The following is a 72,089-nucleotide window of genomic DNA, read 5'->3' as shown; positions in this document are numbered from 1 at the left end:
TTGAAGGCAAGCCTAGAGATGAGTGATGAAAAAGCTGCGACATTGGAGAAGCAAACACACGCGCTAAAAGGGACAGTCAATAAGATTGAAACCGAAATGAATGGAATTAAAAAGGAGAACACCGTTCTGAAAGAAACCTTACTGGACATACAAACTAGATCCATGAGAGAGAATTTGGTACTTACAGGTATCCAAGAAAAAGAAGGAGAAGTTCCTGAATCTATAGTTAGAGAGTTCCTCCTTACAGCGCTTCAGATTCCACGCGAAGTTATCGACAAAATCCAACTTGAACGCGTTCACCGCTTCGGACAGAGAGGGCAGAGGTACGAACGCCCAATCGTTGCCAAATTTGCTTCATTTAAAGATAAAATAATGGTTAAAAGCCTGGGTAAAAGACTTGCTGGGACCAAAATTGGCATGAATGATCAGTTTCCGAAGGAAATTGCAGAACGGCGCAAAGTTCTGTATCCAATTTTCAAAGAAAATAGATTAAAAGCGAAACGAGTAGCTCTCGTCGTTGATAAACTATATATTGATAACCAGTTGTTCAGAGACACAAAGACTACTCCATGGTTATTTTAAAAATTACAAAGTTCTCATAGACGAGGGAAATAAACACAATTCAAGCCCGGTTACTGATTGTAACAATACAATAAAAAATATAGCTTTTCTATAAATCTTCACATATAACTAATTGAACACACAAGCACTAATTCAACATAGTGAAGATAAAAACTAAGTAAACAGAAGGCACAGTATGTGTGGATGGTATGGTTTGTGTTTATTTTTTATTTTATTTGTTATGTTTGGAAAGTTGAGTGAGTGAGTAATGAAATGGTTGCATATCCCAGAGCCAATGTATTGCTGTGAGCCGGGTATGAGAGGGCTTTCAATGTTGTTAAGATGATGGATATACTTTTATAATGAATTATACGTCTTATTTATTTATTGTCCTATCATGGAGAACTACATTTTTTATTTATTTTTTTATAAATTATATCTAATTATTTATTATCCTATTTTAATGGTACGGTCCATGGCACTATACCCTAGACACCCACCTGAATGACCCAGATACTAAGGAGAAGTCCCTAACTGTTATATGTGCCCGCTGTAAGCGGTCTGTATGCAGCTAAAATGAGGTCAGAGACCAAGAGCAGCACTGCCCCCTCAAGATTCTGAGCCTGCTTGGCAGGGTTGGTCCTGCAAAGCCAAAGCCCCATAAAGGGAGAGCATAATATACAAGGAAATTCTCAAAGCTGCTAATGAGAACCATGACGACCTTGTACCTAGCCGGTGGGGATTCCGGTGGGGTGCCCCCACCCAGGCAGTGGCAGTGCTGGCAACACTAGCTGCAGTAACCCATGGGGAGGGGGTCACACTCGGACATTCAGAGAGGGGGTATATTATTGTGGCCCTGGCGGCACAAAATCAAAGTCGGACTGCATGGAGATGCGTGGGGACATGGTCATGACGGGTGGCCGTATTGTGGGTGTTTCAGGAATAAGGTGTACATTTGACCTCCATTATCTAGGATATGACAATGGTAAATAAATCTCTCAATTTTTGCTAATTTTTTGTGCGGTCTTGCAGGCCTTCTCATGCAGCTGCAACTGCAAGTGCATTTGTAAATCATGACCCATCTTGAGTTGGGCTCTGGGATGGTGCAATTGTTGAGAAAGTGAGCTTATGGTTGTGTGGGGGTAAGGGCTGAGTGTGTGTGGGTGTATGTGTGTATCCCACAACTGTTGCGAAGGAAGAAGTAAAAGATGTTAGGGACAATAGAGGATGATCCACAGATATATATAATACAAATCGAGGTGAGGGCAATGGAAATGCATATGGTAATTGATCTTCTTCAATTCGGTAAATGGCACTGTATGCTCTTTTCAAAGAATGGATCCCAGTCGGTTCAGGGCTATGGGATACAGGGGGTCGAGGGTGGTCTACCGGGCATTGGGATGACAAGCCATCTCGAGATGAGGCCTTTTAGCGGGTGGAATAGTAGGGACCAATTGGAGGTTTACTTAGTAGAAATGCAAATATCATGGTACAACTATATAGACACTCAATCATTATGTTACTTTTTAATAGTACGTTTACAAAAATATATTCTGATTAAAAGAATGAAAGGTGTGTCTCATTATGGTAAGTGGTGAAATAAGTATAGCCAGTTACAATTGTAATGGCTTAGCAGATAATAAGAAAAGACGATCAGTATTTACCTGGCTAAAAGAGAAGGATTATAATATCTATTGTTTACAGGAAACCCATTCAACAGTTTTAGATGAAGTTTTGTGGAAAAAGAACTGGGGGGGCAAAATATATTTCTCCCATGGGCAAAGAAATTCAAAAGGGGTGATGGTTTTAATTAACAATAATTTTGATCCAAATGTGCAAATTGTCCAAACAGATCCTCAAGGTAGATGGATTATTTTAAATATGTTATTGGACAATAAACAAATATGGCTTGTTAACCTATACGGTCCGAATAATGATGATCCAAGCTTCTTTGAAAATATATATAAGAATTTATCAACTCTACAAGCAACACTAGACTCTATTATTATAGTGGGAGATTTTAATACGGTCTTAAATACCTCTATAGACCGGAAAGGAAATCACACTACAAACTATCACCCTCAGGCACTTAAGGAAATCATGAATGTCATGGATATATTGGAATTAGTGGATATATGGAGACTTAAATACCCTGATTTAGTGAGATATACATGGCGGAGGCTGAATCAAGCTAGTCGTATTGACTACTTTCTTATACCATTCTCTCTGGCACCAAAAGTTAAAAAAGTGTTGATAGGGGACAGAATGCGGTCGGATCATCACATAATTGGCATATATATTTCTCTTACAGAATTTCCACGTGGGCGAGGATATTGGAAATTTAATCAAAGTCTACTAGATGATAAATTGTTTAGAACTAGGACAGAAGATTTTATAACTGACTTTTTCAGACATAACATAGGTACAGCAGATCCCCTTATTGTATGGGACACTTTTAAGTGTGCCTTTAGAGGCCATGCAATTCAGTACTCATCTATAAAACAAAGGGAATTTAGATCAAAAGAGTCCATATTAACAAAGGAAATTGAAGGACTAACAGTACAGTTAGATAGCAATAAAAACAGTACCATAGAGGCACAGAATAAGTTAGAGGAAAAACAAAAAGAAATGGAGGAACTTATTCAAGAAAGATCCAGTGTAATATATTATAAAAATAAAGCGAACTGGATGGAATATGGGGAAAAATGCACCAAATTCTTTTTCAATCTTCAATATAGAAATGCTACCAAAAAAAATGTATTAAAACTTGTTACAAATGATGGAGTCACGCATGATTCACCAAATGATATTTTGAAAGAGGAAGTAAAGTACTTTAAGAATATGTTTTCGTTTCAGGCTCCTCCATCTCCACTAACTGAAACTAATTGTATGGATTTTTTTCCTATTAATAATGTAAAATTAACATCTGTACAGAAAGACTCATGTGAAGGCCAAATTACAGAGGAGGAACTGCTTGATGCAATTGGGGCCTTTAAGGATGGGAAAACTCCAGGGCTGGATGGCATACCAGTGGAAGTATACAAAACTTTTTTTGATATACTCAAAGGACCATTATTAGCTTGTTTTAACCACTCCTATATAAATGGTAGATTATCAGACACGCAACAAGAAGGTCTGATATCGTTATTACTGAAACAGGACCCAAGTGGTATATATAAAGATCCAGTCCAATTAAAAAATTGGAGACCTCTTACACTTCAGTGTTGTGATGCAAAAATCCTAGCAAAATGCTTGGCGCATAGAATAAAAAAAGTTTTGTCAGATATTATTCATCCTAATCAGACAGGTTTTTTACATGGACGATACATTGGAGATAATATAAGGCAAGTACTGGAAACAATAGAACACTATGAAATATCGGGGACACCAGGTCTGGTTTTCATAGCTGATTTTGAAAAGGCTTTTGATAAAGTACGACTGGAGTTTATATATAAATGCCTAGAATATTTCAATTTTGGGGAATCTCTTATAAAATGGGTTAAAATTATGTATAGTAACCCTAGGTGTAAAATAGTAAATAATGGCTACATCTCAGAAAGTTTTAAACTATCTAGAGGAGTAAAACAAGGTTGTCCACTATCGGCATATCTATTTATTATTGCCATCGAAATGTTAGCTGTTAAAATTAGATCAAACATTAATATTAATGGATTAGAAATCCGTGGCTTAAAAACTAAGGTGTCATTGTACGCTGATGATTCATGTTTTCTTTTAAAACCACAACTAGAGTCTCTCCACGGCCTCATAGAGGATCTAGATACCTTTGCTATCCTCTCTGGATTAAAACCAAATTATGATAAATGTACCATATTACGTATTGGATCACTAAAAAATACACATTTTATATTGCCATGTAGTTTACCAATTAAATGGTCTGACGGAGATGTGGACATACTCGGTATAAAAATCCCAAAAGAAAGAAATGATCTCACTCCAATAAATTTTTATAGAAAGTTAGCAAAAATAGATAAGATCTTGCTACCATGGAAAGGAAAATACTTGTCTATTTGTGGAAAAATCACCCTGATTAACTCTTTAGTCATATCACAGTTTACCTATTTGCTTATGGTTTTGCCTACACCTAGTGACCTGCTTTTTAAATTATATGAACAAAAAATATTCCATTTTATTTGGAACGGCAAGCCAGATAAAATTAAAAGGGCCTATTTATATAACGAATATGAATTCGGAGGGCAGAAATTATTAAATATTAAAGCATTAGACCTCTCACTAAAGGCATCAGTCATACAAAAGTTATACTTAAATCCAAACTGGTTCTCTAGTAAATTGGTACGAATGTCTCATCCTATGTTCAAGAAGGGCCTTTTTCCCTTTATTCAGATTACACCTGCTCACTTTCGGTTGTTTGAAAAGGAAATAATCTCCAAAATATCCTTATTTTTTAAACAAGCCTTAGAAAGTTGGTTGCAATTTCAGTTTAATCCACCTGAAAGGACGGAACAAATAGTACAACAAATATTGTGGTTAAATTCAAATATAGTAATTGATAAAAAAACTGTATTTATCGAAGAAATGTTTAAAAAAGGTATAATTTTTGTGAATGATATCATAAATAGGACTGGTGGAGTTATGTCACACATGCAGCTAACACAGACATATGGAAATGTCTGCTCTACCCAAAATTACAACCAATTAATTGCAGCATTACCACAAAAATGGAAGAGGCAAGTAGAAGGGGAAAAAAGTAAGGAACTTGTATGTCGGCCCTGTATTAAAGAACATAAATGGTTAAAGAAAAGTGTGATAAATAAAAACATATACCAATTTCATTTAAGGACCAAAAAACTGACAGCTGTGCCATATAAATTGCAAAATAGTTGGGAAGAGATTTTCGATGTACCCATTCCATGGCACATGGTTTATGAATTGATACGCAAAACAACGCCGGATTCAAAACTTCGAATTTTTCAATTTAAATTACTGTACAAAATTCTTGCAACTAATAGAATGTTATATATATGGGGTATACAATCTTCCCAGCTCTGCAGATTCTGTTGTGAGGAGGCAGAGTCATTAGATCATTTATTTTGGTATTGTCCATATGTAGCTCGTTTTTGGTCACAGGTCCAGGAATGGCTGAAGAATTGCAACATTTGCCTAGAACTAACGCTACAGATAGCAATACTGGGGGATTTGAAAAGCCATAGTCAATCAATCAATAATATAATAATTATTTTAGCAAAAATGTTTATTTTTAATTTACAATCTGTAGAAGCTATGAGAATAGGAAGGTTCAAATCTTTTGTGAAGCATCACAGCACAGTTGAAAAATATATGGCAAATAAAAATCCGAAATGGATGATGTTGGAAGATAGATGGGAAGGGTTGAGTGGAACTGAAGGGTGGGACTAATAACAAGATAAACAATGTAGGGCATACGGGATCTGTGAAATGTGTATAGGTGCGGAGCTTTTGTGAAATAGCACAGTTACAAGTGGAAATAAAATTGGATGGACAACAGAAATAGAGGAAGGACTAAGAACAAACAAGAGAGAACTATTATAAAGTAGTCTGTGTCTGTAAAATAGGTATAAGATGTATAAATTGAAGGTAAAAGCAGAAGTGTTTATTAGTTTACTCCAATTGGGGGAGCGGTGGTAGGGTTGCGGGGAATAATAATAAAGGTATATTCTTTAAAAAAGTATGTATGTCTATATAGGTATGTGTATGTATATATGTATATATGTATGCATGCGTGTATGGATATATATATTTACCCAAAAAATATGGGGGATTGGAAATGATGCAGACAATTACATTGGAAGCAACATTCTTTCCGCAATATTAAGCTGATCCACCCCAAAAAAAAAAAAAAAAAAAAAAAAAAAAAAAAAAAAAAATGCATGATAACTAGCTCATCATTCTCGTGTACACAGGAGGGCATCATGGAACACAGCGGCTTCTACCTGACTCTCCCCAGTAATGCGTCTGCACATATATATCATAATAATCAGAGTTCGAATTATACAACCAATTTTCCAAAGCCTATAGAGTTATCAGAGGCTTGGGAAGTAGGTCTCAGCGAGATTACATACCCCCATAGTTGGTATAATATCAAGGATAAGGACCGTGATTTTTATTGCAAAAAGTTATCGGAACCTGCGAAACTTATTAAGCTTAAAAAAGGTTTCTATAGAACCGTCGACAGGATCGTCTCAGAGTTGAATGAACACCTAACCCTGAACAGGATGGAAATATTCCTATTCTACAACCCTATCCATAAAAGGATCCAAATCTCAGGGCCTGCTAACGGTGGTATAAAGACCAGCGGTAATTTAGCCTACATGTTGGGGATGGGTCCCAATAAATGGACGTATGTGAAAGATAAATTATTCCCATTCCCTGCGGATATACATGCAGGATTTTACAACATATTTGTGTATACTGACATCATAACCTATCAAAGGGTCGGAGACACATGTGTGCCCCTCCTGCGAACAGTTCATATAGACGGAAAGGATGGGGACATCGTCACTGTCAATTATGACAAGCCGCACTACGTACATGTCAGCAAGAAATATATTGAAAACATTCTGGTTGAGCTTAAAACGGATCAGAACGAAAACATTGAATTTACTTATGGTAAAACGATTGTAAAACTCCACTTTAGACCCACCAAAACCTCTCTACATATATAATATTTGTATTATATTTATAAACATAATACAAATAAAAGGGTTATGGAGCACCATCAGCTCGACCCTAACCGTTATGTTTCATACTATGTGGATCAAGTTGGTAATGGACTACCAGGATATCATGGAGCACCGACAATGTACGGTGCGGGGATTGGGGGTATATTTCGTAACCTCTTTAGGATGGTTTTACCGTTTATGAAGAGAGGCTTCAGCATAGCCAAACCACATTTAAAATCAGCGGCTAAAAATATAGTAAGTGAGGTTGTAGCAAATGCTATGACCCGAAGGGCGTCACCAGATGTGGAGCATCAAGAAGGCTCGGGGCTTATGATATTGTCTCGAAGGCCAAAAAAGAGACCCCCAGGTTTAAGACGCAGGCCGGCACCTAAAAAGCGGAGGTTAACTGTTAAAAGAACCTCAGTAAGTCAAAGACGGGGTAAAGGGAGGAGGTCTGGACCAAAAACGCCAAAAAGAATACTAGGAAGTATTTTCTAAAAGAATAATTGACATGTCTCTTTTACACCGAATGTCCTCTGAAGCTATAAAGACAGAACTCGATCTTTTCACGGCACCGTTAACGCAGCATTCAATAGACAGGTCCAGTTATGTGGAGATAGCCCCCCTCTCGGCTATTACCGATAACGGGCCTATCGAATTTTTCATACCAGGCCACGGTGACAACTATCTGGACCTCAACAACACCTTGGTGCATTTACGTCTAAAAGTGACCAAAAGAGATGGCACAAATATTGCAGGCGATGCCAAAGTGAGTCTCATTAATTACCCCTTGGCCACCATCTTCTCCCAAGTGGACGTGACTTTGGGTGAACGCCTAATCAGTCAAAGCAGCGCCACATACCCTTATAGAGCCATCATGGAGTGTTTGCTAAACTACTCCGAAGACACTCTCAAAACACAATTTAGCGCCGGGTTGTTTAGCAAGGATACTGCAGGAGCCGCTATGGAATCGACAGACCCTTCCACCGGTGCAAACAAAGGACTGGCGGCACGCGCTCGCTACTGCGCCGAATCTCGAGAGTTTCATTTGCTAGGCCCTATACACTCTGACATTTTCTTTCAAGAACGGTTACTCTTAAATTCGGTTGATTTAAGATTAAAATTAACCAGGGCCAAGGATGAGTTTTGCCTGATGTCTCCCCAAGACGGGGATTTTAGTTTGAAAGTGTTGGGGGCCACCCTTTTTATTAAAAAAGTGTCTGTATCTCCGGCAGTACGCCTGGGTCACTCACATGCTTTGATGAAAGGAAATGCCCTTTACCCTCTCCAAAGAATTACCATGAAAACCTTTAGCATACCTGTGGGCAGTAGAATCTGCAGTCAAGAAAACCTATTTCTAGGCCCTTTACCTAGATATGTGGTTATAGGTCTGGTTGATCACGCCTCTAATACGGGCAGTTTAGATAAAAAAAACTTTAATTTTCAACACTTCAATGCAGAGTATGTAGCTCTCTGTCAGGACGGACGTCAGGTCCCTGCTAAGGCTTTCCAACCCCAATTTAATAACAACATATCTGTGCGAGAATTTTACAATCTATTCCTGGCTACAGGGCGACATCTCAAAGAACTCTCTTTGCCTATTGACAGAAATGATTTTGCAGAGGGTTACACGTTGTATGCTTTCAATTTATCCCCTGATGATGACACCTCAGGAAATCTGTCTGTGTTGTCCCAAGGTAACCTCAGGCTGGAAATGCGTTTCCGTACACCTTTAGCCTGTACAGTTAGCATGATTGTTTACGCATGCTCTGATTCAATCTTGGAAGTGAATGCCCGAAGACAGGTCTTAGTGGATTATTATTAAGGACCTTTGAGCAAAGACATGAATACCCAAGAGTTGGAAGGGCTCATGAGCAGCTTGATTGGAAAACAATTTTGTGGAGTGTTGGCTTGTGATGAATTACCTATTGAGATATGGCCTGAGAGGCCTGCAATGTTTATTGTCAATACCCATCCTAAACACATGCCTGGTGAACATTGGCTAGCTATGACATTAGAACAGGAAGGTGGAAGAAAAATCTCAACTTTTTTTGATTCCTATGGCTTTCCCCCCGGTTTTTCACATTTCCCTAAATCTATTAAAGATTTTTTGACCCTAAACGGGTCAAAGATCTACTACAGCATCAAACAAGTGCAAGATAACCTTTCCACTACATGCGGTCACCACTGTGTATTTTACCTGTGCCAAAGAGCCCGGGGAGTTTCTTTTGACGATGTTATGTCTCTTTATAAGGATGATTTAAGAAGTAATGATAACCTTGTATCTTGTTTTGTTAGAAAATATCAAAAGTGTTCAAATGTGTGTCCTTTAAGAACGCGTAATCAAGGCGTATGCTCACGTCATATGTTTCAAGAATTCCACAAATGTTAAATTGCTTATTTTTCAAATAAAAAATTTATTGAATTTAATCATAGTCATTCAAAAGTCATTTTCAAAAGGCTAACCACCCCGAGAGATCGGGATTAGGAAAAGGTCCTGAGACGTTCATGGGAGTAAATGAGTTATCATCATCGTTTTCATAGGGGGGCGGTGTCGTTGGGGCATCTTTAGGGGTGCTGTATCTCGTTGAAGGCTTTTGTTTTAAAGCTTGAATCTGTTGACGAAGCTTATGGTTGGGTACACCCGAGAGGGGAATGTTGAGGATTGCCAGGGCCTTAAGAAACTGACGCCAGCCTGGAGGCCTTCGGTCATCAGCAACCTTGTGGGCAGCCGTGGTACTTTTAAGCAAGTCCAGCATATGTGAACCCCTGACAACAGAGCCCTGAAGGATAAACTCTCCAGAGTCGTTCCAAGCAGCTAACCCCTTTGAGTCTTTTATCTTGTTCATAATGTATTTAACATTCTTCCTGTTACGTAAAGGCACATGTGTCAGTAGGTCATGCATAACTTTATCTTCAAATGGCATTTGAGCTTCACCAGACATATGATCGTCACTAGGTAAGATCGCCGGTACAGGCCTTACAGGGGCATGGCTATCGCTAGGTTCGACATCTGTTAAAGGGTCCGGTAGGGAAAGTGTTAAATGGTTAGTCTCTCTCTCCCCTTGTTTTACCAGAGTCAAATACCTTTGCATTAGGTTTGTGTATTTTTGAATCTTATCATAGGGGTTCAATCCTTTTCGGTTCAAAACATCCTTCATGGCCGTATCCAAATCATTTTCCGCTGTTTGTCTGATATTTTCAGGACCCTGCATTTGTTTTTTAAGTCTATCCAACTCTTGTTGAGGCACCAAGTACATTTTATTGGCCATCACACCGCGTGTTCAACCCCCACGTCTGGCAGCAATAAGGCTGGTGATGAAGGGCACGGCTATACTGAGTAAAGGTAGAAGAAAACCCCCAGACTGTTGTATACTATGTCTTTTCTTTTGAAGACTGGCCCTTTTATTGGCAAAGAGTTTGATAGCGGTCTTTTGTCTCTTAAATTTTTTCAATTGGTTCAGGGTGAGTGGAATGCGTCCTTTGAGAAGATTCAAAGCAATCTCACATAGGGCTAATATGAGATCTGAAGAACAGCGACCCAAGATGGCCTTCCGTTCTTTAGCTGTAGACCCAACTAGCCTTCTCAAGAGGGGCAGGTTTCTTTTTAAACGCAGAGACATAGCGTTTACTTTTTAGGAAGGTATGCAGCAGGCCGCTCCCACGGAAACAGACCTGTACGTAGCCTAAGGTGTTCTGGAGTATTTGCTTTTAAATCCACGATTAAATAAGAAAATGGCTCTTTGGTAGCGTCCTCATAGCTCTCCATAAAGTATGATTTCCTTCCAGGGTACATCTGCTGAGCTAGAGTGCTAATTTGCAGTTTGTCTCTAGGATTTTTAAACAATACCATGTAGTTGGCATTCAAGCTAATGGTACGACTATTTTTACCTTGGTGAAACACATTCTGGACCAAGTAAAGCACGGACAGGTTTCTATGATGAGTATATTGGGTAAAAGCTCGTGCAATTTCGGGGTGTTCGCTACCAGCAAATAGCATATCGTCCAAAACAAGCAGATTGTTTTTATGTGGGGGGAGAAGTTCATCATCAGACAGAGAATCGGGTATTCCTTCAACAAACTTGATTTTTATTGTCTTCAATAATTCATCATACAGAGGTTGGTAACAGGAATAACACCATACAATATTGTCAGGCTTTTGAGATAACACATGTTCTGAATTCTCTAAAATACTTTTTACAAAAAAAGTTTTACCACTGTTTGAGGGGCCTGCAATTAAGGCCGAAAAAGGCAGTCTTAAACGGGGGTCAAAATCCTCGACAGCCATCATAATATCTTACGCTTTAAGACACACAGGGGCTTGTAGCATAAGTCAGTAGCCAAAGGGCAATGTGGTACCGTCAGGCAATAGCCGTCGCTTGTCATAGACTACCCTGAATCTTTTAGTGAGTGGGGCGTTTCTTAGATGGAACCCCTTTTTATCCCTCACTATTTGGTTGTAGGAGCTCAAAATCTCCAAGTCACTATTCCTGTCATTTACGAAACCCTCGACCAAGCGCGTGATTGATTCCAAGTTTACACGCGGGGCATTTTCGTAGTTTTGAGTCACGCCTTTGGCTTTCAACACCACGTGATTGGCTTTAGTCCTAAAAGCATAGCTTTTGGGACCACATGAGGACCATTCTGTGATATGGTCACCCTCGTCGAGTTCACTAGTTAAACCCCCAAGATAGTTGCTAAGTGGGGGGTTCCAATCCCCCGGTTTGCTTACATAGACCACAGAGTCTGTGTCGTGGTAAAGAACCTGCCGCTGAAGCTGTTCCATGAGGGTGTACAGTTCAAGTCGGCCATAGGCTGTGGTAAATGCTGCAAGAAACACATTTACATTACCTGGGGGTAGAACCCACTTTTTGTGGCGCCGCCATTGCACCAATGCAATGTCTTGACTCAAGAATGAAAAATGTGAAATTTCGTATTGGTCCGAAAAAACAAATTCCAAAAATTCTTCCGGGTCTTTAATGATCGAAGTTGTTAGCATATTGCATCTCTGCGCTAATTTCCCCCAAAGGGAGTTCAAGTACAATTTCGAAACATTTCTTTTGGTTTTGTTGACCTCTATTCTGTCAGGGTCAAGAAGTATGCCTTCTCTGTCATGGTAGTCTTGAATGTACTTGTCTTTGCTCTCTTGATCTGTGACCGATGCCGGATAGCCTGAAGCCATCTGCTTGCATCTCAAGAAGGTCTTGATGTACTCTTTAAATAGTGTGTCTGATTTCCTGGAAAAGTTCCACACTTCAAAGATTTTGGCCACACGATACCCCTTCTCTAAAGCCTTAGAGAATTCAACGGTGACCCATACACCGGTCAGGGCTCTTTCTTGATCTGTGTGATCACATGGGTTTTCCTGGTTGTTGTTTTCACTGCATGTGCGACAAAGGGGAAAGAAAAGTTTTCCTTAAGGCCCCTTGTAAGGCAACACAGGTATAAACAGACCCCTAGGAGGGTAGACAGTCGCTTTGATTAAACCAAAATAATTTTGAGGTATGTCAAAGTCGCTGTGAATAATTTCAGGATGCCCTATAGGATAGCATGAGGAACTCATTACATGAGGATATAGGGATGTAAAATCTACATAGCCTATTGTCTCGTCGGGTTGAGCTACATAACGCAATGTCAAAGCATTGGTCCTGCCTCCAAACAAGGCCTGTCGCGGTTCCAGGGGCTCTGGAGGGTCATATTGGGTAAGGAAGGCCTTAACACTAGGATCCGCCTTTTTGAGGGCTGTCCATTCGTGCTCCCACAAAACCACAACTTTTAACCCGTAAGTAGCCTTTAAAGAATTCAGTTTGTCTTGAAACTCTTGGTACATTTCCCCAAAAGTCTTTTGGGTTAGGACACACAGGGCCTGGGGGACAAAGCATAATTTACAACCGTGGAAGAAACAACCGTTGTACTCATACACTGTCTCAACCCCGTCAATCTGTGTGTATCCATCTACATGGTAAGGCCCAAAAGCCTTCTCCCCCCGATTCAAAGCATGTTGGATAAAAATATCTTTATCCTGGGCCAAGTACTCCAACCATTGAATGGAACCACTAGAGTAGGCCTTGAATTGGCGTCGGTAGTTGTCTGGCGATGGGATAGCTATAGATGCTGGAGTTAGATAGTGTGTACGATAGGTTTTCATGCACGCGGATGCAATAGTTGTACAGCTCCAGGGGTCAATGCCCGCATCTTTGATTACCTCTTCTCTGAATCTGAGGCATCCTTCACGTAGTATAACCACGTCATTGTCACAGTATGATTCCATCTCTTTATGAAAATCAAAAGTGCCGTGTCTTACTGTCTCGTACCACGTCATGAATTTCTCACGCTCTTTGGGAGACATTTGATCACACCCGTACATTTCGGGGGATGGATAAGATCCTATATAATGTAGATTCTCCTCAGATGTGAAGAAGTGGGGGAAATAGCCTTTGACAGAGTTTTCAAAACCCAAGGCCTCTGGCATTTGAGCCAATCTCATGGGTAAGAAGCTTAAGCTGTCAATGTATCTCTGTTTGAAGGCGGGGTCAACAAAACATAAGATTTTACTCCCTTGAGCAATGACACTGGGCGCAACGCCTTGCTGTATCAAAGGGTTCAGAAGCAGATAGGAGTCATAGGCTCTAGCATTGTGCGCTATAAACGTGAAGTTTCTGTACTGGGCCTTTCTAAAATGTTTTAGAAAGAGCCGGGCACAATTGGGCCCCTCGGCCGACCACTTTTCACCGGTGAAAGTCATGGTAGATACAAAAATAGGCAAGTGAACCCCTGATTGCTGATTTGTCTCAAAATCATAAAAAACATATTTCTCTGTATGTTCATCTTCAGCCAAGGGCTGAATGTAACACTCATGTGGTACTTCTTGAACCACTTCTGCGTCTCTGCTTTTCAAAGGCCCTTTACAGATTGGGCAGTGTAGAATTCCACAAACATGGGGTTTAGGGCTGTCTATTTTAAGGTTGTAATTGCAATGACATTTTGGACATTTCTTGTTAATGTCACAACTGCTTACAGATTTACAGGCCTTGGGGTGCCATGTTTCAGTTTTGTGTTTTTCGTAACAGTAAACCGAGCGACATGTGCGGTGACAATCCTCACAGGGGATCAAGTTTAGCGGTTGCATAGGGCATTGTTTATCCAGACATACTGAACAGTTATAACGGCACGAGTGCCCCCCCAGGCGGGTGTAGCCGGTATGACATGCTGGACAAACATATGGGGCGCCTAAAAAAGCTGTGATGTTAGTTACGGCATAGTAATGCTCATTTTGCACATAAAAGTACATAGTCTTAGGATGTGGCTCTTGTATATTTTGGAATTTCAAGAGAGCGTCATTAGACCTACTGTGGTACAAAACCACAATCTTGATATTCAGAAAATTTTCAAATTGGACTATGTCCGAGAAAGCCACAGCATCCTGTATACCGAGACCCACAGCAGTTTGTAGCTCTTGAGCTTTCTGTAACGCTGCGCGCTCTGTACATCCAGGGGTGAGTAAATGGGCCAAACCTATGGCAAAGCATAGCTTATTACCAGGATTGGGAACGATTATGAGGTAGGCCCTTTTATTGCTTATGATTTCGGACTGCATTAGGCTATCGAGTTTCCTTCTCTGACCCCCGCCACCTTGGGGTTGACGTATTAATTGTACTACAAGTTCGAGGGTCCTATCTGCTAGCACGTTTAAATTTGACTGAACAAGGCGTTCTAGCAGGTTAACAAATTGTTCAAGATCTGCTTCACCATTCTGTAAAATAAGGGATACACGGCTCTGCAGACTGTCTCCACAAATTTCCAACTGTAAGAGATCCCTTGGTTCGCTATAAGCTCTAACCCTATCTAACAGTTCATTCAAAGTGTCCATAAGCATTACGTAAAACACAGCATATTCCCGAATCTGACCCCCCCATGCGAAATTGAAAACTGTCGAACCTCAATATTGTGGAATTTATTTCGATACAAAACATGTACACTGCGATCAAGACCATCCCCCTCCAGATTTGCTAGACAATTGTCCAACTGTTCAAAAACATCGTATTGGGTTTCAGACTCTTCGGACATGGGTGTTAAAGGCTGGCTTAGAGGTGTAGGTGGTGCAGAATTAAACCTAGGGCTCTCGTTCTGTACACTGCGATCAAGACCTTCCACCTCCAGATTTGCTAGACATTTGTCCAACTGTTCAAAAACATCGTATTGGGTTTCAGACTCTTCGGATCTGGGTGTTAAAGGCTGGCTTAGAAGTGTATGTGGTTCAGAATTAAACCTCGGGCTCTTGTTCATCTGGGTAATTAGAGATATGATTGATTCGGGTATCTGTGATAACCTGTTTTCATCGGAAGGCCCTGACTCATTCATACGAGTAATAATTTCTATGAGTTCGGCGGGAATCTGGGATAATAGGTTTTCATCTATAGTCATTATGTCAATTATCCCCGAATCATTCATATGGTTAATTATATCTTGGAGCTCTGTAGGGATTTGGGCTAAGAGGTTTTCAATTGTCTCGCTTAGGTCTATAGGTGGCGCCATTTGTCTAATTAAGGATGTGTGTTCTTGTGTTTACATATGTGTTTTTTAACGGCGGTATTTGCTTGTTTTAACCCTACTGTTTTTTAACATACGGGGAAGCTCGCTACGCCAGAATGACACATCCTGACTGTATTGATGCTCTAGTAGAATACACATACGTCGTTGAAGTAAAGCCTTTCGTGATCTTAAACCCTGAGTAAAAGCCTTGAAAAACCTTGCTTGGTCTATTTCAGAATCGGCTGTTGCCCCCCCAGAATTGGCCGATTCAAGAAGGTTGGCCACTTCACAGAACATCAAATCGTCTACCTCAGAAATGTCATTTAAAACTTTGAAATCATCAGTTTTCGCTGTTCTCTTGACTGGGGTCTTTGGTGCCTCCTCGGGGTCTAGATGTGTAGCTTCTTCGATGTCTTTATAAGCCGGGGAGGAGTCTGAAATAAAAATAATACATACAAAAATAGGTTATTAACCCTAAAATATGTTAGATAAAAATGTCAAATACATTTCAGATATAAGCCTATAAATTAACAATACATTAATTAAATACCTCGGCTTTTTTGACGAGGGCTGTTCTGAAGAAGCTCTGAAAACGCTGGAACATGTCTTTGGGCAACCCGAATTACAGCATCTGCCTGGTCTGTAGCTGGTGAGCCTGAAAAAAAAAAAACAGCATTAGGCCCTGTTTTAACATATTCAGGCATAAAAAAATATATATAAATAATAAAATAATAATATATATAAATAATAATAATATATAATTGATTCATACCTTGTCCTTGGAACGCGGTCTCGTGAATACCGGCCAAGTAGAATTGCTCGGGTGAAGCGGAACTGTGGATCTGGGCACTGATTGTCCGTTGGTGTTTAGAAATATGGGGCGCACCGGTGGCCTGTCCCAGGGGAGTTGACCTGCCGTTTAAAGCCTCTGTTCGCGGCTTGTGTGTAAAAACCTCCTGGGAGTATGGTTGAATGGGCTCGTAGTCATATGCTTCGCAGAAACCGTTCAGGCTCCTTATGGCAGCCTTTAACCTTCTAGGCTTTATGTCCTCTGTAAACACATAAAATAACTTTAAATATAAGATGCCCACACTTTTTGTTTTTTAAGGTATAAATATGGTTATGTATGGAATTCTTGGACTCACGTCTACAATAATGGGACGGCGTTGGGATGCAGGCAATTTGTTCCTGAGACCCTATGGACGGTTCGAGCTCAGTTATACCTCGGAGTATCTGCGTGAATGCTTCAGAATCTATAAAACATTCGACAATATTAAAGCTCTAATCCCTTTATATAATATTGACATGTTATACGTTAAGAATACAGGCCCTAATGCATGTTTAATATTGCTATAACATATATAATGTTCAAACAATTCCACACAACAGACAAATCTGATATAAATATATGTATATTTCAAGAACTCACCTTCAGAAAGATCCATTAGGAGGTTTTCCAAGATGCTATTTTAAAGGGTCAGTCCGATAACGATTCTTGGGTTTTCTGTAGGGTCTGTTTGCATCTGAACTAAAACGAGGCTAACAGGGTAGCGGTTGTCAATAGAGTTTGTCCCCCACTCACTAGAGAAAGTACGGTATGATTTCACATAGCATCGGGTTGACGTTTTTTTAGGACTAGACCCCAGCTATATTTAACTCCTAAGTTATTTGGTTCAAACAAAGGGATTGTTGTGGCTAAACCTTATTACACCCTAGGATATTCTACAAACTAACCGTGAAATAGACAACGTATGTACGTTTCAAGCCCTGGGGTTTGGGAGTTCTAGACAACGAGGGACTGATTGACTTTTTAAAACCCTACAGCCTCTGTTTTAGACCCTAAAACATAAATTATGTTTTGACATGTTGTTAATGATTCGTAAGTGGCCGTAAGACAAAGACTAGAGAGAGAGAGAGCCTTGAGCGCTGACGCATGTTTTTATTTTTTTTTAACACACACCCCGACCCGTTTTCTTTGTTTTGAAACACACATACACTCCAGCACACGCACGCACACACACGCTCGCACATGGCTTTTTCCAAAAGTTTTTTTCTCAGGGACAGACTGAGCTAAGAGTGAACAAACTAGCGAGTTCATGACATGGTGAGATTCTGCTTTTAAAACCATTTATTTAATTCAAAATATTTAGTACATACATTTTATAACCGTTCATAATTATGGTCTTTTACGATGCCTTTCTTACAGATCCAGAGGTCTGGTGTATCCGTTATCCGTTTCCAAGTCACCATCCAAATGCCGGGATCTCTTGCAAGGTTCATCAAAACTGCGTAAGTTTTCACTCCAGGGGTAGATCCTACGTCGGGCCTTTTGGTCGTGACTATGTCTCAAGGACAGCCTAGGCCAGCGCTTTAACTGTTCGTGATTTTTGAAGAGACTGTCCAGCTTATTCATAAGGGTTATGAAAATCGGATAATCCAACCATTTAAAACTAAACACAGGAATAAAAAAGTTTACATCTTTGCATGCTCTGGAAGATACAGGAGAATTGACAGACTTTGTAGCATTACCAGCATCATAAACTTCACAGGCTAAAATTGTCACTTTGTTGTCAGGGCTATAGTCCATTGAAGCGATTCTTAGAGCCTTCAGATCCCTGCCCCCGAAGACCTGTTCTTCCAACGCATAGCCGGGCACATGTGTACCACTCAGAGCCTGTTCAATTTTACAGAGCGCCAGCCTGATCTTTAGCCATTCTCTCATCCCCAGAGCAGGAGAAAAACACCCAGGTTTTGCATGATAAAGGGGTTGGGGTCCACTGTCTGTGAATATCTTTACCGTAGAATCCTCCGGGTGGAATATGTAAGAAATATGGCCATCACTCGTACCCAAAAATCCTTTAAAACATTCTGGAGCTTCACACAGAACTTCTTCAAGGCTTTGGTCACTGGGTTCATGACAAGCCGAGCATAACATCCCGAAAATTGGCATAGGTGGCATTTTTGTTTAATATTCAGGGGGTTATCATGTACAGTCTTAAACAGGTATTGTTCAGGGGCTTTATAAGGCTGTTGCAAAGCCCAATACCCCCCTGACATACGTGTTTCCTAGACAACAACCCCGGAGGGCTATAAGCTATAAAATAGGCCTTACTCTTTGAAATGTTCAGCACACACACCCCCACCCACCCCGGCCCCCAACAGGACACATGACATCAAACAGCATGACAAATTCAAAAACAGCATAAAACGCTTTTACACACTCTAAGCCATGAGAAACAGGAGCACCATTCATAGGGTCATAAACCACGCCCCCCCTCAAACCAACAGGGGGGTCAGGACAGGAAACCCAGGGCTTGCACACGTCAGCAGGACATAGGGTCATCAATCAATTTTTTTGACAGCTGGACTTAGGGTCATCAATCAATATTTTGACACGTGACATCTACTTTAATCTCTCTGATGAAGTTAAATGAGCATTCAGAAAAGCCTTTCTGATTGAAAATTCGTAAACTACATTATCATTGAGGGGTTTCTCTGCAACAGGGAAATGCGTGCACACACACACACACACACACACACACACACGGGCGCCGCTGCCGAGCCATCGTTAGCATGCTGGAACAGTGACAGAAATGTTGACCAGGGAAACCTTATGGAAGCGACAAATTAAACTGAGTTCTAGGAGTAGACTTTAACTGCATGTTAATAAAGGAAAACATTTAGTCAATATCACTGCTGTAATTACAGTGGAGTTGATTTAGTCCCTGGAGCATCAGCCATATAACAGAACAGCATGTTGATGGTTAAGTAATTACCTCAACACAGAGAGAGGCTGCACGATACAATAACCTATAAGAGTCATTCGATGATATTGAAGAATGTGGGGTAAGCAAGTGTAACATATTGCTTTTCATACCGTGTAGCAAGAGCAGGTGAGAATCCAGTGTAACAAACTTGCATAAACCACAAACTTGCCAGACATAAAACACTGGGGAACTTGGCCAGATCACTAATAGTATATTGATCGGAAAATAATTGGGGTTCAACATAAGCAACAAAATGATGATTCAGTGATCAACAAATGAATAGTCCTGTCGGGGCCAACAGTCCAAAGAACAAATGCACAATGTAAAAGAAAACCTAAGTCCTACCAGAAGCCATGGATTACAGGCAACATCCGCATCGAGCTAAAGGCTAGAGCTGCCGCTTTCAAGGAGCGGGAGACTAATCCAGACACTTATAAGAAATCCCGCTATGCCCTCAGACGAACCATCAAACAAGTAAAGCGTCAATACAGGATTAAGATTGAATCCTACTACACCGGCTCTGATGCTCATCGGATGTGGCAGCGCTTGAAAACTATTACAGACTACAAAGGGAAACCCAGACGCGAGCTGCCCAGTGATGCGAGCCTACCAGACAAGTTAAATGCCTTTTATGCTCGCTTCGAGGCAAGCAACGCTGAAATATGGACGAGAGCACCAGCTGTTCTGGATGACTGTGTGATAACGCTCTCGGTAGCCGATGTGAACAAAACCTTTAAATAGGTCAACATTCACAAAGCCGCCGGGCCAGATGGATTACCAGGACGTGTACTCAAGCCTGCGTGGACCAACTGTCAAGTGTCTCCACCTCTCCCTGACCGAGTCTGTAATACCTACATGTTTCAAGCAGACCACCATTGTCCCTGTGCCCAAGGAAACAAAGGTAACCTGCCTAAATGATTACCGCCCCGTGGCACTCATGTCAGTAGCCATGAAGTGCTTTAAAAGCCTGGTCATGGCTCACATCGACAGCATCCTCCCAGACACCCTAGACCCACTCCAATTCGCATACCGCCTCAACAGATCCACAGATGACGCAATCTCAATCGCACTCCACATCTCCCTTTCTCACCTGGACAAAAGGAACACCTATGTGAGAATGATGTTCATTGACTACAGCTCAGCTTTCAACACCATAGTGCCCACGAAGCTCATCACTAAGCTAAGGAGTCTATGACTAAACACCTCCCTCTGCAACTGGATCCTGGACTTCCTGACGGGCCACCCCCAGGTGGTAAGAGTAGGCAACAACACGTATGCCATGCTGATCCTTAACACTGGGGCCCCTCAGGGGTGTGTACTTAGTCCCCTCCTGTATTCCCTGTTCACCCACGACTGCGTGCCCAAACACGACTCCAACACCATCATTAAGTTTGCTGACAACACAACAGTGATCACCGACAACGATGAGACAGCCTATAGGGAGGAGGTCAGAGACATGGCAGTGTGGTGCCAGGACAAGAACCTCTCCCTCAATGTGAGCGTGACAAAGGAGCTGATCATGGCCCCCATTAACATCGACGGTGTAACGGCAGCCTTCCTCCTCTTCGTCTGAAGAGGAGGTGTAGCAGGGATCGGACCAAGACGCAGCGTATTCCGTGTTCAACATATTTAATGACAGACGAAAAGTGAACACTTACAAAACTACAAAATAACAAATGTGGCAAAACCGATACAGTCCTTTCTGGTGCAGACAAAACACAGAGACAGGAAACAACCACCCACAAAATCCCAACACAAAACAAGCCACCTATATATGATTCTCAATCAGGGACAACGATTGACAGCTGCCTCTGATTGAGAACCATATTAGGCCGAACACAGAAACAGACAAACTAGACACACAATATAGAATGCCCACCCAGCTCACGTCCTGACCAACACTAAAACAAGCAAAACACATAAGCACTATGGTCAGGACGTGACAGACGGGGCTGTAGTGGAGCGGGTCGAGAGTTTCAAGTTCCTTGGTGTCCACATCACCAACGAACTATCATGGTCCAAACATACTAAGACAGTGGTGAAGAGTGCACGACAAAACATTTTTTTCCCTCAGGAGACTGAAAAGATTTGGTATGGGTCCCCAGATCCTCAAAAGGTTCTACAGCTGCACCATCGAGGGCATCCTGACCGGTTGCATCACCTCCTGGTATGGCAACTGCTCAGCATCTGACCGTAAGGCGCTACAGAGGGTAGTGCGAACGGCCCATTACATCACTGGGGCCAAGCTTCCTGATATCCAGGCCCTATTTAATAGGCAGTGTCAGAGGAAAGCCCATAAAATTGTCAGAGAATCCAGTCACCCAAGTTATAGACTGTTTTCTCTGCTACCGCACGGCAAACGGTACCGGAGCGCCAAGTCTAGGACCAAAAGGCTCCTCAACAGCTTCTACCCCCAAGCCATAAGACTGCTGAACAATTAATAAAAATCGACACCGGACAATTTACATTGATAGCCCCCCCCCCCCCCCCCCCGTACACTGCTGCTACTTGCTGTTTGTTTGTTACATATGCATAGTCACTTCGCCCCGACCTACAAGTACAGATTACCTCAACTAGCCTGTACCCCTGAACACTGACTTGGTACCGGTGCCCCCTGTATATAGCCTTGTTATTATTTTTCTTATTGTATATTTTCTTCTTCTTGAACTGCACTGTTGGTTAAGGGCTTGTAAGTAACCATTTCACGGTAAAGTCTACACTTAAAGTTTGATTTGATTTGATCCGAACCTTGTTTGAGTCTTTGTCTTTGAAACTAAATCCAAATCCAAGTAAATAGATGTAATCCAATAGAAACTCTGTGTCAATATTCCACAGAAATCCAAAAGGTCCAATCGAAACAGATGCCTCTGAACTAAAAGCAGTGTGAAATATATATATTTTTTAAAAGGGGCCTGAAATCCCTCTTTGTAGCAAAAAGTGATGGTAGCCACCGCAAACAATGGGCCTGCAGCCTAATTTAAGATGGCACGTGTGGGTTGGACATACCTCCAAACACAGCCATACAAGCAGCCTAAGGTTGCGTTCCTCTGCTTAGACGTTGCATGCATCAACCAATGGTTGCGTGCCACGTCATCGACTGTGTCATCGAATGACAGATTGCTGTATCATATGATGTGGTTAACTGATACTTAAAAAACCTATCCAGGCAATGTAAGATCTGGCATGCGTCAGCAACACCTGCTCAATAGGCACTTCAATACAGTGTGTTAACATAGCCCATTATGTTAATAGTTTTCATAGTTTCATCATTTCATTTATTTTAGCGGCAGTTTCATTTAATTTTCACTTTATCATTTCATGGTACTGCATGTTACCCATGTAATCAATAGTCTCTCTGCGTGAGGTAAAGAAACTCCTGTTTGAACAAATCTGCTTTTGGACAAACTTGAATTGCATGCACACAAGCACCGACGCACACACACACACACACACCCGCAGACACTTTTTCTCGTTTCTCAGAGCAGAGAAACAGCTTGTGATTGAATACCCTGTCATCTAGCCGGTTACATAAATGCCACATTCTGTTGAGTAGTATTCCCATTAAACAGTATTTTTATTAATGTCAGGAACAGATGATGCTTGCCAATTACTGCTCTATTACACAATGGGGAGCAATGTATGGCACACATGCCCCCTATGTGTTAATGATGTAAAGTACAGTATCCGACAGTGTTCTCCTCTCTCTCCCCACACTCCCAGAAACTTCACAGAGACGGTTTTGCTTTCTTATTGAGCAGCATCAGACAAATGTTACATCTGATTAGGATTACTTGGGGTTCTCCACAGGTTCCTTGGTAACCTGCAGTGTATACTACGGTTTTATTAAAGCTAATTACACAAATTAATATGATTAAATTGAATGGTTTAAATCTCTCAATGCTACACTGTGGGATTCCAGGAAGCTCCAGCTTGTGTAATGGTGTGGACAAGGTGATACAGTAGAGCTGTCCATTCAGCACCTCAAGACTGGCCCAAAGTCTTTCAGTACCATGTACAGTCACTCGACTATCTTGTCAATATCAGGTAAGGCGCTGTTCATGGTCCAGACTGCCAGTGGTGCTGATTATGCAATCATCAAAGCAGTAAAAGGGTGACAGAACAGCTTTGGAGCTCACAAAGCCTTCTGTAAAGCCTGGGACTGTGCAGTACTGTACTCACAGCATTATCTTAGTCAAATGTTTCTATGACCGCTCAGCCCTCTACCGACTGATTGAAAATAAAAATAAATGCTGTTAGAGTTCCTGGTATACTATCAGACAAAATTCCTCCCAAAAAGTGAAAGACTAAGATGTTTCTAAACCCACTTAATTTAACGATCCACAATTGGTCTTTCCAACTGCAAAAGTTTGTTTTTGTGAAATATTTGTGATCCTGCATTATTAATTGAGACATAAAAAGCAGACAAGACGAAATAAACCTGGGGGGGGTTGTCTTCTGGTGCCAGCTTTAAAATGTTAGTATTCCTTCTACACTTGACTGAGGCAACGTTTTGCTGGAACTTTTTTTAATCAACGTGACACAGTCTGCCATGGGTGGAATCCCAAATAGCTGGGAAAACAAACACAGCACTAAGAACAAAGAAGATACTTATAGATATAACAATGCCTGTTTGAGTTTAAAAACAGTTAAGCATTCGCCTGAGAGCCAGTCTGAGAAATGTTCTTTGAAGTGAACTAAATACAGTACCTCAGTTGGCAGTCAAGAAGAGTTAAACATTGTGCATTGAGCATTGAGAAACAGGCAAACAGCATAATAATAAGATTGATTACCTTCTGTTTCTCAGAGATCCCCCAAAATCTACATATAACAAACTTGGCATTGAGAGATATTATATTGATGCCTATTTGCTTGGCCTTTGGCAGAAAGACCTCAATGGGTCACTGCAGCAACACCTCCCATAGTTCTCAGCTGAAAATAAAGTTAAGTCCATACAATGTGGTCAAGATCAAGCGATATAAAGTGGACAACAATTAAGAACTACTCTCTCCTTGTTCTTTGAGAGGCTATAGTCTGTCTGCATGCTAGCCCCATCTGGTGGTGGTGAATATCAAAGGCATATCTGTCTGAGTGAGTTGTGTGAAAGAAATAATTTATATATTTTGAAGTAATGCCGTGTTTTTGCCTCCATAGGACTCTATTTGAATGGTGAGGAGTTTCAGCAACACATCCATTTCACAAAAAGTAACATCTTAAAAAGGTCTATATGTCTGAAATAAACATTATCCCTACATCAAATACCCTTTTTGTGTGCAGTTTCCCTCACAAGGAATGCAAGCCAAATTTCCTCTTGAGAGACGTGTAGATCCCCTTACTTCCCAATGACGTACACACCACAGGAGGTTGGCGGCATCTTAATTAATTGGGGAGGATATGCTCATAGTAATGGCTCGGACGGAATTCATGGAATGGTATCGAACTCAACAAACACATGGTTTCCATGTGTTTGATACCATTTAATTTACTCCATTCCATACATTATTATGAGCAGTACTCCCCTCAGCAGCCTCCTGTGGTAAATACCAACGTTACAATTACATCAATCCCCCTTAAAATCTCACAGCAGTAATGTAGCTGGGGGGAAAGCTCAGTGATGAATGGGCTGCCAGTTTCTCTCTTTCACCAAAGCTGCACTCTCTTCAACATTGAATGGGGGGTTACCCTGGCAACCTTATATCACTATGTCAAGGGGATACAATATGTTTCACAGCCTTGTTTTGCTCATTTCTTCAGCCGATTACATGGTAACAAACTGTAACCTACAAACTGTAACCTGGTCCAAGCCAGGACCATCTGTAAAGTAAAGTCAACAGTATATCACAGTTTGGCATTGACGGATTACAAAAAGAAAACCAGCCCCGTAGATGACATCGACGTCTTGCTCCCAGACGAATTAGATAACGTCTTTGCCCGCTTTGAGGACAATACAGTGCCACCCTACCGCCCGCTACCCCGGTCTACCGAAGACTGTGGGCTCTACTTCTCCGTGGCATACCTAGCTGCGTCCTCAAGGCATGCGCAGACCAGCTGGCTGGTGTGTTTACGGGCATATTCAATCAATCCCTATCCCAGTCTGCTGTCTCCACATGCTTCAAGATGGCCACCATTGTTCCTGTTCCCAAGAAAACTAAGGTAACTGATCTAAATGACTATAGCCCCATAGCACTCACTTCTGTCATCATGAAGTGCTTTGAGAGACTAGTCAAGGATCATATCACCTCCTCCCTACCTGTCACCCTAGACCCACTCCAATAGGTCCACAAACGATGCAATCGCCATCATACTGCACACTGCCCTATCCCATCTGGACAAGAGGAATACCTATGTAAGAATGCGGTTCATTGACTACAGCAGCATTCAACACCATAGTACCCGTTCAAACTCATCTTAAACTTCTTACGGTTGAAATCCCATTAACGGGATCGATTTGACAACAGCCAGTGAAAGTGCAGGGCGCCAAATTCAAACAACAGAAATCTCATAATTAAAATTCCTCAAACATACAAGTATTATACACCATTTTAAAGATAAACTTGTTGTTAATCACACCACAGTGGGATTTCAAAAAGGCTTTACGACGAAAGCATACCATGTGATTATGTTAGGTCAGCGCCAAGTCACAGAAAAACACCGCCATTTTTCCAGCCAAAGAGAGGAGTCACAAAAAGCAGAAATAGAGATAAAAGTAATCACTAACCTTTGATGATCTTCATCAGATGACACTCATAGGACTTCATGTTACACAATACATGTATGTTTTGTTCGATAAAGTTCATATTTCTATCCAAAAATCTCAGTTTACATTGGCGTGTTATGTACAGTAATGTTTTGCTTTCAAAACATCCGGTGATTTTGCAGAGAGCCACATCAATTTACAGAAATACTCATCATAAATGTTGATGAAAATACAAGTGTTATGCATGGAATTAAAGATATACTTCTCCTTAATGCAACCGCTGCGTCAGATTTCAAAAAAGCTTTACGGAAAAAGCACACCATGCAATAATCTGAGTACCAAAACAAGCCATACAGATACCTGCCATGTTGTGGAGTCAACAGAAGTCAGAAATAGCATAATAAATATTCACTTACCTTTGATGATCTTCATTGGAATGCACTCCCAGGAATCCCAGTTCCACAATAAATGTTTGTTTTGTTCGATAAAGTCCATAATTTATGTCCAAATACCTCTTTTGTTCGCGCGTTTAGTTCACAAATCCAAATCACGAGGCGCAGGCACTTAGTCCAGACGAGAAGTCAAAAAGTTCCATTACATTTCGTAGAAACATGTCAAACGATGTATAGAATCAATCTTTTGGATGTTTTTATCATAAATCTTCAATAATATTCCAACCGGACAATTCCTTTGTCTTTAGAAATGAAAAGGAACGCAGCTCACTCTCACGGCTGTGCGCATGACTTTGCTCATGGCATTCTGCCAGACCTCTTAGTCAAACAGCTCTTATTCGCTCACCCTTCACAGTAGAAGCCTGAAACAAGGTTCTAAAGACTGTTGACATCTAGTGGAAGCCTTAGGAAGTGCAATCGGACCAAATTTACACTGTATCTTGGATAGGCAAAGACTTAAACCTACAACCTCCGATTTCCCACTTCCTGGTTGGATTTCTTCTCAGGTTTTTGCCTGCCATATGAGTTCTGTTATACTCACAGACATCATTCAAACAGTTTTAGAAACTTCAGAGTGTTTTCTATCCAGATCTACTAATACTTTGCATATCTTAGCTTCTGGGCCTGAGTAGCAGGCAGTTTACTCTGGGCACCTTATTCATCCAAGCTACTCAAAACTGCCCCCCAGCCATAAGAAGTTAAGCTTGAGACCCTGGGTCTCGACCCGCCCTGTGCAACTGGGTGCTGGACTTCCTCAGGTTCTGAAGGTAGGAAACAACATCTCCACTCCGCTGATCCTCAACACTGGGGCCCCACAAGGGTGCGTTCTCAGCACCCTCCTGTACGACTGCGTGGCCATGCACGCCCCCAACTCAATCATCAAGTTTGCAGACAACACTACAGCGGTAGGCTTGATTACCAACAACGACGAAACGGCCTAGAGGGAGGAGGTGAGGGCCCTCAGAGTGTGGTGTCAGGAAAATAACCTCTCATTCAATGTCAGCGAAACAAAAGAGATGATCGTGGACTTCAGGAAACAGCAAAGGGAGCACCACCCTATCAGCAAAAGTGGAAAGTTTTAAGTTCCCCGGTGTACATATCACAGACAAACTGAAATGGTCCACGCACACAGAGAGTGTTGTGAAGAAGGCGCCTCTTCAACCTCAGGAGGCTGAAGAAATTTGGCTTGACAGCAAAAACCCTCACTAACTTTTAAAGGTGCACAAATGATAGCATCCTGTCGGCTAATATCACCGCCTGGTACGGAAACTGCACTGCCCACAACCGTAGGGCTCTCCAGAGGGTGGTGCAATCCGCCCAACGCATCACCGGGGGCAAACTACCTACCCTCCAGGACACCTACAACACCCGATGTCACAGGAAGGAAAAAAAGATCATCAAGGACAGTAACCACCCAAGCCACTACCTGTTCACCCCGTTTCCATCCAGAAGGCGAGACCAGTACAGGTGCTTCAAAGCTGGGACAGAAAGATTAAAAAACAGATTCTATATCAAGGCCATCAGATTGTTAAACAGCCACCACTAGCACAGATAGGCGGCTGCCTACCTTCAGACTTAATATCATTGGCCACTTTAATAAATGGAACACTAGTCACTTTAATAATGCCACTTTAGGAATGTTTACATATCTCACATAAGTCATCTCATATGTACAGTTGAATTCGGAAGTTTGCATACACTTAGGTTGGAGTCATTAAAACACATTTTTCAACCACTCCACAAATGTATTGTCAACAAACTATAGTTTTGGCAAGTCGGTTAGGACATCTACTTTGTGCATGACACAAGTAATTTTTCCAACAATTGTTTACATACAGATTATTTTACTTATAATTCACTGTATCACAATTCCAGTGGGTCAGAAGTTTACATACATTAAGTTGACAGTGCCTTTAAACAGCTTGGAAAATTCCAGAAAATTATGTCATGGCTTTAGAAGCTCTGATAGGCTAATTGACATCATTTGAGTCAATTGGAGGTGTACCTGTGGATGTATTTCAAGGTCCTCCCGGGTGGCGCAGTGGTCTAGGGCACTGCATCGCAGTGCTAGCTGCGCCACCAGAGTCTCTGGGTTCGCGCCCAGGCTGGGCTGGGTTCGCGCCCAGGCTCTGTCGCAGCCGGCCGCAACCGGGAGGTCCGTGGGGCGACGCACAATTGGCATAGCGGGTTTTCAGCTCCCAGGCTCTTATTATGGAAACCTATTGGAAACCCATTTGTCCATCACCCAAATTGCAATTCTTACGGATTAAATGTCAGGAATTGGGAAACACCTTAGCCAAATACATTTAAACTCAGTTTATGTAAACTTCCGACTTCAACTATATATACAGTCTATACTGTATCCTTCACTATATATTCTGTACTATCTATTGCATCTTAGCAGCTCTGTCACTGCTCATCCATATATTTTATACTTATATATTCTTATCCCATACCTTTACTAGATTGTGTGTATTAGGTTTTGTTGTGGAATTTGTTAGATATTAGGTTTTGTTGTGGAATTGTTAGATATTACCTGTTAGATAGTGCTGCACTTTCGGATCTGGAAGCATAAGCATTTCGCTACACTCGCAATAACATCTGCTAACCATGTGTATGTGACCAATACAATTTGATTTGATTTGATATGATATGTGAAGTGTCCTGATTTTGTGTGGGGATAACAGACATGTCTGTTCTCTAGTATACATCAACAGAGCATATAAAACAGAAAAATTACAAATCAGAATACTGTGATTGATCATCATTGAACAACAGATCACATAGCTAGTAGATCGGATCACATTAAACAGATCACAAACAGGCCGTTGCCCAGTAACAACAGCATGGCAATTCTGCAGGCTGTTGAAGTTTCTTGTTTATCCTTCCTGTGTAATGAACTGTGAAGGGATAGCGTTCACACATAAACATACCAAGAGAGAGCCACATATGGAAACCACAGTTCAGACAAGATGGGATAGAGAAAGATACACTACATGACCAAAAGTATGTGGGGACCTGCTCGTCAAATATCTCATTCCAAAGTCATGGGCATTAATATGGAGTTGGTCCCCCCTTTGCTGCTATAAAAGCCTCTATTCTTCTGGGAAGAATTTCCACTACATGTTGGAACATTGCTGCGGGGTCTTGCTTCCATTCAGCCACAAGAGCAATAGGGAGGTCGGCACTGAGGTTGGGCGATTAGGCCAGACTCGCAGTCGGCATTCCAATTCAAGTTCTTCCACACCGATCTCGACAAACCATCTCTGTATGGACCTCGCTTTGTGCATTTTAATGCTGAAACAGGAAAGGGCTTTCTCCAAACTTTTGCCACAAAGTTGGAAGCACAGAATCGTCTAGAATGTCATTGTATGCTGTAGCGTTAAAATTTCCCTTCACTGGAACTAAGGGGCCTAGCCCCAGACCATTATTCTTCCTCCACCAAACTTTACAGTTGGCACTATGCATTGGGGCAAATAGTATTCTCCTGGCCTCCGCCAAACCCAGATTCGTCCGTCGGACTGCCAGATGGTGAAGCATGATTCATCACTCCAGAGACAACGTTTCCACTGCTCCAGAGTCCAATGGCAGCGAGCTTTACACCCCTCCAGCCGACCATTGGCATTGCGCATGATGATCTTAGGCTTGTGTGCGGCTGCTCTGCCATGGAAACCCATTTCATGAAGCTCCTGACGGACAGTTATTGTGCTGAGGTTGCTTCCAGTGGCAGTTTGGAAGTCGGTAGTGAGTGTTGCAATCGAGGACAAACAATTTTTACGTGCTTCAGCACTCGGCGGCCCCATATTGTAAGCTTGTGTGGCCTACCACTTCGCGGCTGAGCTGTTGTTGCTTATAGACGTTTCCACAAGTACAAGCATTTTGCTACACCCTCAATAACATCTGCTAAATATGTGTACGTGACCAGTACAATTTGATTTGATTCACAATAACAGCACTTACAGTTGATGGGGGCAGCTCTAGCAGGGCAGACATTTGACGAACTGACTTGTTGGAAAGGTGGCAGCCTGTGACGGTGCCACGTTTAAAGTCACTGAGCTCTTCAGTAATGCCATTCTACTGCTAATGTTCGTCTATGGAGTTTGCATGGCTATGTGCTCGATTTTATACACCTGTCAGCAACGGGTGTGGCTGAAGGGGTGTCCACATACTTTTGTATATATAGTGTATGTAATGTGTTTCAGTGTGGGGTTTGTCTGTGTACCTGAGGAGTTTATGGCCCGCCCAACTAGCATCACTACTCTGGACAGTTCTGACTTAGAATATGTGGTCAACTACAAATACCTAGGTGTCTGGTTAGACTGTAAACTCTCTTTACAAACTCACATTAAGCATCTCCAATCCAAAGTTAGATCTAGAATCGGCTTCCTATTTCGCAACAAATCCTCCTTCACTCATGCTGCCAAACATACCCTCGCGAAACTAACTATCCTACCGATCCTTGACTTCGGCGATGTCATTTACAAAATAGCCTGCAACACTCTACTCAGCAAATTGGATGCAGTCTATCACTGTGCCATCCGTTTTGTCACCAAATACACCTGTATGCTCTCGTTGGCTGGTCCTCGCTACATATTCGTCGCCAAACCCACTGGCTCAAGGTCATCTATAAGTCTTTGCTAGGTAAAGCTCTGACTTATTTCAGCTCACTGGTCACCATAGCAACACCCACCCGTAGCATGCGCTCCAGCAGGTATATTTCACTGGTCATCCCCAAAGCCAACACCTCCTTTGGCTGCCTTACCTTCCAGTTCTCTGCGGTCAATGACTGGAACGAATTGCAAAAATCACTGAAGTTGGAGACTTATATCTCCCTCACTAACTTTAAGCGTCAGCTGTCAGAGCAGTTTACCGATCGCTGCAGCTGTACACAGCCCATCTGTAAATAGGCCATCCAGCCAACTACCTACCTCATCCCCATATTTGTTTATCTGCTCTTTTGCACACCAGTATTTCTACTTGCACATCCTCATCTGCACATATATCACTCCAGTGTAATTTGCTAAATTGTAATTACTTTGCCACTACTGGTCTATTTGTTGCCTTACCTCCTTACTTCATTTGCACACACTGTATAAAGATGTTTTTATTGTATTATTGACTGTATGTTTGTTTATCCCATGTGTAACTCTGTGTTGTTGTTTTTGTTGCACTGCTTTGCTTTATCTTGGCCAGGTCGCAGTTGTTGGTTAAATAAAGGTGAAATAAAATTTAAAAAAATAAAAAACTCTACTAGTGTCTCCATGTAGGGGTTATTTCTAGCATGGCTAGAGTAGAGTAGAGGAAAACCACAGTTATGTAGCTGGTCTGTTCTCTGGATGCCACAGCTGCAGAAGTGACTCCCCTCTCTCTCTGGTCTGGAAGCTGTTGAGCTGAGATCCAGATGTTCTCAACCCTTCTGGGACATGCGAATGTAACAGTAAATAACAGAGAGGGGTCTGCTCAGGAACACAAACACAGCTAGAAAAGAACATTCAATGATATACAGTAGGAGGAATGTTAGATAGGCAACCATATGAATCCTCTCTGTGACATTCCAGGCCAGGTGCAAGGTCTGGAAAGGATACTGTTTTATGTCACACTTGTGATAATGCATTTATGTTCTTTAACTTTCTCATGTGAAGAAAACGCCCAACATTTTCTTTATTGGATTCCGAACAGATGAGAACCCAGCAAAAGGCCTCTACGCCAGGTGTCTTTGACTTGATAGCTCTCCAGCATGAGCAGGTTGCATAGTCTGGAGAGAGAGAGAGAGAGAGCGAGAGAGAGAGAGAGCGAGAGAGAGAGCGAGAGAGAGAGAGAGAGAGGGGAAGAGAGAGAGAGAGAGAGAGAGAGAGAGAGAGAGAGAGAGAGAGAGAGAGAGAGAGAGAGAGAGAGGGGAAGAGAGAGAGAGGGGAAGAGAGAGAGAGAGAGAGAGAGAGAGAGAGAGAGAGAGAGAGAGAGAGAGAGAGAGAGAGAGAGAGAGAGAGAGAGAGAGAGAGAGAGAGAGAGAACAACTCCAAATAATGACTTATTGAGGAATCTCCGGGAAGCCCGTTATGTTGGAATGGAATGCCCCTCTCTTGTGTGGCTCAGCACTGGACCTCCAATCACTCATTATAGGGTCTCTGAGTTTCTACTAGACACTACTGATCTGTGACAGAGCCTCACATCCTTTGTGTACTGTCCTCACTTGCCTCAATAAAACCTATTAGTCGAACACAGACAGGTAATGCTGCTGTCAAGACATGGCAAATATATATCAATATATATAATTGCTCCATTATTTTTGTCACTAATCATCCCCATTTTATTGTGCTCCGAGTTAGGGAAAGAGTCAGGACCACCGGTGGGTAGTGTCTGTTTGGCTATAGCTTCCTCTTAGCTAATGCCGTTCAGCTACATGGACTTTTCTCATGTCACGTTTTCCACTGCAACACATTTGATCAAGATATACATTTTTCTTTTGAAGTTTTGGAATAAAACAATCAATTGCTTCAGAATTGTTGGTTATACATGTTAATAAGCCAATTTAGAGGTGAGGTTATCAACTTCGCTGTAGGTCTGGTTTGGCTATTTAGAAAAGTTGGAAAAAATATTTAAAAGGAGGGGTTTTATCCAACTGGAATTTTCTAACTGTGCGGTATCTTATTTGTCCTCTATAAAACGTGATGGAGAGGGAGGAGTTTTCAGTCATCTCGCCATAGGATTGTGAGCGGTTGTTGTTGAGCGTCTCGGTCCAGTCCAGCTGTTCTCATCCGGACACCCATGAGACTCAGACAGGCACCGTAAAAGCTTTACAGTAGGCTAGAAGGCTATCTACAGAACTTCTGATGGTGACGACTCTCGGCGATGCAATTGTAGGATTGTAAACAGTGCGCTTTTAGACCGTGTCCTTAAATGGATGGAGACGTTATGGACCTCAGATGAACACAATAACATTTGGAAAGTTTCACCAAATGCCCTCTCGGAACTCAGAGGACTTTTTAATTTAGGCGGCAATTCTGCCACACATTTTTAGATTTCGTTTTTTTTCATGATTCCATTGTGCCACAGAGAGAATGACCGCTTTCACCCCGTGCATAAATGAACCTAATTATTGTACGAGCTACTGCGTGGAGACAAGTTAATGTTTAACTTCTGAGTTCTTAGATTTCTTGGTGGGGGGCCAACGCGAACTGGAAATGGGAACGTGCCTTTGCTGTGCCTTGTAAGTTTTTACAGCCTGGTGCCAAGGAACAACAACAACAACATGGGTAGCGGTAGTAGTCGAGGAAAGAAGGTTGATCCTGCCAGTGTCAACGAGATAAACTCATTCAGAAGAGATGACAACACAGTCCACGTTTTGAAAGAGGAAAGACACGTGTTCAAACCATTGAAAATAACCAAATCTACGAATTTAAGTCAGTCACGAAATAGAGCGCAACAAGACTGCCACAGTGAAGGACACGATTCTGAATTTTCCGTAGAGGATGATGACATTGATGTGGAACTGAATCGAGTTCTACAGGAATATGACAATCGGGAATTGCGTTCCAAGAGGAAAACGTATCAAACGAAACCTTTCATCAGGTCTAATACATATGGGTTATGTCATTCCAGTCGAGTTCACAATGAAAGCGTTTTCAATTCAACCACTCACTGGCAGAGTTCTGAATTGTCGGAGGGGCCTGGGGCATGTTGTCCAGATAACGGTTCTGTTGGAGTCGAGGACAAGAAAAGCATCCCGGTCTTCAACCAGTTTTGCAAAATTACACAAATTCAGTTCTCAAGCGGCACTCAGAAAAATGTAAGAATATTATTTTATCTAGTTCTGGTCAGTTGTGATTGACAAGGATAATCAAATTGACAGCATGTTGAGCTACGATTTCCTGTTTTAAAATTACTTAACCAATGGTATGGGTAACAGATTAAAACATTTGTATGTTTTAAGTTATCTGCAAACTCTATATTGTTTTCTGCCAACTCTGTTGTCAAAACTCTTAACAGGACTTGTTGACAACGGGGTCAGCTTGTGTGGAGTCAGTGCCTCGAGCAGAAACAGACTCGTAAGTAGCCTATGCTGCTCTTTCATAAATTATTCATTTTTAGCTCAGTGTCACACACACACGATTTCTGTAGTAACTGAAGATCGGGCAAGATCAAATTCACCTTGAGCATATCAAAATACCAAGCCATTGTGCTTTGGGCAGATCAGATTAGTTCCACGTCTGCAAACAACTTGGAAACAAACAGGTGTTTTATTGTGGCTCATTTATTTATATTCTTTAAAACATGGAAATATGCTGTAAATAAAGACTGTAATAACATATCTAATTGTAATTTTTTATCATTTGGAAATAGACCGTGGCTATATATATATATATATATATATATATATATATACACTGCTTTTTTGAGCAGTGTATATTGCCTCTATGGCGCACTGACTGAGCCCATTTGCGCATCAGAATTTGGTCCACAGTTTCATTCAACCTATTTCTTTAGGCTATGTCTGAAACCCTCTCTGCCAGTTATTTTATTGTTCTTACAATTATTGACATACCTATCGGTTCCTCCCCAGAGTCCTGGACGATGGCAATGGTCCCTCTCTCTCCATGCCTGTCATTCTGTATGATGGATCAGAAGTGGACCTGATGGAGACCATAGAGAGAGAGTTTAGTTGACCTCACAGGAGAGACTAAAATAGCAGGATAACTTTTTAACCAAATATTCGTTTTTTTGAATGAATGGTGAAGGTGCATAATGATGGAGGAATTCAGATATGATGCCATTGTTTTAGCACTACCCCCTTATTTTTTTAAGTAACTGGCCAGTGTTTCCAGATTTATATGAAATAGGACCTATAATTAACTACAATATGAATTTAATAATTGTCCTTAAAAAAGTTGGCAATTAAGTATGTTAAAAAGCAGTTTTTCTGTGTTGGAATGGTGTGGGCGTACTACAACAACAGAATGGTGTGGGCATATACCATTCATTAAAAATGTTAAGGCGAGTAGACTGCTGATTGCCCAGCTGACATCTTCCTCTATGAGGAAATAGTAGGTGGTTTTTTTTTAGGTGTTTTTTTTTCTCCAATTTATGCTTTTGCCAAAAATAAGAGTATAGAATGAGTCAAAAACATTTGAGTTAAGAGAATATTAACTTTTAAAAGTGAGATTATCACAGGATAGTTTATAATAGGATACGTGACATGGTTCAATGTGCCAATAAATCAGCACAATCTACTTTTTAGTTTTTTCCAATTGCCGCCATCTTGGAGCAAAAATCGGGATCAAGTTTACTGTGCTAAAGCAGATACAAAAAAAATAGTAATAGAGAGCATTATACAATATAGCAAACTCTTTATGCATGTCCGCTATTGATCAAATCAAATTGTATTTTTCACGTTTCGTAAAAACAACAATGCAGAGAGAAAAATAGAAAAATATATAACACAAGGAATAAATACACAATGAGTGATGATAACTTGGCTATATACAGTGGGGCAAAAAAGTATTTAGTCAGCCACCAATTGTGCAAGTTCTCCCACTTAAAAAGATGAGAGAGGCCTGTAATTTTCATCATAGGTACACTTCAACTATGACAGACAAAATGAGAAAAAGAAATCCTGAAAATCACATTGTAGGATTTTTAATTTATTTATTTGCAAATTATGGTGGAAAATAAGTATTTGGTCAATAACAAAAGTTTATCTCAATACTTTGTTATATACCCTTTGTTGGCAATGACAGAGGTCAAACGTTTTCTGTAAGTCTTCACAAGGTTTTCACACACTGTTGCTGGTATTTTGGCCCATTCCTCCATGCAGATCTCCTCTAGAGCAGTGATGTTTTGGGGCTGTTGCTGGGCAACACGGACTTTCAACTCCCTCCAAAGATTTTCTATGGGGTTGAGATCTGGAGACTGGCTAGGCCACTCCAGGACCTTGAAATGCTTCTTACGAAGCCACTCCTTCGTTGCCCGGGCGGTGTGTTTGGGATCATTGTCATGCTGAAAGATCCAGCCACGTTTCACCTTCAATGCCCTTGCTGATGGAAGGAGGTTTTCACTCAAAATCTCACGATACATGGCCCCATTCATTCTTTCCTTTACACGGATCAGTCGTCCTGGTCCCTTTGCAGAAAAACAGCCCCAAAGCATGCTGTTTCCACCCCCATGCTTCACAGTAGGTATGGCGTTCTTTGGATGCAACTCAGCATTCTTTGTCCTCCAAACACGACGAGTTGAGTTTTTACCAAAAAGTTCTATTTTGGTTTCATCTGACCATATGACATTCTCCCAATCTTCTTCTGGATCATCCAAATGCTCTCTAGCAAACTTCAGACGGGCCTGGACATGTACTGGCTTAAGCAGGGGGACACGTCTGGCACTGCAGGATTTGAGTCCCTGGCGGCGTAGTGTGTTACTGATGGTAGGCTGTGTTACTTTGGTCCCAGCTCTCTGCAGGTCATTCACTAGGTCCCCCCGTGTGGTTCTGGGATTTTTGCTCACCGTTCTTGTGATCATTTTGACCCCACGGGGTGAGATCTTGCGTGGAGCCCCAGATCGAGGGAGATTATCAGTGGTCTTGTATGTCTTCCATTTCCTAATAATTGCTCCCACAGTTGATTTCTTCAAACCAAGCTGCTTACCTATTGCAGATTCAGTCTTCCCAGCCTGGTGCAGGTCTACAATTTTGTTTCTGGTGTCCTTTGACAGCTCTTTGGTCTTGGCCATAGTGGAGTTTGGAGTGTGACTGTTTGAGGTTGTGGACAGGTGTCTTTTATACTGATAACAAGTTCAAACAGGTGCCATTAATACAGGCAACGAGTGGAGGACAGAGGAGCCTCTTAAAGAAGAAGTTACAGGTCTGTGAGAGCCAGAAATCTTGCTTGTTTGTAGGTGACCAAATACTTATTTTCCACCATAATTTGCAAATAAATTCATTAAAAATCCTACAATGTGATTTTCTGGATTTTTTTCTCTCATTTTGTCTGTCATAGTTGAAGTGTACCTATGATGAAAATTACAGGCCTCTCTCATCTTTTTAAGTGGGAGAACTTGCACAATTGGTGGCTGACTAAATACTTTTTTGCCCCACTGTACATGGGGTACCAGTACCGAGTCGATGTGCAGGGGTATGAGGTAATTGCGGTAGATATGTACAGTTCATATAGGGTCAGGGTTTTATTCGAGACTGAGTCAAGACCGAGACCAGAAAAATGACAGTCCAATTCAAGACCATGATTGTAATTGTGTAAAATTGGGACCAAAAAATGTCCAGTACTTCTGTGTTCATATTTCAGAAGAACATATGGATTCTTTAGACCAGGGATTCGTAAACCTTTTCAGCCTGGGACCCAAATGAGAAATTCTGTGTTTTCCTGGGACCCAACCTTACGAAAACATACCCCCTTTTGGGGGTCCTAAGTGAGATTCTTTTGGGGGGGGGCACCCCACCTCACGGGCAAACATTTTTAGTGGCCCTTCTCTTGACTGCATAGAGAAAAAAGTTTTAAAGTTAATTTCCAGCAATTATACACATTCGGCAATTGGGAGAGAAAATGCTGCAGTGTTAAAGCACGTGTTCCTCAAGTCTGAACATTTTGCCATGTGAGGGAGAGAGCATTTAGCAATTTTATAAAACATTTCATGCAATTCTACTCATTTTGCCATGGGGCAGAGAAAAGAAAACTGCATTTTTAAAGCTAATTTCCTGCAATTCTACACATTGGGCCATGACTTATGCCTTGTTAATATGATATCTGAGTGAGAGTGACTAACAAAATCAATGTGGGCCCCCAGTAGGTCAGGGCCCATGGGCACATGCCCTGCTTGTCCGGTCGGTATTCGTCCATGATAACTACAAGTTTAGATAGCTGGCTAGACTAACTTACCAATCTAAAAACTGTTAACTGAGATGGCTAATTGAGTGACAAACATAAAAAGAGAAAAACTGCTGATGCACAACCAAATTTCAAAATTGCACCTTGTGTATTCTACATGAAATGTGTGGTCCTTTGTAGCAAAGTTGGTAGAGCATGGGGCTTGTAAGGGTAGGCGGTTCGATTCCCGGGACCACCCATAGATAAAATGTATGCACCCATGACTGTGAGTCACTTTGGATAAAAGCTTCTGCTAAATGGCATATTTTCTAACTCTCAACAGTAATTTGAGACCCTGACTAAGTTGCTAATAAAAAAAACACATCTGCAACCCATACTTTAAGAAAGGCTGCTTTAGACATTCAGAATGGTGAAAAAATGCCTGCTGAGTGCAAATAGGGAGCCACTCTACAAATGATCACTAACCCAAACAGATCTATAATAGATAAAAATACAACTTCCTCCGGTCTCCCCTTACTAATAGTGAGGACGCAACTTTAAATAATTCCCCCCACTCTTCCCTAACAGCGAATTAAGGAAGTTCTGACGAGCGCGACGAAGTTTGAGGATATTTTTCAACAAAAGTTAAGGACAGTAATGTCATGAGTAAAGTAGGAAGCCCTGGTTTCGATAGGTGATAAGATATTGTCATAAAAGGGGTGTGGATATTTGGCCTGGCAAAGCGGCTTTATGCGCTGACTGAATGGGAGCCGAAATTCTGAAGGTTTTACTCTGTTGGTCTCAGGAAGAAATTACAAGTCCTCATTGTCCGAGACCAAGTCAAGACCGAAGAAATAAGTATCGGACACAGAGACTAGACGAAGAGACTTAATATCTGGTCTTGAGTACTACAACACTGGGTAGGGGTAAAGTGACTATAGGCCAAAGGATAAATAATAAACAGTAGAGCAGCGTATGTGATGAGTCAAAAGAGCAAAAAGGGTGAATGCAGATAGTCCGGGTAGCGATTTGGTTAACTAATTATCAGTCCTATGGCTTGGAGGTAGACGCTGTTCAGGGTACTGTTGGTTCCAGACTTGGTGCATCGGTACCGCTTGCCGTGCAGTAGCAGAGAGAACAGCCTATGACATGGGTGTCTGGAGTCTTTGACAATTTTTAGGGCCTTCCTTTGACACCGCCTGATATAGAGGCCATGAATGGCACGGAGCTCGGACTCAGTGATGTACTGGGCCATACGCATTGCTCTCTGTAGCGCCTTGCGGTCAGATGCCAAACAGTTGCCATACCAAGTGGTGATGCATCCAATCGATGCTCTCAATGGTGTAGCTGTGGAAATTTTAGAGGATCTGAGGGCCAATGCCAAATATTTTCAGCCTCCTGAGATCGAAGAGGCATTGTCGAGCCTTCTTCATGACTGTTGGTCTGTGTGAACCATGTTAATTAATTCTTTAGTGATGTGGGCACAGAGGAACTTTAAGCTCTTGATTAGTGCCATATTGATGCAGATGTATATACAGTGGGGAGAACAAGTATTTGATACACTGCCGATTTTGCAGGTTTTCCTACTTACAAAGCATGTAGAGGTCTGTAATTTTTATCATAGGTATACCTATGATAAAAAATTACAGACCTCTACATGCTTTGTAAGTAGGAAAACCTGCAAAATCGGCAGTGTATCAAATACTTGTTCTCCCCACTGTATGTATGTATATATATATATATATATATATATATATATATATATATATATATATACTGTACCAGTCAAAAGTTTGGACACACCTAATCATTCAAAGGTTTTTCTTTCATTGTACTATTTTCTACATTGTAGAATAATAGTGAAGACATCAAACATCATGAAATAACACATATGGAATCATGTAGTAAAAATGTGCAGCACCCCATCACTCTCCTTCTTGGTCAAATAGCCCTTACACAGCCTGGAGGTGTGTTTTGGGTCATTGTCCTGTTGATAAACAAATTATAGTCCCACTAAGCGCAAACCAGATGGGATGGCGTATCGCTGCAGAATGCTTCGGTAGCCATGATGGTTGTGTGCCTTGAATTCTAAATAAATCACAGACAATATCACCAGCAAAGCACCTCCACACCATCACACCTCCTCCTCCATGCTTCACGATGGGAACCACACATGCGGAGATCATCCGTTTACCTACTCCACGTCTCACAAAGACACAGCGGTTGGAAACCAAAAAATTCACATTTGGACTCATCAGACCAAAGGACAGATTTCCACCATTCTAATGTGCATTGCTCATGTTTCTTGGCCCAAGCAAGTCTCTTCTTATTATTGGTGTCCTTTAGTAGTGGTTTCTTTGCAGCAATTCGACCATGAAGGCCGGATTCACGCAGTCTCCTCTGAACAGTTGATGTTGAGATGTGTCTGTTACTTGAACTCTGTGAAGCATTTATTTGGGCTGCAATCTGAGGTGCAGTGAACTCTAATGAACTTATCCTCTGCAGAAGAGGTAACTGGGTCTTCCTTTCCTGTGGCGGTCCTCATGAAAGCCAGTTTCATCAAAGCGCTTGATGGTTTTTGTGACGCCCTTGAAGAAAGTTGTTGACATTTTCCGTATTGACTGACCTTCATGTCTTAAAGTAATGATGACTGTTATTTCTCTTTGCTTATTTGAGCAGTTCTTCCCATAATATGTACATGGTCTTTTATCAAATAGGGCTAACACAGCTGATTGGCTCAAACGCATTAAGAAGGAAAGAAATTCCACAAATTACCTTTTAACAAGGCACACCTGTTAATTGAAAGGCATTCCAGGTGACTACCTTATGAAGCTGGTTGAGAGAATGCCAAGAGTTTGCAAAGCTGTCATCAAGGCAAAGGGTGGCTACTTTGAAAAAATATATTTTGATTTGTTTAACACTGTTTTGGTTACTACAAGATTCCATGTGTTATTTCATAGTTTTAATGTTTTCACTATTGTTCTACAATTGAGAAAATACCAAATATAAAGAAAAACCTTTGAATGAGTAGATGTGTGCAAACTTTTGACTGGTACTGTATATATATAATATATAATTAAATACTGCATTTGCAGCACCATGCAGGGCTACAGACACCAACCAATCTAATAAACTATTAATTATCTCCATGGATATGTCTGTCAATGGGTAATAGACAGAATCATCCAGTGGTCTATTCCAATGTGGGATTCAACATCGTGTCAGCCCACAAAATTGCTGCAGAAACAATTCGGTCTTACAAAACATTTGTCATTGAGCAATGTCCTTGTAGTTTTGTAGTCTTAATGTTGCGAATTTCAAAGTCTGGCATTCTCTGGATTTATGGTGCTTTCAAAACAACTGGGAACTCGGAAACAAGGCCGAATCATGATGACGTCATTGAGCTTCAAGTCGTAGCTCTAGAAAGAGGCCGGATTTACAATTCTGAGTTGGATGACCGTTCAAAATGTATTTTCCCAGTCGGAGCTAATTTATTCCCGATTTCCCAGTTGTCTAGAGTTACACAGCTCAAAGACTTCACTTATTTCAACAAGGCTTATGGGCATGCTATAATAGTTGAACAAAAGGCATATTTTTCTCTCAATGCCTACTTTTAAAAGGTATGTGCTAGGGATGTGTATTTAAGGTTCATTTCCTGACCACAGTTCTAGCGGTGTCCCCACCCTTCCTCAGAAGGAATGCACAGTATCCAGCAGGGTTTTAGAGGGGCTGAATGTGGCACATTCTTTGGCATCTCACTTTCCACTGACAGAGAAATCCAGTAAGAGATAGTGAGTTGTACTTCCCCACTGTGGTGAGAAAAATTAATTGCATCTGCACACAGAAGCGCTTACACAATATTTTGAATTGGAATTCTGATATGTTTAATTTCAAATTAAATTGTTGTAATGAATGAGGTTACAGATTTTCTAATGTGATATTGTAATGGTGTATTACATCTGTCCTTGTATTTCATTCTGCTCAGCCTATATGCTCTAATAATGACAATAGACATTTTATAACACTGAATTTATAGTTATATTGTACATAAATTCTAAATGATTGGTTTTACCCCTCGCCTGTACAGCTTTGAATAAATAAATGGAAATGCCTACTATTTACTAAAACTACATACTGTGTATTAATAGTACAACATACTATTTACAATGTACTGTTTAGTAAAAATGTATGCAGTAAGCAACAAATATCAACATACCACTCAGCCATACTGAAATGGCGTCATCTAATGCTCAAACGCGCTTGTTCCCTGCTATTTGTAAATTTTTGTAGAGCGTGTCCCCTATTCTGTTTATCAGCTGTTGTCAAATACTTGTGTGAAAAGACAATTATCTTCCTCAATAGTGTGCAGCAAATTCATAGAGATAGTTAGAGGACACAACATTGTACCTGTCCCATTATAGCGTCTGTGAGAGCATGTGCAGCGCCATTGAGGCCATCTCCATTTTAAAGTAGTACATTTTAGTGCAGTTGGTTAACAAACTGAAAGGTTGCGTACTGCCATCCGGAGTGTGTTGTCTGAACAGGTATAAAGCCAAGGTTGGCGATTTACTGCCCCTACAGTTATGGAATGTTTGCGCACAAGTAAAATTCAATGGCTGATCCATCCTTGGACCTGGATGGAATTATATGAGCCTTCCTTAACCCATAGGAAGTCCCACCCAGTTAACTACTTCAAAATGGTGAAATTCCTCAATGCCCATGATAAAACAAGTTTTTGGCCACTGGAGTCCTCTGTCATTCTCTATGCGCAAATTCTAATTGATTTAAAGCCAAAATTAGTATGACATTCTTGCACTTAAAGCATACTACATTTTCTAAATGACACATACTATAAATAAAAATTGCATACCCAAAAAGCCTTCTATTTAAGTATGGGTATTCAGACACACCCATAATGTTGTCCATTTAATTTGTTGATATACATGAATTATTTATTAAGAATGCACCACTATTGTCATTAAAGTATAATGTTTGTAATTCTAGAGAGGGAACGAGTCTTAAGTGGACCAAGTTGAATGAATCTCAAAGAAACCAGTAACTCAATGCTTTATTACTGTGTAATTGCCACTTCACCCTGTAATGTGTTAGTAAATACAAACATAAAGCCTACTCTGGAACATGTTAGGTGACCCAGTTCTACTCTGGGCTTAGGGTCCTTCCTTATGGAATATGTAGCATAGCATTGTACGGAGTTTAATGCAAAGCTAATGAAAGGACTGGAAATAGTGTATAAGAAGGATAGGACAGTGAGATAGATACCTGTCTCATGAGATCGTATAAGATGAGGACTGGGTACAACCCTTATCTTCATCATCTGAGACATGTTACATCTAGAAATGGCACAGTTGAGTCTATATAAATATAATTTATGACGTAACACACATTTGAAGTCTTATGAGATATTCTACGATGATCATCCCTCCATCTCTCCACTTCTCTGGTAATGGAGGTGAAAATCCCTCCGGTTCCTCATCCTCCGATGGAAGCACAGGGGGTGGCGTGGTACTTTTACTAAGCTTCCTTCTCACTCTAGCGTACATTGGATTCCACCCCGTCACAGAAACCCTCCTCTACCAATGAGAGAGGGCTTGTAAGGTCAAGCCCTTCTGGCTCTGTGACTGTGGTTGTTATTGGCTCATCGTCAGGCAGTGTGGTTGCGCTCAATTTATGGACCAGTTCAGCTATGGTTTCATACCCAGGGGTTATCAGATCCCCTGGCTCTGTGACTGGGTTTGTGATAGGGTCATCGTCAGGCAGTGTGGTTGCACTCGAATCCTGGACCAGTTAAGCTATAGTCTCATAGCCTGTGCTTGCCAGGTCCGCTGGCTCGGTGACTGTGGTTGTATCATCGTCAGAATGTGTGGTGGATTTATTGACCAGTTCAGCTATGGTTTGAGAGCTTGGGGTTGCCAGGTCCACTTCCACAGAGTGTTCATCAGGATTGGGCTCCCCAATGATCTCATAGGTATGCTGGGGTCGGACACACAGGGAAAGCCCCTGGTTCTGGTCCTCACCATCCACATGAACCTCTACTTCAAGCTGAGGGTTAAAGCTGGAGCTGAACTCCGCAGGGGCCTCCAGGAGGTTAATGTCATTCATGATGGGGATTTCCACAGGTGCAAGGCTGTCCACGATGGGGACGTCTATGATGGGAGCATCCACCTCCAGGGTGTCAAGAATATTTACGATGGGGGTATCTGGAGTGTCAAGGTCATTGATGACAGGGATGTCCACAGGTTCAAGGCTGTTTACAATGAGGGCATCCAGCACCAGTGTGTCAAGACTGTTGATGACTGGGGCATCCAGGTTCTCTAAGCCAACTGGAGCATTCGGGATATCAAGGTCATTAATGACAGTGGCATCCGCATGTTCAACAGGTTCAAGGCTGCTCACGATGGGTGCATCCACAATTGGGGCTTGCAGAGGTTCAAGGCTATTCACAATGGTGACATCCATGATGGGGAGATCCACGATGGGGGCTTCCACAGGTTCAAAACTGCTCACGATGTGGACATTCACGTTGGGGACTTCCACGGGTTCAAGAATGCTCACGATGGGGACAACCAGAGGTTCAAGGATGGGGACAGCAACAGGTTCAAAGCTGCTCACGATGGTGGCATCTATAAAGTGGAGCTCAGGTGTGAAGTTCAGGACATCACTCAGGTCACCTACAAGGTGAGAGAAGTAGTAAATAATTGAGATGTTTCACTTAACCTTAAGCTTGGCCAAAGAGAGATTGAGCCCCATTAGTATGAGGAAATGCACATGGGTGATTTGAGATAGCCTACCAATGTCGACGGTTGTGGGAGGCGAAGGAGATATAATCGTCATGGCCATGTGGGTTCTGTTGGCAATCTGCAAGGTACTTGGAGAATCACCTGCAGGGCATCAAAACACACCTGTTAAACTCACCCACTACACTTGTGCTGTGTCCCAATAATATATAACTTTTTCTAAAAATGTTCACTTGTTCTACTTCCCATGAATCTAATAGCATTGGATTGGTGGAGGCAAGGGAGTTTATATCAATATTCCTTATGCCAGTTATTTCCTTTCAAGTCAGTGAAGGGAAGTGAACATGTTGGGAGGTAGGCGAGATTGGGATGCAACCAGACACATGGAAGAAATACGGAGGGAGAGAAACAGAGATTGGTGAAGGTAGCACCTTGATCAGGTGCCTGCCTGTGGCTCCTCCAGGGTTTCAACCAGGTGACATCCTGCTCAGCAGGAGGCTGCTCTGGGACACCAATGGCACTGTCCTCAGGTCTGGGACTGAAATCTAACCAAGGAGGAGATGAAAACCAAACACACACCGTAAAACAACCACTTCTCCTCTCTGCTTGTTGTAATTAGATAACACTTGAAAAAAAGTGGAACAGTTGGGTTTCCCACCACTCTCATCTTTTCTGATGTCATTGATCATTGAGTTCTCCCTGGCGGCCAAGGCATCCTCTAGCTTCACCTGTCAATCAAATATCATCATCAGCAAATGACATCACAGCTATACTGGTTTCAGAATAACCCATTTCTCATCACTGGTCTCTAGACAAAGTACTCACAAAAGGATTCCATCCATTGCATCCCTCCCTTCTACTCATTCCTTGCTTCCTCCGTATCTCCCTACCTCCAATCTAACCGACTTCTGAGCGCCTACCCCCACCCCAAGTGTAACCCTGGACAGGACATAGCGGTCATCATTGTTGTTGCCTGTCCCATCTCACCACTCTGACCAGCTGTGACTGGGTTCTGTCCACTTCCTCACCACCATCCCGCAGCGTATAGGAATGCCTGTGGAACACAAACTAGAGAATCAGAACTTGTACAAGAAATATCTACCAATGCTTACAGTATGTTTAGTCAGCAGCATGCCACCCTGCATCCCAGTGCTGGCCTGCCTCTGAAGGTAGGCAGGGTCGGTCCCTGGATGGGGGACCAGATGCTGCTGGAAGTGGTGTTGGAGGACCAGTAGGAGGCACTATCCCCTCTAGTCTAAGAAGATCCCAATGCCCCAGGGTAGTGAAGGGGACATTGCACATTCAGCTTTCGGATGGGACGTTAAACGTGTGTCCTAACTCTGTGGTCATTAAAATTCTCATGGCACGTGTCGCACGAGTAGGGCTGTTAACCTCGGTGTTCTGGCAAAATTCCCAAACTGATCGCATTTCCATAATAGCCACCTAATAATCCTACTCATTACTAATTGGCATATATCACTCCTCACCTCTCCACCATACTAACTGATGTGTGGTGAGCGTTCTGCTTCTACTAAGCGACACACACAGTGCATCTGGAAAGTATTTAGACCCCTTGACTTTTTACACATTTTATTACATTACAGCCTTATTCTAAAAGAGATTTAAAAAAATATATAAAATCCTCATCACACACACACACCATAATGACAAAGCAAAAACAGGTAAAGAATTTTTTGCCAATGTATAAAAAATAAAATATATCACATTTACATAAGTATTCAGACCCTTTACTCAGAACTTTGTTGAAGCACCTTTTGGCAGTGATTACAGCCTCAAGTCTTCTTAGGTATGACGCTATAAGCTTGGCACACCTGTATTTGGGGAGTTTCTCCCATTCTTCTCCGCAGATCCTCTCAAGCTCTGTCAGGATGGATGGGGAGCATCGCTGCGCAGCCATTGTCAGGTCTCTCCAGAGACATTCAGAGACTTGTCCTGAAGCCACTCCTGCATTGTCTTGGCTGTGTGCTTAGGGTAATTGTCCTGTTGGAAGGCAAACCTTTGCCCTAGTCTGAGGTTGGGCGCTCTGGAGCAGGTTTTCATCCCAGATCTCTCTGTACTTTACTCTGTTCATTTTTCCCCTCGACCCTGACTAGTCTCCCAGTCCCTGAACAACTTCCCCACAGCATGATGATGCCCAACATGCTTCACTGTAAGGATGTGCCAGGTTTCCACCAGACGTGAAACTTGGCCTTCAGGCCAAAGTGTTCAATCTTGTTTTCATCAGACCAGATCATCTTGTTTCTCATGGTCTGAGAGTCTTAATGTAATTTTGGCAAACTCCAAAATGGGCTGTCATGTGCCTTTTACTGAGGAGTGGCTTCCGTCTGGCTACTCTACCATAAATGCATGACTGGTGGAGTGCTGCAGAGATGGTTGTCCTTCTGGAAGGTTCTCCCATATCCACAGAGGAACTCTAGAGCTCTGTCAGAGTGACCATCGAGTTTTTGTTCACCTCCCTGACCAAGGCCCTTCTCCCCCGATTGCGCGGTTTGGCCGGACAGCCAGCTCTAGGAAGAGTCTTGGTGGTTCCAAACTTCTTCCATTTAAGAATGGAGGCCACTGTGTTTTTGGGGACCTTCAATGCTCCAGATATTTTTTGATACCCTTCCCCAGATCGGTGCCTCGACATAATCCTGTCTCGGAGCTCTACAGACAATTCCTTCGACCTTATGGCTTGGTTTTTGCTCTGACATGCACTGTCAACTGTGCGACCTTCAGTAGACAGGTGTGAGCCTTTCCAAATCATGTCCAATCAGTTTAAATTTACCACAGGTGGACTCCAATCAAGTTGTAGAAACATCTCAAGTATGATCAATGGAAACAGAATGCAACGGAGCTCAATTTCACATCTCATAGCAAAGGGTCTGAATACTTATTTACATAAGTTTTTTTTGTTTTTTTTGTTATAAATTTGCAAAAATTCTTAAATCCTGTTTTCGGTTTGTCATTATGGGGTACTGTATGTAAATTGATGAAGAACATTTATTTAATACATTTTAGAATAAGACTGAATCTTAACAAAATATAGATAAAGTCGAGGGGTCTGAATACTTTCCGAATGCAATGTACTTCCATACATTTTTGCAGCTGGTACCAAGGGACCTTCAGACGAGTTTTTGGGAAGCCTGTGGGCATCCTAGAGCAAAGCAACTGACATATACCTTTCCACAGATGGGGTCATGTTAATGTAACCGATTTGAAATGGCTAGCTAGGTAGCGGTGGTGCACGCTAGCAGCGTTTCAGTCGGTGACGTCACTTGGTCTGAGACTTGAAGTAGTGGTTCCCCTTGCTCTGCAAGGTCCGCGGCCTTTGTGGAGCGATGGGTAACGATGCTTCTTGGGCGACTGTTGTTGATGTGTGCAGAGGGTCCATGGTTCGCGCCCGGGTCGGGGCGAGGGGACGCCGTAAAGTTATACTGTTACATTGGTGCCGTGTAGCCAAAACTGTTCAGATGCTACAGAAAGTTGGCAGATCGGCTGTACCGACTTCAGACAAGTCCCAAGACGCTTGTGGGGGTTGTAGAGCAAAACAGAACAAGATTGTGTTCATGAGAGTCTCATCGGTCCATAGATGGGTCATAATTAGTAGGCCAAATCGGACGCGACAGACAATTGTGAGAAGACTGCTTTTTGGGATGTCTCATGGTCTGACAAACACACTCTAGCTCTGTCACCTTTCACCACAGATCTGGAAGTGCGACAGGCGCATGCAGTGGACTGAAATGTATCCAATGCAAAAAAAAACATCTCTAGCTTAAACGGACAGATTTTTATTATATGCTACTTAGATTTCCATAAGGGCATCGACCTTAGGGGGTTGAAGAGCAACTTCCCCTAAAAACCAACTTCTCATTTAGAAAACAGCCTTTGGTATCAGTATTTACACTGACTACAAAGTGTAAATAGGATAATTTTGGTCATAAAGTCAATCTAGTGCAAAGCAGAGTTGTGAGACTTCACAACATAAATGAAGGTTGGGTATGTTTCAACCTGACAACGTCTGGCACAAGTAACCATCAATACAGACCCAATCGTAATGGCTGTGGTAAATTTGTGTTGACTTTGGATATCCCTATGGGGTCATTTCGGGATAGTCAGTAAATTACACATGGGACAATGTTAAAATTCCAATAGCTCAAAATTACTTAAAAACTAAATTGTATTAATTCCTATACCAATATTGACAGGATTTAATGAAAAAACTAAAAGGTGTGCAACGTGAACATTGTGTAATTTATTGACAGTCCCTAACTAGCCCCGAGACACCCACAAACCATACCCCAAAAGGTACATTTTTTAAAACTAGGCAAGTCAGTTAAGAACAAATTCTTATTTACAATGACGGCCTACTGGGGAACAGTGGGTTAACTGCCTTGTTCAAGGGCAGAACAACATATTTTTACGTTGTCAGCTTAGGGATTTGATCCAGCAACCTTTCAGTTACTGGCCCAATGCTCTAACCACTACTGTAGGCTACAGTACCTGCCACCCCGAAACAAACTCCTTTTTGAATTCAGTCATGGCCGCTATAATTTGTTAATGAACCAAATCTAAACGACACCAAATCAGGAAGTGCAATTGCCTTTTAAAAAGGTCCAATGCAGTCGTTCTTAATATCAAATCATGTCTGGGTAACAATTAAGTACCTTACAGTGATTGTTTTCAATTCAAATGGAAAAGAAATGAAAAACAAAAATAGCAAAGAGTAATTTCTCAAGCAAGAATTTAGTCAGGAATGTCTGGGAATGGTGTGAGTGGGGAGGGGAAAACTGAAAACTAGCTGTATTGGCAGAGAGGATTCGATCTCTTTCTTATTGCTCTACTAACTCATTTACCACCTGGCGATGTCACTAGGCACACCAAAACAGGCTGAAATTCAGGTGGTCTTACACTAAATGCTCTTACACTAAATGGGAATTATCATAATTTTCACAGTACTATTCCAACCTCAGTGTTGAAACATATGGAAAAACACAGGAAAATTACCTTGAAGACTCCATAATGCTCAACAACTGTGGGAAGCATTGGAGTCAACATGGGCCAGCATCCCTGTGGAACACTTGACACCTTGTAGAGTCCATGCCCCAACGAATTGAGGCTGTTCTCAAAAGGGGGTGCAACTCAATATTAGGAAGGTGTTCCTAATTTTTTGTTCACTCAGTGTATTGTTGAACATATACTCTATAGCAGTGGTCAAACTTTGAGTCAATATTACTTTTGCATTTAAAAAGCACGTCTAACTTTGATAACAAAATAGATCAGTTGGTGTAGCACTTGCAAGGCACAGCTGAGCATACATTTTAATAATTCGCTTTATGTTACGGGACTGATGGTACACTACATGACCAAAAATATGTGGTCACCTGCCCGTCGAACATCTCATTCCAAAATCATGGGCATTCATATGAAGTTGGTCCCCCCTTTGCTGCTATAACAGCCTCCAGTCTTCTGGGAAGGCTTTCATCTAAAATGTTGGAACATTGGAAACAAGTCCCCGCAGCATTCATCCACAAGAGCATTAGTGAGGTTGGGCACGGATGTTTGGCGATTAGGCCTGGCTCGCAGTCGGCATTCCAATTCGTCCCAAAGGTGTTCGATGGGGTTGAGGTCAGGCCAGTCAAGTTCTTCCACACTAGACAATCCATTTCTGTATGGACCTCACTTTGTGCATGGGGGCCTAGCCTGAACCATGGTTTGTCCATTGGACTGCCAGATGGTGAAGCAAGATTCAGCACTCCAGAGAACGCGTTTCCACTGCTCCAGAGTCCAATGGCGGCGAGCTTTACACCACCCATCCAACACTTGGCATTGCGCATAGTGATCTTAGGCTTGTGTGCGGCTGCTCGGCCATAGAAACCCATTTCATGAAGCTCCTGACGAACAGTTCTTGAGCTGACGATGCTTCCAGAGGCAGTTTGGAACTCAGTAGTGAGTGTTGCAAGCGAAGACAGACGATTTTTACAGGCTACACGCATCAGCACTCGACGGTCCCATTCTGTGAGCTTGTGAGACCCACTTCGCAGCTGTTGCTCCTCGACATTTCCACTTCACAATAACAGCACTTACAGTTGATTGGGGCATCTCTAGCAGGGTAGCAATTTGACAAAATGACTTGTTGGAAAGGTGGCATCCTAAGACAGTGCCACGTTGAAAGTCACTGAGCTCTTCAGCAAGGCCAATCTACTACCAATGCTTTCCTATGGAGATTGCGATAAAAAAAAAATTAATCCCGAGTTCCCAATGGTCTTGAACTCACTGAAGTTGGAAGTCTGAGATTTCTGAGTTCCCAGTTGTTTTGAACACAGCATTAGTCTCAGCAGAGAGAGGGAGAGGGCAGCAGAAGATCTGCCTCTCACGGTCCCACTCTCTCCTTCCTTTCCTCCAGCAAGGCTGACCAGAAAGAGGGGACAGTCTTCCACCTGATAGCGAATCTCCTGTCGCACCGCATCTGCCTCAGGAACAAATACATGTTGTTCCTATGACCAGATAGAGTGAAATATTCCTCCATATTAAAATAGACAGGACTAGCTGCTGCTAATAATAATAAAACCGCAGGCCTATCGGCTACAAATTCATTGCAGTTGCAGCGCAAGCAGACGTAGAGAGAAGCTTGTTTTATGTTTTGTAGTAGTGTTGAATAAAAACAGTGTTGACATTGCTGAATAAAACTTAGACATGAACTCACTCATAAAAACAGCAGCTCTTTGCTGTATTATTTGACAGTCTCTCTCTAGTCATAAAATCTATCATAGGCTAGTATCGAACTTTGCTGTGGCCGGGGTCATGGAGCTATAGGTAGGCACGGTGATAACTAAAAGTAGCCGGGGTCATGGAGCTATAGGTAGGCACGGTGATAACTAAAAGTAGCCGGGGTCATGGAGCTATAGGTAGGCACGGTGATAACTAAAAGTAGCCGGGGTCATGGAGCTATAGGTAGGCACGGTGATAACTAAAAGTAGCCGGGGTCATGGAGCTATAGGTAGGCACGGTGATAACTAAAAGTAGCCGGGGTCATGGAGCTATAGGTAGGCACGGTGATAACTAAAAGTAGCCGGGGTCATGGAGCTATAGGTAGGCACGGTGATAACTAAAAGTAGCCGGGGTCATGGAGCTATAGGTAGGCACGGTGATAACTAAAAGTAGCCGGGGTCATGGAGCTATAGGTAGGCACGGTGATAACTAAAAGTAGCCGGGGTCATGGAGCTATAGGTAGGCACGGTGATAACTAAAAGTAGCCGGGGTCATGGAGCTATAGGTAGGCACGGTGATAACTAAAAGTAGCCGGGGTCATGGAGCTATAGGTAGGCACGGTGATAACTAAAAGTAGCCGGGGTCATGGAGCTATAGGTAGGCACGGTGATAACTAAAAGTAGCCGGGGTCATGGAGCTATAGGTAGGCACGGTGATAACTAAAAGTAGCCGGGGTCATGGAGCTATAGGTAGGCACGGTGATAACTAAAAGTAGCAGAGATCACCCTCTGGAACTTTGATATGTAAAGTATATTATGTTCAACAATATATTGAAAAATTATCCAAATCAATTTATATTTTCAATATTCATGATTATATTTTTTATATTCATAAATGCATGTAAGAAATGTGTTTTTGAAATCAAAATACTACTCATGTTACAGAGCAAGCGGTAAAGCTTCGTGTGACAACCAACTTTTGCTTTGTAGCACCTACAGATGAAACATTATGGAGTTTTAAAGGAAGCCTGGGTTAGGCCAAAATGTCATAAATATGCCGACTTTGATTAATTATTTCTCAATTATGCTTCCAGATACAAATGTCAAATACATGTCAACAATCCTGCCACCAAAGGACCCTTCTATGGATACAATTTAGTGAAAATCATGGTCTTTTTTGTTGTTGTTATAGTTTCGTGAGGAATGACCCATTAGTCTGATTGTAACACAGGGAAGGTGAAGTGTGAACTCTTGCACTGACACTATCAAATCATTGGAGACATGCATGGAATGCAGTGTTTGAAGGTATGTGTATTCTCTCTCAAAAAGAGAGAAATTGATTTTATCCTTCAGACAATGAGTTATCTACTGGTGGCATCAACATATACGCGTTACATTATGTGAAATGTGTTGTCTCGTAATGTATCGCCAGAGGGATACCAGAGGAATTCCTGGTGTGTGTGTGTGCGAGCATATTAGTGCATGCATTAGAGAGATATAGGTTTATGATTATCTAGAAGACAAAACCACTCAATATGGCATTCAAAGACTCAATGTCCCTATCAGCTGTAGAGCATCAGGAGGCTGCTGAGGGGAAGACGGCTCGTAGTAATGGCTGGAACGGTGCAAATGGAATGGCATCAAACATGAACAAAAATGTGTTTGATACCATTCCCTAGATTCCACTCATTACCACAAGCCCATCCTCCCCAGTTCACCCCTGGAGAGGATGCGTACTCCTGCGGCGTAGAGTATGTCATGATACTCCTGCAGCGTAGAGTATGTCATGATACTCCTGCGGCGTAGAGTATGTCATGATACTCCTGCGGCGTAGAGTATCATGACATTGATCAAGCATACATTGATAATGATTCATAAGTACCCAGTGAGCATTCCTACATATACATTACTTTTCTAGTCATGGTTTACATGTAAAACCACTCTCGCCATAGCCACAGTGGGTAGGAGAAAGTGTTCTGTTATTTTAGCCTGAGTCTATCATGTACTGTAGGGAGGGGTGAACTGGTTTTAGCCTGGAGCACTGAACTCCATGCATGTTTCATTCATACATTAACCTACAATTCATACCTGTAATCCTGCCATGTATGGTCATATACTCAGGCATCAAATGCTCTCTCTTATGCAACAAAATATGTTCCTTCAGAAATGCAAAATAGTTGATCACTGACCTTCTACAGTTAGTGCAGAGGGCGAGGATGATGGAGAGGAGGAGGAAGAGCAGAGAGAACACGACGAAATCTGAAGAGAATGACCCCAACCCTGGAGCTGCCCATGGCCCCATGACCTCTCTCACCTGCACCATGGCAACTGCTGTTTTAGGGGGACACTTTAGTGAGCGAGGTGGAGAGAAAGTGGGTAGGTGAATACATGCTTTCGTGGGCTTGGTTGAAATACAAGCGTTTCATCTACTGAAATAAGTGTTTAGTTTGTTGTCAATATGTACTTATGGACACTTATGGTTACATGATTAAAGAAAAGTTGCCAAAATAGAGCAGAGTACACAAGTGTACACAGAGGATCTAGCTACACCCTACCCATGTACAGTTTGCACATAATATTATTAAAGTCATGTTTAGAGTTCTTTGTATATTCACAATGTTGACTAAATTCTCATTGGGTGATTCCTTACGAAGCTATAGGACAAAAATACCATGTTGAGGATTTTCACAAAATGTAATCCAATAATGGTCCTTTGGATGAAGGATTGTTGACATATCTAAAAGTATAATTAAGAAATAATAAAAGTTGTCATATTTCTGACATCGGGCCTTACCCAGGCTTCCTTTAAAACTCCATAATGTTTCACCTGTAGCTGCTACAAAGCAAAAATTGGTGTCATGTGAAGATTTACCTCTTGCTCTAAAATGAGTAGTATTTTGATTTCAATGAAAATTTCCTTATAGTAAGTTATGAATATTGAAAAATATAAACATAATATATAAAACCAAAATGTTGGCTTATTTTCAATAAATTGTTGAATATACTCTACAGACATTTCAAAATTCCAGATACAAATGTCAAATATTTTCCCAAGGGAAAAAGTAACAGAGTGAAATACTTTTTTTGCCCTAGTTTAGTAAGGAATCACCCTATTTCATGCAAAACCCACCTCTGTCTGCACCCATATCTACTTAAGGAGGTGCTGGCTGCTTGCTTATGCACTTGAGGGTGAGAGGCCTGCTTAGCCCCTTACAGTAGATGGTAAGACAGCAAAAACATTGCCACTATTTTAAACAAAATAGTGAGGGATTTATATTGCTGGCAGTAAATCAGCACCAATATTTAAAAAAAATATATATATATATATATATCTTTTTTTAAATGGGCCTAAAAGAATAAACGTGCACATGAACAAAAAAAAGGACAGGATAGACAGATTCACTGCATAAACAAGAGGGCACTGAAGATTGCTGGAATACAATCCAACAAATAAGCCTGTAATTATGAGAGCAGAGACAACAATACTGTCCTGTCACACCCTATTACCTCCGGACCTCATCAAATACATCACTTACTGATGATTAAGAGTAGCTGACTTTTCCAATCACTTACTGCACTTGCTCAATCAGTGAATGTGATACCAGCAAAAACAATGTCTGTAGGTAAATGCAGTGTTATCAACAAGTGTGCAAATCATTCTAATCAAAGTAAAACAAATTGAAATGGTGATAAACACATGTTCATTATATGCATGGCTTCTACAGATTGTTACAAGCTAAGTTACAGTATTTCATACAAAATAACTTACCTTGTGATTCACAGGGATAACGTCTTGACTGTTACAATCCAATCAAACGCATAACCCAAGGCCATCTGTCAACATCCTGTGTCCAATAGCAGAAAGAAAAATACTCAGTTATTAACATTCAGATCAAATAAACATCTGACAATTGATATCATTAAGATTGTTTATATTCTATTCTACCATTCCAAGTGTGACCTAATGTCAGTTCCATTCTGTGTTCTCTGAAACACTTTCACCTGGTGGGAGGGGTCTCACTGCCTCTGCCAATCAATGACCCATTGACTTGAGCCAATCAAAATGGGATGCTGTTCATTGAAACACATTTTTATAGGATGATACAAAAGCCGGTGCTCATAAAAATGAGGGCGCTCGTTTGACTTCTTGCTCTGTACCTGGGGTGTATTCACTAGGAACCAAACAGAACCAAAGGGAACAAAATGGGGGAAGGACCTACATACATTTGTAAAATAGAACGTTTTTGTTGTAAAACCCAACTGTTTTCAACAGTTTGGACTAATGATTACACCCCTGATGGGAACAATCCAAACAATCACAAAATCCAAACAACATACAGTGTATTGCAGATAAATCTTTAAATAATATTGAAATGCAACATTTTTATGAGCAAATACTGTAATCCTTGCACGAAGGAGCAGGTTGTTTCAACCACACCAGAAAACTCACACTTCAAAGAACAGTGTTAATGAACAGGTATTCCCTGACACCTAAAGCTTTGACTGTAGCCTACGGCAATCTTACAATTCACAATGTGACCGCGCCACTGTATCGAAACAGAATCCTCCCTCCTCGAAAGCCAGCCAGTTTACTCATTGACAGCCTTGAACACACAGGACAGAAGGCAAATACTGAACAATACTGGCATTTGTACGTGTTAAAGGGACATGACTAACTTTCACTGTACAGACTGAATGCTGTAATCCTGAAACACACCATCTTTCTCTCTATTTCTTTCATTCATCTCTTTCAAGAGGCTCTTGTTTTGTTGTGTGTCTTGTGTTCTGGGAATTGTGTTCAAGCAGTTGTTGATGTTCTCGTACAAGACCGACAGAGTATCTCTTGCTGTGCATGTATTTGGGACAGATAAGGGGTTACTGTACAATGATATCAAACTGACTATTTAACTATATAACTATTTTATCAGTGCACAGCAGCCGCCAACTGACGTTTAACCCTTGATCACTGGTGGTGCGTAGTGTGTTGTGACCCCAGCTGTGTGTGCCACTGAGATGATAGAGGGAGATAAAGGAGATCAGAAATACCAGTTGGTATTGTGTATGACACGACAGTTTGAGGAGATTTAAAATGCGAAAAAGCATATACAGTGTTCATGGAGTATATACAGTATTTACACAAAGGTCCACAAGCACACACACACACATTAAAAAACTAACACACAGGTGAAGAGAAATTATTACTCACAGATTAAAAATCTTTTGCAGGGTCAGAACGCTTGACCTCTGACCTTGTCACAGACGGTCAACAGAGAGCGACACCTCCTCACCCAAATGTGCCATGTCAATGTCAAACGGCAGAAGCTTTTTTTTTCTTTAACGAGTACGACGAGCCCGACATGAACAACATACTGCTTTCCCGGGAACAGGCCCACATCCCCGTAATTTGTATGAAGAGACGACGGAGAAAAAGAGGACGGAGGTCGGGCTGCCTTCTGAGAATTCCTAGGCGATTTACATTCTTCTAGCTAACGTGCAATCATTGGAAAATAAAATCGACGACCTACGAGGAGGATTAAACTACCAACGGGACATTAAAAACTGTAATATCTTATGCTTCACGGAGTAGTGGCTGAACGACGACATTATCAACATACTGGTTATATGCTGTATCGGCAGGATAGAACAGCGGTGTCTGGTAAGACAAGGGGTGGCGGACTATGCATATATGTAAACAACAGCTGGTGCACAATATCAAAGGAAGTCTCAAGGTTTTGCTCGCCTGAGGTAGAGTATCTTATGATAAGCTGTAGACCACACTATCTACCTAGAGAGTTTTCATCTGTATTTTTCGCAGCTGTCTACATACCACCACAGACCAATGCTGGCACTAAGAACCCACTCAATGAGCTGTATTCCGAATTAAGCAAACAGGAAAACGCTCATCCAGATGTGGCGCTCCTAGTGGCCAGGGACTTTAATGCAGGGAAACTTAAATCTGTTTTACCAAATTTCAGCATGCTAAATGTGCAACCAGAGCAGAAAAAATCTCTAGACCACCTTTAGTCCACACATAGAGACACGTACAAAGCTCTCCCTCGCCATCCATTTTGCAAATCTGTCCATAATTCTATCCTCCCGATTCCTGTGTACAAGCAAAAATTAAAGCAGGAAGCACCAGTGACTCGGTCAATAAAAAAGTGGTCAGATGAAGCAGATGCTAAGCTACAGACTGGAATATGTTCCGGGATTCTTCCTATGGCATTGAGGAGTACGCCACATCAGTCAATGGCTTCATCAATAAGTGCATCGATGACGTCGTCCCCACAGTGACCGAACGTACATACCCCAACCAGAAGCCATGGATTACAGGCAACATCCGCACTGAGCTAAAGGTTAGCTGCTGCTTTCAAGAAGCGGGACTCTAACCCGGAAGCTTCTAAGAAATCCCGCTATGCCCTGTGATGAACCATCAAACAGGCAAAGTGTCAATACAGGACTAAGATTGAATTGTACTACACCGGCTCCGACGCTCGTCGGATGTGTCAGGGCTTGCAAACCATTACAGACTACAAAAGGGAAGCACAGCCGAGAGCTGCCCAGTGACACGAGCCTACCAGATGAGCTAAAATACTTCTATGCTCGCTTCGAGGCAAATAACACTGACACATGCATGAGAGCAACAGCTGTTCCGGACGACTGTGTGATCACGCTCTCCACAGCCGATGTGAGTAAGACCTTTAAACAGGTCAACATTCACAAGGCCGCAGGGCGGAGGTCAGAGATCTGGCAATGTGGTGCCAGGAAAACAACCTCTCCCTCAACGTGATCAAGTCAAAGGAGATGATTGTGGACTATAGGAAAAGGAGAACCGAGCACACCCCCATTCTCATCGACGGGGCTGTAGTGGAGCAGGTTGAGAGCTTCAAGGTCCTTGGTGTCCACATCACCAACAAACTAATATGGTCCAATCACACCAAGACAGTTGTGAAGAGGGCATGACAAAGCCTATTCCCTCTCAGGAGACTGAAAAGATTTGGCATGGATCCTCAGATCCTCAAAAGGGTCTACAGTTGCACCATCGAGAGCATCCTGACTGGTTGCATCACTGCCTGGTATGGCAACTGCTTGGCCTACGACCGCAAGGCACTACAGAGGGTTGTGCGTACGGCCCAGTACATCACTGGGGTCAATCTTCCCGCTATCCAGGACCTCTATACCAGGTGGTGTCAGAGGAAAGCCCTAAAAAGTGTCAAAGACTCCAGCCACCCTAGTCATAGACTGTTCTCTCTGCTACGGCACGGCAAGCGGTACCGGAGCGCCAAGTCTAGGTCCAAGGGGCTTCTAAACAGCTTCTATCACCAAGCCATAAGACTCCTGAACATCTAATCAAATGGCTTCCCAGACTATTTGCATTGCCCCCCCCCCCCCTCCTCTTTTACACCGCTGCTACTATCTATTGTTATCATCTATACATAGTCACTTTAATAACTCTACCTACATGTACATATTACCTCAGTTACCTTGACTAACCGGTGCCCCCGCACATTGACTCTGTAACGGTACCCCCTGAATAGTCTCACTATTTTTATTTTACTCCTGCTCTTTAACTACTTGTTACTTTTATTTCTTATTCTTATATGTATTTTTTAAACGGTGTTGTTGGTTAGGGGCTTGTAAGTAAACTTTTCACTGTAAGGTCTACACCTGTTGTATTCGGCGCATGTGACTAATAAAATCTGATTTTATTTGTATATGGTACACTACAGCCACCACTTCTCTCCCTCTTTGTCTGTCTCTGTTCGCTTCTCACTGATATCTGATTCCATGTGTCGTTCAGCAGCAAGTAACTTTTGAACTTTACTTTCTCATTCACAACTCTCATTCTCACTCAATGTGACACACTTGTCATATTCTGGCATGCTTTATCCCTTTCTCTCACCCTTATCACCTTCCTGATAAGAATTAACGTCTGCCTTTAGCTTTCAGAATCACAACTATCACAGCTCAACTTTATTACGTTAAGATTATGTATATTTTATATGTTAAGACCTGCACAGATATTGTAATTTTATGAAACACTTTACATTCAACCCTTACATTAGTGTGTTTTTATTACTGGGAAAGTCTTACTCTTAAAACAGTGCAACGAGTTCATTAAGTATTGTTGCACTGTGCTTACAGCAGTGAAAAGTAAGTACATCTTAAAAAGCAGTAAAAGCCCAGTGCCATTATGTAAGAGGTGAATACAGTGTGCAGGTTGGCATTTATTGTCATGAATCTTGACCTGGAGGCAGCTCCACAAAGGCATAAAATCTGATTTTAAACCTAGCCTCAATCTTAACCCTAACCACACTGCTAATCCTAATGCCTAACCCTAAATTAAGACCAAGAAGCCTTCATGAATTTTTACAATATAGACAGTTCTGACTTTGCAGCTGACCCATCTAGTGTCAGTGTACTATTATGTGAGGGGTTAATACAGTGGCTGTGTGTTTGAGGCGAAGGTAGAATGTTGTAGAGGAGAAACATAGTAAATCAATCAAATGTATTTTATAAAGCCCTTTTTACAACAGTTGTCACAAAGTGCTTTACAGATACCTACCCTAAAACCACCGCATTGCACAGTGGCTAATACAAACTCCCTAGACAGGCAGGAACATAGGAATAAACCGAGGGTTAGCCAGTCCTCTTCTGGCTGTGCCCAGTGTAGTCACAGAATCATTGTTCTTGGTGAAAAAGTATTTATATTTGCTTCACACCGCTCCCTGCAGTAGATAGTAATGACAGTAGACACTGCCTCCCTGTGTTCAGAGGTGCACACTACAAATTAAACAACCTTTTCAACCACCTCAACATTTTCTAACATGCTGACCACACCGCTCGCGTTGCAAAATAAATGTACACATACATGTTATTCAATCATTGCACCCACACTGCTCGCGCACGTCAATGAGTGTCTGCATAGCTAGGTGCTAAAATAGAACTTGGTTCTATTTGTGACGCTTGACTCACCGCAAGTCCTGCCTCTCCCATCTCCTCATTGTTTTTTAGGAGCATATACCCAATGTGGGTGATTGAAAGATGAACTGAGGTCCACACTCCAGTCCAGTTGGTGGTGGTAATGCACCGTAAAGTTGGTTGACAACCGCCACATAAAGTCCCAAGAAAAATAAAAAGTCTGAAGGAGGAGAGATTACTAGAAACTAACTCAGTTTACCCTTTTATCTGTGGATTAATTGTTGGAGTAGAGGACCTTGTGCATTTCAGGTAAAATAACAACCCAATGTTTATATCCCAGGACAAATTAGCTAGCCACAGCAAGCTAGCTAGATAATTTGCCATAAATGTTTCATGCTTTTCGACCTGTCCCCAAATTAATATAGTTGGTTCAGAGTTCGTTTTGATATTTCAACCTTCGTGTCCTGATCGCGTCTGGTGTGGGTGGATAAAATCAACATGCGATGGCACGGTGTGGTCAGCATGTAAGCCTATGATCATCAATAGCTTAAAGTTAAGATATCAAGTCATCGTAGGAAGGCCTTCCAATGTATTACAATTCCCAATTGTCGGTATCCTTCCTCTTTTACCCTTTCTTCCTCTGCTCTCTACCTCCTTCCATCCTCTCTTCCCTCCCGCCTCTCCGTGTCCTCCTTCCTCAGCCTCCACTTCACCCGTCTCCTCCTGACCACAGCTGTCAGCGCACTACAGAACACCTGTACAGGAAATTACATGGCTGCCATCAGGAGGCGGCCCTCCACGTGCTCACTCATCAGGGACACCCGTCGGGAAAGGAAATCCTCAAGCACAGCTTCCTGTTGGGTCAGCGTGCAGAGGGAGAGGAGGAAATGGAAGCGCTGGTGTCCGTGGCCGATGACGCCCTGGGAAGGAACCCTCAGAAATGGAGAGGAAAAGCAGAATGCTGCCAAGAGGAACAGCAACACCTGTGTGTGATATCAGTGTCAACAAATGCACTCTACAGGCAGAATCCTCTCGTCAACCTCAATTTTCTCTGTCTCTCTCTCTCTCCCTCATTCCCCTCCCTCTCTCTCTCACCTGAATTGCGTGTGGGGTCATAGCAGAGTCGTCTCCCCAGGTCCTGCTGGCCAGGGGACTGAAGTTTGCATGTACGCCAGACCGGTTTTCATAACCTGGAATAGCTTGCGGCGGAGCGGGTACGGTCGGCGGTAACAGAGTTTGGCAAAGCAGCAGCATGGACAGGGCCGCCAGGACCCCAAGGGGTGCACGTTTTGGACCCCAAGGGGTGCACGTTTTGTTTTTTGGCCTAGCACTACACAGCTGATTCAAATAATCAACTAATCATTAAGCTTTGATCATTTGAATCAGCTGTGTAGTGTTACGGCAAAAACCAAAACATGCCTTGGAGTCCCGAGGACCGAGTTTGGGAAATGCTGTGACATACTGAGTTAGGTAGCGTTTTTTGAGGTGTTGCTTTGCCAAAAACATTGTTAACACAATAAGAGTTGTACATGATCTCTACATTTTATCCTCTGGCATACAATGCTCCTTTTTCATATCAAGCACGGGTACCCCAGCAACCGGCTCAAAACAACATCAACAACATCAACATGCTACTGATTAATCAGGTTACATCTTCTCAACAGTGACATCACAAAGACAGACAAGAAAGTCAACTTTGTGAATATTGTAGAATATGCTAACATTTAGCAGTAAACATACTTTTAGATGTCCTGAATAAACATATAAACGCAACATGCAACAATTTCAGGGATTTTACTGAGTTACAGTTCATATAAGGAAATCAGTCAATTGCAATAAATTCATTAGACCCTAATCTATGGATTTCACATGACTGGGGCGCAGCCAAGGGTGGACCTGGGAGGGCATAGGCCACCCACTGGGGAGTCTGGCCCAGCAAATCAGAATTATTTTTTCCCCACAAAACGGGTTTATTACAGACAGAAAAAGTCCTCAGTTTCATCAGCTGTACAGTTGGCTGGTCTCAGAAAATCTTGCAGTTGAAGAAGCCGAATGTGGAGGTCCTGGGCTGGCATGGTTACACAAGGTCTGCGGTTGTGAGGCCGGTTGCTGACAAATTCTCAAAAATGACGTTGGAGGAGGCTTATGGTAGAGAAATTAACATTCAATTCTCTGGCAACAGCTCTGATGGACATTCCTGCAGTCAGCATGCCAATTGCATGCTCCCTCAAAACTTGAGACATCTGTGGCATTGTGTTGTGTGACAAAACTGTACATTTTTGAATGGCCTTTTATTGCCCCCAGCACAAGGTGCACCTGTGTAATGATCATGCTATTTAATCAGCTTCTTGATATGCCACACCTGTCAGGTGGATGGATTATCTTGGCAAAGGAGAAATGCTCACTAACAGGGATGTAAACAAATTTGTTCACACAATTTAAGAGAAATAAACTTTTTGTGCATATGGAACATTTCTGGCGTCTTTTATTTCAGCTAATGAAACATGGGACCACACTTTACATGTTGCGTTTATATTTTTGTTCAGTATAAAAGCACAACCAAATGTCAGATTTTTGGTTTAGTTGTCATTTAAATGAGTTATTACTGCACTTTCAACCATTTAATAATAATTGGGTGGGTGCTTAATTTGTCCTATTTCACACATGTACAAATGTGTATTATATGTGAATTGGACATTTGTTTTTTGCATATCCCACTACCCCTGAGACACCCTTGGAGAGTGGGGTCACGGCCAGGGATCATCCATTATTGACGGTGACCCTGGAGCAATTTGATATAAGTGCCTTGCTCAAGGGCACATCGACAGATTTTTCATCTTCCCCATTATCCCCTGTGTATTTATACCTGTGTTCTGTTTGTCTGTTGCCAGTTCGTTTTGTTCATCATAGCCAACCAGCGGGTTTCCCCTTGCTCCTGTCTTGTCTATAGTTCCTGGTTTCCCGGTTTTGACCTTTCTGCCTGCCCTGACCTTGAGCCTGCCTGCCGTCCTGTACCTTTTCCCCACTACTCTGGGTTACCGACTTCTGCCTGCCCTGACCCTGAGCCTGTCTGCCGTCCTGTACCTTTGCCCCACTACTCTGGATTACTGACATCTGCCTGACCTGACCCTGAGCCTGCCTGCTGTCCTGTACCTTTGCCTGCCCGTGTTTGATTTAACTTCTTATGGCTGCAGCCCGAGGCCGCCCACAATATGACAACAGCCAGCTCAAGTGCAGGGCGCGAAATTCAAAAGATATTTCTTTTAAATATTTAACTTTCACACATTAACAAGTCCAATACAGCAAATGAAAGGTACACATCTTGTGAATCCAGCCAACATGTCCGATTTTTAAAATGTTTTACAGCGAAAACAGCACGTATATTTATGTTAGCTCACCACCAAATACAAAAAAGGACAGACATTTTTCACAGCACAGGTAGCATGCACAAAGCCAACCTAACTAACCAAGAACCAACCAAACTAACCAACAAACAACTTCATCAGATGACAGTCTTATAACATGTTATTCAATAAATCTATGTTTTGTTCGAAAAATGTGCATATTTCAGGTATAAATGATAGTTTACATTGCAGCTACAATCAGAAATTGCACCGAAAGCAGACAGAATAATTACAGACACCAACGCCAAATACCTAATTACTCATCATAAAACATTTCTGAAAAATACATAGTGTACAGCAAATGAAAGACAGGCATCTTGTGATTCCAGCCAATATTTCCGATTTATTAAGTGTTTTACAGCGAAAACACAATATAGCGTTATATTAGCTTACCACAATAGCCAGAAACACAAGCCATTTCCCAGCAGTAAAAGTTAGCGATCGTAACAAACCAGTAAAAGATATATAATTTTTGACTAACCTTGATATTCTTCATCAGATGACAGTCCTATAACATCAGGTTATACATACACTTATGTTTTGTTCGAAAATGTGCATATTTAGAGCTGAAATCAGTGGTTATACATTGTGCTATCGTAGCTACTTTTTCCACAACGTCCGGATATTTTTCTGACACTTTTTCTGACACACATATTCTGACCAAATAGCTATTCATAAACATAACTAAAAAATACATGTTGTATAGGAAATGATAGATCCATTAGTTCTTAATGAAATCGCAGTGTTAGAATTCTAAAAAATAACTTCATTACGACATCCAGCTTCGGTATAGCTTGAGTACCCAAAAGTTGGGGGCCGACGACTAGTTCACATGTACGACAGATATATGAAATAGCATCATAAAATGTTTCTTACTTTTGCTGATCTTTCATCAGAATGTTGGACAAGGGGTCCTTTGTCGGGAACAATCGTTGTTTGGATTTAGAACGGCCACTTTCCCTCTTGAATTAGCAAGCACACTAGCCAAGTGGCGCGAATCTCTCCATCGTCAACAAAGTCAGAGAACGGAACATGGCAAAACTCCCGAAAAAATTTCAATAATCAATAAACTATATTGAAAAAACATACTTTACGATGATATGGTCACATGTATCAAATAAAATCAAAGCCGGAGATAGTAGTCGCCTATAACGGCAGCTAAACAGAAGGCAAATCCAGGTACCTCCTCGCGCTCTCCAGAAAACAGAAAATGGGGGACACGTCATACAAAGAGCTTGTATTCCACTTCAGACCAAGATAAACACTCAATTTCTCCTCTCACCGCCTCTTGACATCCAGGGGAAGGTCTATGAAGTGCATGTATACTAAAACGTATCATGCCCATTTATAGGCAGGAAGTAGAACAGAGCCTCGATTTCAGACTTTCCACTTCCTGGTCAGGAAGTTTGTGCCAAATGAGTTCTGTTTGACTCAGATATAATTCAAACGGTTTTAGAAACTAGAGAGTGTTTTCTATCCAATAGTAATAATAATATGCATATTGTACGAGCAAGAATTAAGTACGAGGCCGTTTGAAATGGGCACCTTTTATCTGGCTACTCAATACTGCCCCTGCAGCCCAAACAGGTTAATAAACTTTTGTTACTTCGACACTGTCTGCACCTGGGTCTTACCTTCAAACCTGATAGTACAAACTGGCCATGACTGACCCAGAAGACCCGGGCCAGCTGCGCAACGTCATCTCCTCCCAAGGAGCCACCATCAGTAGGCACGAGGAACTGCTTCATGGCCTTATGGAGGGGGTCCAAACGTTGACTGAACGCCATGACCGGGCAGTGGCCATTTTGCTGGAGCAATTCCGCGGGTTGTCTGGGAGGCAGCCTACCATGGTGGTAACCCCGCAGCCCCTCAGTAACTCAGCTGTTAGCAGCGCCGTCTCATCGATCACTCCACCTTCTCGGGAGCCACGCTTACCTCCCCCGGAACATTTCAATGGAGAGCCGAGAACCTGTCGGGCGTTTCTAGCTCAGTGTGCCCTCATCTTCGAGCCCTCCTCCTTCCCCTTGGATCGCTCCAAGATAGCCTACCTCATCACGCTGATGTCCGGGATGGCTCTCTCCTGGGCTACTGTGGTGAACAACTGCCGGTCATATGCGTTAGCCTGGAGGGGTTTGTGGGAGAGATGAAGAAGGTTTTTGATGCACCGTTCTCCGGGAGAGAAGTTGCCCGGAAGCTAATCCAGCTTCGGCAGGACTCCCGCAGTGTGGCAGACTATGCAGTGGATTTCCGCACGTTGGCAGCAGAGAGTGCTTGGAACCAGGAAGCGCTGTTTGATATGGTCCTGCACGGCATCTCGGAGGAGGTCAAGGACGAGCTTGCTGCTCGGGAGTTACATACGGATCTCGAATCCCTCATCGCTTTGAACATCCGAATCGATTGGCGATTACGGGAACGACAGAGGGAGAGGAAATTCGATTTCGCTCGCACGTCCAGGGATTCCACCTTGCCTTCGAGTCATCCCGGAAGTTCCCAACTTCCCGACATCCCCCGAGAGTAGCCGAAGATGGCTGAGTCACCGCTTCTGCTAGGCAGAGTTGGGCTGTCGCCAGGGGAACTGGCAATACAGGGTCATCACGAAGAGTTGTCTGTATTGCGGGACTCTTGGTCACTTAGGGTCCTCTTGTCCTTTAAAAGACCAGGCTCACCGGTAGGAGCGAGTATTCTGGTGGGCCATATGGAGAACTTTTCTGCTTCCCTTGCTCGCACCCCTTTTCATGCCATTCTGCTGTGGGGAAACCAGGCTAAATCTCTTCGGGTCCTCATAGACTCTGAGGCCGATGAGAGCTTTTAGGATGCCACCCTGCCTTCCAAGCTGAACATCCCCACTCAGCCCCTCTCCATTCCCATTGATGTTAGAGCGCTGTACGGGCGCTCTATAGGCCGGGTCACTCATAATAACACTCCCATCAACCTATTGGTGTCAGGGAATCACAGGGAGACTATTCAATTTCTGCTTATTAAGTCTCCTCAGATTCCCGTGGTTTTGGGATTCTCCTGGCTCCAGCGACACAATCCCCTCATCAGCTGGTCTACTGGTGCCATCATGGGCTGGAGTCCGTTCTGCCACACCCATTGTCTGAAGTCAGCGCAACCTGTCCGCCATTCCCGCGGAATACCAGGACCTTCGGGAAGTGTTCAACAAGGCCCGGGCCACTTCGCTTCCGCTGCACCGACCATATGACTGCAGGATTGACAGTCTCCCTAGCACCACTCTGCCCCGGGGACGACTGTACTCACTGTCGGGACAGGAGACCAAGGCTATGGAGACCTACATTGGGGACTCCCTAGCTGCAGGATTTATCTGTCCTTCGTCCTCTCCCGCCAGCGCAGAAGGACAAGACCCTGTGCCCATGCATCCCGGTCCGGAAGGCACAGCATTACCAGCCGAACCCCGGGGGGGGGGGGGGGGGGGGTCCAGATAACCTGATGTTTGTGGCTGACGTGGTCCGCTCCAAGGCCCACTCCTCCAGACTGGCCTGGCACCTGGGCTCCCGTCGGACCCTGGCTCTTGTGCGACAACGCTTTTGGTGGTCTACCATGGTCCCTGACGTCTCCGCATTTGTTGCCGCTTCCACAGTTTGTGCACAAAACAAGACTCCTCAACAAGCCCTGGCTGGTCTGCTCCAACCTATGCCTGTCCCTCATATCTCCCTGGACTTTGTCACCATCTGATGGCAACACGGCCATCTTGACGGTGGTAGATCGGTTTTCCAAAGCAGCCCACTTCATTCCTCTCCCCAAACTACCCTCTGCCAAAGAGACGGCCCAGCTCATGTTGCAGCACGTCTTCCGGATCCATGGACTACCAGTCGACATGGTCTCTGACCGGGGCCCTCAGCTCTCGTCCCGGTTCTGGAAGGTGTTCTGCACCCTCATTGGGTAATCGGCTAGTCTGTCCTCCAGGTTTCACCCCCAGTCCAATGGCCAGTCGGAGCGAGCCAACCAGGACCTAGAGACTACTATGTGCTGCGTGGTCTCCGCCAACCCCACCACCTGGAGCCAGCAGCTGGTGTGTGTCGAATACGCCCGCAACACCCTTCCCTGCTCTGCCACCGGTCTATCTCCCTTTGAGTGTTCCCTGGGGTATCAGCCCCCGCTCTTCCCTGAGCAGGAAGAAGAGGTCGGCATACCTTCTGCCCAGATGTTTGTCTGCCACTGTCATCATACCTGGAGGAGAGCCCGGTCAGCCCCCCTCAAGACCACATCCAGGTTTCGATGACAAGCGGATCGCCACCAGTCCCCGGCTCCCTGGTATCATCTCGGGCAGCGGGTATGGCTGTCCACCCGGGATCTACCCCTCCGGGTGGAATCCCGCAAACTCTCCCCCCGGTTTATCGGCCCGTTTCCCATCTCCAAAATCATTAGCCCCTCTGCTGTTCGTCTCTGTTGCCCCAGACCCTTCGTATAAATCCTACCTTTCATGTGTCCAGAGTTAAATCCACGTCTCACGGCCCTTTGTCTCCTGCTTTTCCCTTGCTCCTGTCTTGTCTATAGTTCCTATTTTCCCAGTTTTTACCTTTCTGCCTGCCCTGAGCCTGCCTGCCGTCCTGTACCTTTGCCTGCCTGTGTTCGATTTAATAAACTTTTGTTACTTCGACACCATCTGCACCTGGGGTCTTACCTTCAAACCTGATAGTTCTTGAGAGAACGTATGTTTTATGGCTTTTCAACCTCTGCCATATCATGGATTCAGAGCTATCTATCTGATAGAACTCAGATGATTTTCTTTAATGGAAGCTTCGTTAATGTCAAACATGTAAAGTGTGGTGTACCGCAGGGCAGCTCTCTAGGCCCTCTACTCTTTTTTATTTTTTACCAATGACCTACCACCGGCATTAAACAAAGCATGTGTGTCCATGTATGCTGATGATTCATTCAACCATATCAGCAACCACAGCTAATGAAGTAACTGAAACCCTTTATAAAGAGTTGTCTGTTTTGGAATGGGTGGCCAGTAATAAACTGGTCCTGAACATCAAGAGCATTGTATTTGGTACAAATCATTCCCTAAGTTTTAGACCTCAGCTGAATCTGGTGTGGTTATTGAACGAGTTCAGGAGACTAAATTACTTGGTGTTACCTTAGATTCTAAACTGTCATAGTCAAAACATATAGATTCAATGGTTGTAAAGATGGAGAGAGGTCTGTCCGTAATAAAGAGATGCTCTGCTTTTTTGACACCACACTCCACAAAGAAAGTCCTGCAGGCTCTAGTTTTATCTTATCTTGATTATTGTCCAGGTATATGGTCAAATGCTACAAAGAAGGACCTAGTAAAGCTGCAGCTGTCCCAGTACAGAGCGGCACTTGTTGCTCTTCATTGTAATATGAGGGCTAATATTAATACTATGCATGCCAGTCTCTTTTGGCCAAGAGTTGAGGAAAGACTGATTGCGTTACTTCTGGTTATTATAAGAAACATTAATGTGTTCGAAATTCCAAATAGTTTGCATAATAAACTTACACACAGCACTGGTTACAATGATGACATACTGTAATCATGTGGTTGAAATTCCACCCTCAAAGCAACATAGATTTTTGGTTGCGATGGAGACGTGAATAAAATCCAGTGTATTTTCCATGTAGATTCCACAATACAATACTATTATAGTATATTATAAACATATATATGGTTCAAAAAGTGTAAGACAAGTGGGGTTTTTAAATGCTTTTATTGCTCAAGTGGAAAACATTTATAAATACATAACATTTTAATGGTGATATTTTTCTTGAATTCTACTCAATTATTCACAGTCAATTCTTCTGGCTTTGTGGGATCAACAAATATTGGACTTCCTTGGAAGCTTTAAATTAAAATACATTAAATAACATTTTGATTGAATTAAATTAATAGCCAAACAAAGAACAAAGACCATAGATATACTGTTCTGCAGACTACATCAAGAGGTTCTTGCCCAGGCACAGGTGCACCCCACGGCCACGGACAGGAAGGAGACGATGTAGCACTTCCTAGTGGCTGAGATATGGAGCACCAGGACCTGCTGGTAGATAGGTACAGAGTTCTGCCGGTAGCCCGCGGCCTGGCTGCTGTTGGTGGGGTAGACACAGTACATAGAGCTGCACTTGGCTTCCCAAATGGTCGGAGGAATACGGTTCTCCACTGTAATGGGTCTGGAGATGGAACAGAAAGAGAGGAAAACCACTTAAGCAATAAATCAACAACAAATATTTAAACAGTAAAACTTACTAAATACTGTTTTAAGGGATAGTTTTCACAGGCTTTCCTTAGATCTTGAAATTAACATTTTAAGGCGGTCGCATAACTCCTCCCGAGGTCAGCATTTCTGAAAACTATCCCTTTAAGAACAGTATCAAATACTTTAGTGTATGTGTTGCTGTAAACTTACTTCCAGGTCCAGGGGGACAGGGAGCGTGTGTTGATGTTCCCGTTTCCCTCTGATTCCTCTGAAGGAGTCTTGTAGTAGTCTGAAGGAATGGTCAGTGTGTCCTCACACCTCTTCTTCTCCCCCACCTTCCCTTTGGCCATAGTCAGGCCCAGCAGCATAGACACACAACACACAACCTGAGGATGGGAAGAGATGGAAATACAACTAAATATTACAAGTTATGTAACAAATTAATAGTGCTGAAACTTAAGCAGAAACAGACCGGATAATCAAAAACCATGGGACAGAAACTATTCTACTTGCATTTTCATCAATTAAATGAATATATTTGTCCAAATCGGATGTGATGCTGCACTGTAACTCTAATGAATACATGAGGCAAACATTTTTTTTTAAATCAACCAGCACGTCAGAAGTATATGGCAACAAAAGTATGGCAAATTAATCAATTGTTACATATGATGTTCAGTATAACAAAAAACCTTAGTAGTTGCTTTCTCGTACATGCTGTCTATTTTACTCACCAGGTATTTCAACGCATTGTTTTTGAGCTCCATCTCTGATGTCTTCCACATCCTTCTGTCTCCCGGAGTGGTGTATTTATATTATTGTCTTGAGTGGAAGAACTGCAAGTACTATTGATTAGAAAAGTGATAAAAATTAGATATTATCTTTGACCTGCATATCGGTGGTAGACCATTGGAAACAACGGGAGATTCTGCAGATCTAAGTTAGTTGGCCTTATCTAATCTACTACCGACGTCTTTGGGTGTGGAAACACCATAGAAAAGGGTGTTAAAGGTCATTTCCGCTACTTTTCAACCTCATATTCATTATCTCCAGCACCATACCAGTGTCTACATATGTGAAAATGGCGCGTTTATATGATCTGTGTTTAAAAAGTTTATAAAAAATGCTTCTCTGTAACCAGTGGCGACCGGGCGTCCTGTTTTGAGCCCCACATAGTATTTAGCAAAAAATAAATACAATAAAAATAAAATACAATTTGTGGGAAGGGGGCTTGCCTGTTTTGCATGTTATTTTGGCATTAATACATGTCACATATAAGTTTGAAAACAATGTAAAAAAAAATATATATCTTTTTTTTTGTTGCCGAATATATATATTTAATTGAGTTAATAAAGCCGCATACAAACGTGGTCTCTTTTTTGTTTTCTTGAGTAAGGCATCTCCAAAATACAGGTGTTTCAGCCTAGCTCAGTGCTTTATGTGGTGGTGGGGCAAGACAGCAGAAAATACGGAGCGTTGCGCCGTGATTAGCTCAGTGCTCTGTCACTCATGGGGACACCACATCACTGCCAAGACTAATAGGCTGACCACACCGCTCGCGTCGCGTGCGCGAGCATTGCAAAATAAATGTAGAAATCTATGTTATTCAATTATTGCACCCACACTGCTCGC

The 72,089-nt window shown here is 42.3% G+C and overlaps 2 protein-coding genes across 3 annotated transcripts; both read right to left on the bottom strand.

The window, feature by feature from the left end:
• Positions 1 to 42,418: 42,418 nt before the first annotated feature.
• On the bottom strand, positions 42,419 to 55,949 carry LOC120023755. 2 transcript variants are annotated; one of them, XM_038967845.1, is made up of 8 exons: positions 55,902 to 55,949; positions 55,725 to 55,800; positions 54,145 to 54,286; positions 46,233 to 46,299; positions 45,904 to 45,973; positions 45,677 to 45,790; positions 45,300 to 45,389; positions 42,419 to 45,179 (listed from the first exon to the last, which is right to left on the bottom strand). In XM_038967845.1, exons 3-8 carry the CDS (start codon positions 54,276 to 54,278, stop codon positions 44,296 to 44,298), a joined length of 1,359 nt encoding a protein of 452 aa, XP_038823773.1. In that variant the 5' UTR covers positions 54,279 to 54,286; positions 55,725 to 55,800; positions 55,902 to 55,949; the 3' UTR covers positions 42,419 to 44,295. The 2 variants fall into 2 exon arrangements, with proteins under 2 accessions (XP_038823773.1, XP_038823774.1); XM_038967846.1 differs by lacking the exons at positions 55,725 to 55,800; positions 55,902 to 55,949 and having other exon boundaries at positions 46,071 to 46,299; positions 54,145 to 54,202.
• A 14,250-nt stretch (positions 55,950 to 70,199) lies between these two features.
• On the bottom strand, positions 70,200 to 71,245 carry LOC120023127 (interleukin-17A-like). Its single transcript, XM_038967108.1, has 3 exons — positions 71,192 to 71,245; positions 70,668 to 70,843; positions 70,200 to 70,431 (listed from the first exon to the last, which is right to left on the bottom strand). Exons 1-3 carry the CDS (start codon positions 71,240 to 71,242, stop codon positions 70,200 to 70,202), a joined length of 459 nt encoding a protein of 152 aa, XP_038823036.1. The 5' UTR covers positions 71,243 to 71,245.
• Between the last annotated feature and the right edge of the window lie 844 nt (positions 71,246 to 72,089).

This window comes from Salvelinus namaycush, chromosome 28 (genome assembly GCF_016432855.1).
Source record: "Salvelinus namaycush isolate Seneca chromosome 28, SaNama_1.0, whole genome shotgun sequence".
NCBI lineage: Eukaryota > Metazoa > Chordata > Actinopteri > Salmoniformes > Salmonidae > Salvelinus > Salvelinus namaycush.
The sequence above is the reverse complement of the archived record's forward strand: the minus strand, read 5'-3'. Positions and strand labels throughout refer to the sequence as shown.

What these genes read in the sequence shown, in the direction of transcription:
- LOC120023755 (XM_038967845.1), bottom strand. Translation starts at nt 54,278, where the DNA reads ATGGTGCAGGTGAGAGAGGTCATGGGGCCATGGGCAGCTCCAGGGTTG. An exon ending in CTCTGCACTAACTGTAGAAG is followed by an intron (nt 46,300 to 54,144) that starts GTCAGTGATCAA and finishes TGTGTTCCACAG; the next exon opens with GCATTCCTATACGCTGCGGG. An exon ending in TCCCACAACCGTCGACATTG is followed by an intron (nt 45,180 to 45,299) that starts GTAGGCTATCTC and finishes CTCACCTTGTAG; the next exon opens with GTGACCTGAGTGATGTCCTG.
- LOC120023127 (XM_038967108.1), bottom strand. Translation starts at nt 71,242, where the DNA reads ATGTGGAAGACATCAGAGATGGAGCTCAAAAACAATGCGTTGAAATAC. An exon ending in ACAATGCGTTGAAATACCTG is followed by an intron (nt 70,844 to 71,191) that starts GTGAGTAAAATA and finishes TCCCATCCTCAG; the next exon opens with GTTGTGTGTTGTGTGTCTAT. An exon ending in CTGTCCCCCTGGACCTGGAA is followed by an intron (nt 70,432 to 70,667) that starts GTAAGTTTACAG and finishes TTCCATCTCCAG; the next exon opens with ACCCATTACAGTGGAGAACC.